The sequence below is a fragment of the Triticum aestivum genome, chromosome 4D, assembly GCF_018294505.1.
Source record: "Triticum aestivum cultivar Chinese Spring chromosome 4D, IWGSC CS RefSeq v2.1, whole genome shotgun sequence".
NCBI classification, from domain to species: Eukaryota; Viridiplantae; Streptophyta; class Magnoliopsida; order Poales; family Poaceae; genus Triticum; species Triticum aestivum.
Window position 1 is genome coordinate 3280265 of NC_057805.1, and position 57792 is coordinate 3338056.

Here is a 57792-nt window from a genome sequence, read left to right on the forward strand (position 1 = left end):
TTTCGCCTTCCCTGAGCAAGTTGATGCCGCCGATGTTGATGGCGAGGAGGAAGAGGATCCGGAGGAGATTGAATTCGAATCAGGGGAGGAATCCACTGATTCGGATGCAATCCCACCCATTTTTCCTCCTTCCCCTCCGCGGCATCGCAGAGACTAATCCAATGTCTTCATGCCGCATGTTCCGCTTGAGCACTTCCAGAACCTTGCCTTTGCTTTTGTCAACCCGTCGTGCCCGTCTCCCCACGCTTCCATCCGTAGAGCTCTCCAGTCCGGGGCGGGGGACCCCCAGGTGGCCATTAGGGCTTCTTCTCTTGGGGCGGGCCTTGTCATCTTTGGCTCGGCCTATGAACGAGAAATCTCCTGCCTATCTAGCCCTTTCAACTGCCCAGTTAACTCTGTCCAGCTGGTCTGCCACGAGGACACCGACAACATGTTCCTTTTTCGCCTGGGCACCGTTTCCGCCTTAAACATCGAAGACTTTCCCATCGAGTACTGGTTCGCCGACACTATCACCAATTCCGTGGTCCCCTTTGCTTGTCCCATCCAGATAGATCCTATCTGCCTCACCAGCGTTGACTACTCGGCCGTCCTCGTCTCTGTCAAGAGCAGGACCCTCACCGATGTCCCTCACTCCATCCCCGTCCATGGCTTCTCTGGCCTCGGTGCGATCGCTACGGTCCTGGTGGTACGCTCGGAGGAGCTGCCGCCGGACCCCGCCTTCCCTGTTGACTCCGACGACGACAACAGCTATGGGGGAGGCGATGGAGGTGACGATGGGGGTGACGGTGGGGATGGAGACTTCCCTGCTGGCATGGATGAGGCCCTGGCTCCGCCCCCTCCCCCGCCCTCGGACGCGCTCCTCCGCGACCGCGTGGTGGTTCTCCCCGGGGGCCAGACCATGATGGCCAACCACAAGCCAATGGTGATGGCGGTCCCCCTCGACGCTCGTCCGGCCGCTGTCGACGTCAAGCTGTTCGCCGGCTTCTACGACATCTGCATCACCGGCCGGAATGGCGAGAGGTGCTTCTACCGCATCCCCATGCGCCCGGCAGGCTCCCCGCGCCTCATCGTTGCCAACCTTGCCTCCTGCTCCATTGGATACCTGAACAAGGTTGGCACGGTGGGGGTGAGGCGCAAGCCCATCACCGACGCCGACATCTTCTGCATGGACTGGCGCGGGCGCACTTTCGGCAACATCGTCTCCGGGGACGCCCAGGTCATGGAAGCCATCGAGCGCTTCGACTCGGGCGCCCCCCTCGCCCCCTCTCCGGAGCCTCTGCTGCTCGAGGCCCCGCCGGCCTCACCTACTACGCCACCGCCTTCTTCCTCTATCGTCGTCCCGGTGCTGCCTCCCAAGGGCAAGACCTCCATCGTCTACACGCGCCGCAGCGCTCGTCTCAAGGAGAGGGAAGAACCCAGGCGCATGACCATGCTCGAGAAGGCCACGCTGCTCAAGAAGTCCAAGCTGGAGGGGCTCAAGCAGAAAGACTCTTCACCTGGGCTCCTGCCGGCGGCCGAGCTCATGGAGCTGGCAGCGAAGGTGCCATCCCCTCTGCCTCGCTCGGACGTGTTGGAGCTGGCGGAAGCTTGTGGTGTCTCTGAGATCGACCTGAACATGGTGGCACCCGAGTTCTCCGATGTGTGACAGCCTCAACTTCTTCGGTCGTCACCGGCGCTGCTACCGGTCTTTCATTACCTGCAGCTGCAACTCCCTGGCCAATTTTAGTTGTAGCATCTTTCTCCTTTACCGTTGTAGCATGCCGCCTTGTCTTTCTCCCCCCTATGTATTTGTTTCTCGCAGCTGTGCTAGTGCTGCCATCGGGGTATCTCATTCTGTAGCTCTAGGGTTCTCCCTAGATAACATCAACCCTGGTTCGTTTTTGTTATCCGCTGTAACTTGGCCGTTCACGGGCATCGTTATCTACCACTATCCCCATTATATCTGTCCCTCGTCGCCTAATCTGTTACCCAATGAATAAACGCCTTAACATCGCCTCGTGGAATGTTCGGGGTCTTGGACGTCCGAACAAATGCGTTGATGTAAAAAAAGCTTTACAATCTGCCCAAGGTTCGATCCTTTGCCTTCAAGAAACTAAGCTGCAAGATATTCCTCCTTTTAAGGTTGTCTCCTTCCTGCCGATCGGCCTTAGAAACTTTCATTTCCTCCCGTCGGTTGGGGCATCCGGGGGGCTGCTAATCGCTTGGGACGACGCTAATCTAGAGTGCACTAACGTTCATCTAGACCGGTTCTTCATCACGTGTTGGTTCTCCTTCCGGGCATCTGACGTCTCCTTCGCTATTACCAACGTCTATGGGCCGTGCGATCTATCCCTTAAACATGAATTCTTGGACCCCCTAATCCTTGCGTCGTCTACGATTACTTGCCCCTGGTTGGTCTTCGGGGATTTCAACCTTATTCTTCGCCCAAGGGACAAATCTTCCAACCACTTTAACACTAACGAGGCTAGGTTATTTGCTTCGGCCATTAACTCCATGCAGCTCCAAGAAATCCCGCTCCTAGACCGCCTCTACACGTGGTCTAACCAACAAGACAACCCTACTCTAGTCCGGCTGGATAGGGCTTTCGTTAGCATGGCATGGTCATCGGTGTTCCCGGACTCCACGCTCTCCTCTATGACAAGGACTACCTCGGATCACGTCCCAATTTTGTTACATGCATCCTCGGACATCCCAAAACCATCAATCTTCAGGCTTAATAACTGTCTTCTGTCTAACCACTCGTTTCTGCAGCAAATCGCCACCACCTGGTCTAGCGTGGGGCCTCGCCACTCCCATTTGGGCAGCGCGGGCATGCTTTGCCTGAAATTAAAACGGTCAAGAAATCTTGCGAAAAAGTGGGCAGTTAATGCAAAAACCCCAAAGCGTCTAGCTACCAACTGCACTACAACCATCGATTTCCTCGACAAGCTGGAGGAGTTTAGACCCCTCTCAACTCTTGAGCATAGTCTCCGAATGGCGGTTAAGGTAGCGCTTCATCGTTACAATAAAAGCCTGGCGGACTACTGGCGGCAACGGGCCAAGTTGCGAGAGTGCACTGTTGGGGATGAGAATTCGGCCTACATGCATGCCTGTGCCTCCGTGCGTTTTCGCAAAAATCAAATCAAGACTCTTCATGTTGATGGCCAAGACATCTCCTCCCACCTAGGCAAAGAACGCGTTCTTCATAGCTACTTCACCGACTTGCTTGGCACTTCCGCCCCTTCCCTCTTCACCTTCGATCTTCTGAATCTCTTCCGTGACTCCCAGCTAACTCACTCTCAGGCGCTTTCCCTGTCTCGGCCTTTCTCTATGGATGAGCTTCGTGCGGCTATTCTGGCCATGAACTCAAATGCAAGCCCGGGTCCAGACGGTTTTGGCCCGGCTTTCTTCAAGGCCAATTGGGATCTCGTGAAATCTGATCTTTTGGCCCTTATGGAAGACTTCCACAAGGGTACTGCCCAGCTAAATCGTATTAATAAAGCTTTCGTCGTGCTTCTTCCCAAAAAAAGTAGGTGCCACTTCTCCGGACAACTTCCATCCGGTCTCCCTGCAAAATTGCATCATCAAGCTAAGCTCCAAATGCCTTACCTCTAGAGTCCAACCATTTATCTTCTCTATCATCCACCAGGATCAATCTGGATTTATCAAAGGTAGAAGCATTGCGGATAACTTTACGTATGCCGCTGATATTGTTCAAACTTGCTTTAAGCGCAAAAAATCGGCTATTGTGCTTAAACTTGATTTCAAAAAAGCGTTCGACTCGGTCTCTTGGACCGCTCTAGCAGCTATCATGCTTGCCAAGGGTTTCCCCGAGATTTGGTGCAATTGGGTTGATAGCCTGAACCGTTCCAGTCAGTCGGCTGTTGTTCTGAATGGCAAGCCTGGCCCTTGGATCAACTGCAAACAGGGGCTGCGACAGGGCGACTCGCTTTCTCCGTATCTTTTTATTATTGTTGCTGATGTCCTTCAACGTCTGATCTACCAGGCCTCCAATGATGGTAGGTTAGCTCACCCTATTAATCAGGAGCTTCCTTGCCCAGCTCTTCAGTATGCTGACGATACGTTGATCATCTTGTCGGCAGAGGCTGCACAACTTCAGTCCTTAAAAGATATCCTGCTTCAATTCTCTCAAGCCACGGGGTTGCATATCAATTTTCATAAGAGCACGTTTGCCCCCATCCACGTGCCTCCTGAGTTAGCCAAGGATTTAGCTGACATTTTTGGTTGCCCGGTTGCTTCTTTCCCTCAGTCCTACCTCGGCCTTCCTCTATCTACTCACAAACTTCACATCGCAGATTTTTTTTTCATTATCGACAAGATCGACCGCCGCCTTGCTGGATGGCGCGGGATTCTTCTTTCTATTGCTGGGCGAGCTATCCTGGTTCGAGCTGTTCTTCGAGCCCTTCCTATATACGCCATGACTTCTCTGCTGCTGCCGATGGGTGTTGTCGCTGAAATAGATAAACGTTGCAGAGCCTTTTTTTGGGCGGGTCAAGACAAAGTTTCGGGAGGTCAATGCAAAGTTGCTTGGGATTTTGTGTGTGCGCCTTTCACTCGTGGGGGACTAGGTTTCTCTTCTCTTCAACACCTCAACTCTTGCCTACTTCTCTCTCATTTAACCAAGCTTCACTCACGCTCCACGGCTCGCGGGGTTTCTCCGTTGGCTGCTAGATATGGGTGGTCCGACGACCAGGACCTAGGCACTACTCATGCTTATGATTCCCATGTGTGGCGTGATATCGCCAAGGGGATCCCCCTCTTTCGTAACTTAACACAAGTGGACGTCGGCAACGGTACCTCCACCGCCTTCTGGCTTGATCTTTGGGTTCCGTGCTCTACATATATTCTTGCTTCACAGTACCCTGCTCTGTTCTCTCATGTTCTCCGACCCTCGACTTCTGCTGCCAGGGTTCTAAGCTCGCCGGATCTGTGCCTCGACCTCGCTCCACGCCTAACTCATGCTGCTGAACTTGAACTGGGCTACCTGCGCAACTTGCTGGCTTCCGTTTCCTTGAATTTGCAGGAACCAGACCGACGAACAGGACGATCTGATGGCAAGCCTCTGACTTGCAATGCGGCATACAAGGCTTTGTGGGTGGGAGAGCCTATCGATCCCTTGGCAATGGCCATCTGGAAGAATTACGCTCCAAACAAATGTAGAATTTTCCTCTGGCTGGCAAACAAGAATCGTCTCTTCACCAACGAACGGCGTTTTCACAGAGGCATCACAACTTCTCCGGCTTGCCCTCTCTGTCCGGGGACGGAGTTCGTAAACCACCTGCTTCTGCACTGCCCGGAGCTCACTACTCTGTGGGGAGAACTCTCCTCTCTCACTCCAGGTATACCCGCAGATCTTTGGGATCTTTGGGCCAACGACATGCAGAATAAAATTCGCTCTACAATAATCCTCGCCATCCTTTGGAACATTTGGAAAAGAAGGAATGCAAAAGTCTTCAGGGATGACACTCAACCGGTTCACCTCATCGCTCGTTCTGCCGCTGATGATGTTCTGCTTGGTCTAGCAGATGTAATAATGAGCAAGCGCAAGGTTTGCTGCGCGACTGGGGTACCATGTTGTTTCACCTATCTATGAGATTGTAAACTAAAGCCGGATACCTCTGCTCCTCCTCCCTCCTCTGTTCCTCTGCTGCAAATATTATCTGGTTATTAATGCAAAGGTTCAGGCCGGCGTAAGCCCGCCGTAGCGCCGTCAAAAAAAAAAGTTGATATGCTTGGGAGGAGAGTGGGAGTTAAAACATACCTTCAGTGTTTGGCAGTGCTAAAACAGCCTGGAGCGTGATCTCTGTTTCATTGCAGTAGGAGTAAAGTTGAGGATATATAGCTGTGATGAAGAACTTGATCCTTCCATTTATCACTCTAGAATGCAATGGTATTTCCTATTCCAGAGATACATAGAGCATTTTCTTTGTAGAGTGGCAAAAGTTCTGCACAGATTTTCACCAGAATGATCCAACTGGTTTGTCACTAGGAAGGTGTTGAGAGTAGCATGTTTCCCAGACCTTCTGTACTCTACATAGCTAGCAGCAGGAATTTAATTGCTGGGAAACAGTATGCACTCAACCTTCTGTTGTTTATGTTTGTTTAGGATTTCACTAAATCATTATATGAAATGGGGGGCCCCCGATAATTTTGGTACTTGTAGGTTACTCTGCTGTTTGTTGTGCATGCAGTGCAAATATATGGTCAAATGAAGTTCCATTTCATTTAGGCAGCTCTTGCTGCTCTCAATTTGTCTAGGTAATTGTTAAACAGCAAGTCGGTCAACCTGCTAGGTTTCAGGTTCTCAAACTGAATCTACTGCATGATGCATGCGCTCTTCTCCAGTTCGATCTCTTGAAAAAGGGCAGAGCAGCCGATCAGAGGAAGATGCTGCAGCAACTAAAGGAGACATATGGCAGAATTTCACAAGTAAACCCTACAACATGGAGACAAATATGGAGCCAAGTTTGTTGGTAATGTATAGTTCGATTGCTCTGTCCGATATGAGTGATCTCATATCTATCATCGGTTCCATCATAGTTTCAATCGTATGCACGTTTTTTCTTTTTTGACAAAGGAAATATATTAATATCACGGAGATACCAATTACACCCGGCCTCTACAACGACGAGATGTCCTAAAGACATTACAGATGCACGCAACCCAAAAACAAAAAGAAGAAGAAAAAACGAAAGATCCCGCTACAGTGATCGATTCGTTGTCACTGCAGCACGAACCACCACCAAGACAACACTCTAAGTCCAAATTCTCCAAAAGCGACACCTCCAAGAAGGAAATAGTGCACAAGCGCCATCGTCGCCCTATCATAGATCTTAGGATTTCACCCAGAAGAAAATCTGCATTCGCAAAATCAGAACTTAGCTAAATCGGAATTTATTTCTTCTTGTTGTTCAATTTCGCATGGCAGGTTCAGTCGGAGCATGAAGATGAAGATGACTAATAGGGCAAGATGCAAAGGATATGTATGTCCATCTGCTGCTAGTTATTCTCTTTTGCGTATTCTTCTTACCTTTTTCTGTACCAAAAATCCAGAACCATTCTCTTCATCTCCATGGTGAATTTTGTTCTTATTTTCTTTCACAAGAATTGGGATTTTAGTTTATCAAGGGCCAAAGAGGATAGGAATATCAACGAGACAAAGAAATTTCATGTTCAACACTTTTTCATTTGAGTCGTCTCATGCAAGAGAAAAAGTGTCGTCAACAATTGCATACTACTTCTTCGAGAAGATATGTCGTTTTTACCAAAAGATGAGAAAAAAACTCAAGGAATATATATCACGTACAATATGTAGAAACCACTGTTATAGCTGCAATCATGCATTCAGATACTCCCTGTAGTGTCCAGGATAGATTAGCACAAGAATGGCATGTTGTTCATTAGCACAAAAAGGACTCGTACATCAAATACCAGATGAGAGGGATGGACTTTAGTTCATCCTAAACTACTTTCCCGGACAGCCAAATGACTGAGGCAACACTGTAGGAATGTGGGCACCCCAGCCTAGGCGGTAACATTGGTGCACTCGGCGGTAAGCCTCGATAGCTGTAGCGGTACAGTCCATCAACTCCGTCCTCGGTGGCAGCAGTCACAGACATTTCTCATCCTTGGTGGCGGCAGCTCCGTTGAGAGGAGGATGGGCACATGTAGAATCCTATGTATGACTCGGCGCGACATGAAGGAAGGCATTAATGGGAGGCGAGACACCAAAGGAGGCATGCCAATGGAGGCGCATGGATAGTGGTGGTTTTCACTGTACGGATGGCGCGTGGTACAACAGGAGCGTCGACCACGACTTTCACCATGACTACAGGGAGTGGAACAGGAGAGATGTAGTGTGACGCTGAATCAAGGAGAGATCAGAGAGGAGATGGGATGTGGTGTCGGATCGGGGAGATATAGGAGACGGGGCGGGAATGCTCAATGGAAAAGGGGGAATGGGAGGTGGGGAGGTGACCCAATAGACCTGGGTGCATGGGGTGGGTACCCATTCGTAACAAAAAACGATGGGAGTTGAAGACGGAAAAAAATAGAAACAAGACGCGCGGGGGGGAGGGGGGTGGCTTTTTTGTGTGTCAAAATCATAAGATCTATTATCGTAGTTCAACGGAAGTACAAAATATCTCAAATATAATAAAAGTTATATCAGGATTCCATAACCACCGACCACTATTTCCGCCAGAACGAGCCGCCGACACGCGGCCGTCGCCGCTCCTCTACCGAAGCCGCCTTGACTTTGTCGATGACAACCGGGAAGTCATCATGCATGTGCCCCTAAGAACCAGCGCCCCGCAGCCGCGGTTGTCTCCATTGAACCCTTGCATAGACCCGACCAAATCTTGTCACAAGACGAGAAACATTGACCTCACCGCCCCAAGAACATGGCATGAATATACGCCGGAGCGTTATCGACTACGTCTAGACGGACGAACTCAAGGAGAACCGGAGCCCGGAAGACAAACCCGAAGAAGCGCAACCATCCGTCTGAGTGTCACGCCTGCAAAGAATAAAAACCCTAACCTAAATACTAATGGGAGCTGAGGCACCGGGATTCTCCTCCCCACCAACGTCGCCAGTCGTTAGGGGAGGAAACAAAAGGACATATATTGATTTCTTTGTTGCAATTGATTATATATGACGTTGGGAAGGCTTGATGAAGCGATCGAGCGAACAAGGTGATAGTGAAAGCTAGATCTTTCTTTGTAAGTAGTAGCGAATTGGTGATGGCCTGGTATGATTGAGGTGAGAGGAAGCGATTAATGTTGTTAATGTGGCTTGCAAAATAAATGTGCCATTAACGTTGTTTCTAAGTCAGTTGTAGTTAGTGTTGTTTTCAAGTCCAATTACAATTAATATGTTGTTTTAAGTATTTTCGGTAATGTGGAGGATACATCATTAGAGCCATGAGGGACATTCGGTAATGTGGTTGAATAGCTTTGATCATATGGATTCACACAAATAATCTTGCTTTTATAGGTATTGGTAGTAGATTGGCTTAGCTTTTGAAATTCCTTCGACGTAGTGTTTCACAAAGGTAAACCAATTTGCTTGAGGCCAGCTCACCCAACAAATGATCATATGCAGAGGAAATTTGAGGCAAGTCAGTACAGATGCCTTATTCTTGTGTCCTACCCAACGAAAAAAATAGCACGCTATTTCGCGGTTATAGCGCGGTTATAGCATATTCGGAAGGGAGACGTTACGTTTTGACAAAATCGGCCGCTACGGCGCTAATCGCGTAATTAGCGCGCTACACACGCTATAACGTTGTAGCGTTTTAACGTTATAACGTGCAGACCATGCAAAACTAAAATAAGCACAGCCCAGCAGGCCCAGCAGGCCCACTCCTTTTATCAGTCTCCCATCTAACTGGCTAACCCTAGTTCTCACATCTCATCCCCTTCCCAGTTCCCAGCCCAGATGAGCGGCGGCGGCGGCGGCAACATCTGGGCGTGAGCGCAGGCGGCGACAACATCTAGTCATCAGCACGGCGGCAACATCTTCACATGAGCAGCGGCGGCATCATCATCTCGCGGCGGCGGCGTCCTCCATGTCGACTCCATCCTATTCCTAGCACAGACGGGCGATGTCAACCGCACCGTCGGCAAGTCAACCACCAGGTAATCAAGCATCCACACCGTCACATACCCACTTTCCCTTGTGCCATCTCCATGCCCTCCCCGTCTCCCGCTATGCCGCCGGCAAGGGCACCACCAGGTGAACGCCGGCAAGAGCACCAACAAAGGGAAGTAGGATTCAGAAGGAGATCCCTGTATATTCAGTTATTCATAGAAAGATGTAGGATCCAGGTGCATATTTACATTTAATTTTTTCTCCATTCTCAAATCAGAACTTGCAATGCTTTCTTAACTCCGGTTTTTACTCTTAATGAAGCTGATTGGTGGTCCAATCATGGGTCAAGTGCACCAAATCTCAGGGTATTGGCGATGCGGATTTTGAGTTTGACATGCAGCTCCTCGGCTTGTGAGAGGAATTTCAGTGTTTTTCAGCAGGTCAGAAAGATGCATGCCATATGTCAACTTGTTTATTGTCTATCCATGTGTTGATTGAAGTAGAAAGATCCTTGACATACGTTTTAGTACTTATAGTAGGACTATTTGGTGCTTGTCAATTGTCATGCTACCTTGAGCATCATGTTTGAATCTTAACCAGTATCATGTTTGAACAACTCATAACCAGAATAGTCTTTTGCTTTTAAGAAGAGGAAGAAGAATGTTAACCAGAATAGTCTTTTGCTTTTAAGAAGTGGAAGAAGAATGTGCTAATTATCAGTTCTTCATTGTCACATTAGAAGGACAACCCGGTATCTTTGTCATACTTTTCTTGCATTGGTTTCGTTGTTTTTTCATACTAAGATATCATTGCTCTAATCCCATCACCTACAGATTCACACAAAAAGACGCAATAGGCTACTTCATGACAAAATGAGAGACCTTGTGTTCATCAAGTTCAACTCCAAACTAAAGCAAAAGAGAGGGATGAAAAACAGGGACCCAATTGAGGACCACACATTTGTAGATGTTGTAGAAGATGAAGGCAATGAGTGGATCACTGGTGTTGTGCCTATTGAAGGAGTGCAAACAGGATTTGAACCTGAAGATGTACAAGTTGTAGAACCAACATTAGAAGGAGAAGTTGCTCCATCAAAAAGAAAGATAGTGTCTCAATCTCGTCCTAGGAAGAAGAAGAAGTTGCTTCCTATTTATCGTGATGATGAGTTGCAATCAGCTGAGTCTTCTTCTGAATCGGAAGATGATGACATGCATTTACCAGTGAGTGATTCTGAATAATCTCATTGTGCTATGTTGTAATGTTGTTGCCTTCGGTGGCTGTTGGTGTAGACTATCTTAAAAGTCTGTGTGTCATTTTGTGTTGTATTGTTGCTGCCCCGGTGGCTGTTGATGTTAGAGACTCTTAAAACTATGGTTGTTGAAGAGACTTACCTTAAAATTGTAGTTGTTGATGTTAAAGACTATGGTTGTTGTTGCCCAGGGTCGCTGTTGATGTTTGTTGATGTTAGAGACTTTTAAAATTGTAGTTGTTGATGTTAGAAACTATTGAAACTGTTTGAGACTTACTACTTTTATGTGCTGGATTTGGCCCTTATGCATATATTGCTTGCTCGTATGAAAAATTTAGTTGCTTAAATACTTTATTTCTAGATATATTTGAATTTTTTTTGCAAACGCTATTCTGAAATATAGCACGCTATTAGCGCGCTATAACTTGTGTAGCATTTAGAGAAGGGCCTCGCTATATTTTGTAGCGCGCTATTTTTTTCGTTGGTCCTACCTAATGCAAACTAGAGGAATATTAACAAGCATTTGCGAGTAATCATAAATCTAGACGAAACAGAGTATCCAGCAAATGGAAGAAGAGCCATTTATTTATTGTTCCATACATATTACAAGGTAGTATGAGCACGACGATGTATGATGGAAGGTTTAAAACATGTATGCAAGCAGATCAATCATCAAACTAGACACACTAGAAATAAAACTTGAATTAACGGCGAACGGAATCAGATGCACTCGCATTATTTACTTAGTTTATTCGAGCCAGGATTACATGGCGTGTGGTCTATCCGATGACCGGAGTCCGGGAGACGATTGGCGGGTCGCCAGCGTAGCACCAGACGAGGACGCGGTTATATTCGATATTTGGCGGCTCCAGTTCACCCTCGGCCCATATAAAGGCAAACACGTCCGGCCGCTCCGTCTCGATAACTCTAATGGCTTCACCGGCAGGCACCCCCACCAGTTCCGGCCACGCCGACTTGTTTGAATGCAGTTCCCTCGGCATGTCTTTCCCTGATAATACGATTACTGAGGATTAATAATCAAGCATACATAGAAAATAATTGAACAACGCATGCAGTCATCATGCATGGATGATCAGAGAGAGAGAGAGAGAGAGAGAGAGATTCCATGGGTGATTAGTCATCAGGGTTCATTAGCAAATTAACCTGCAGATGAGAGGAAGAAGTCGAGCCAAGAACTGCTTGTACTGCAATTGCTCTATCTCTTGTGATTATTGCATGCGCTTACGATTATAGGCCTAGTGCCCTCTGTATTTATATATGTACCTCCACAAAAAATGCATTGCATGTCGTGTCGATGACAACAATGCATATATAATGCTGCATCGCGTCAACCGCCCTTCGCCTACATGATTTGTACTTGCAATACGCTGCCGATGATGCCAGCAACCAATAGCATCTTTGACCAGGATGCACTGATGTATTGTCTGATATCATCAGTTTCTAAACACATGATCCCATGTTTGCTTCATATTCCCTTCGTTCCAAAATATAAGGTGTATTGCTTTGTTAAAAGTCAAACTTGTGCCTGTTTGACTATGTTTTTAGATTTAAAAAAGTATTAATATCTCCTCCTTCAAAGAAAGAAAGCTAGGGTTTCTGCCTCTCGCCGGCGCCGCCGCAGGTCTGCCTCGTCTCCGGTGGCCCTAGGGCCATGGAGGGGCGGTGGATCCTGCCAAGGGCCGGCGGGAGGGCTCCGTTTTCAGTCGTTTTTTTCCTGTCTTGTTAGGGTTTGTGTCCTGCTCAGGATGGCGAGACGGTGGCGGCTCCCTGAAGATGGAATAAAGGTCTCCCCGCCTAGCCCCCGTTCCGGCGGTGCATCTAGCATCGTTGGTAGGCGTGTGGAGGTGTGTCTCCGGCGGATCTATCTTTGGTGGATTTTCTCGGATCTCGTCGTTGTTCGTCTACATTCGTGTGTCTTCGGGTTGAATCCTTCCAACCTACGTTATTCTTCATCGGCGGCGGTTACTGTTCTGGTGCGCTGGTCCTATGGGGCCTTAGCACGACGACTTCCCGACTGTCTGCTATAACAAGTTGTGCCCGACTCCGGCAATGGAGGGGTGATGACGGCGGCACGCCTTCGGCTCGCTTCAGTGCTTGTAGTCATCGCTAGGTGGTCTGCGGATCTGGATGAATTTTTTATTTCTGGTGTTCGTTGTACTGCCATGATTGAAGATGAATAGATTGGAAGTTTTTCTGCAAAAAAAAAGTATTAATATCTATAATACCAAATTTGCATCATTGGATCCATTACGAAAACTTATTTCATATTTGTTTTTTTTCATTGCAGATGTTAATATTTCATTCAATAATCCTGTTCTAAAACATTTGCATGACTTCCAGAGAAATTTATGCACCTTATATTCCAGAACGGATGGCGTATATATTGTCTTCTAGATTTCCAATTATAGAAATGATATGGCATCAAAACTACCACTATGTCAGACTAGAAATTGTGGATAGATGTACACATCTGTTTTAGAAACTCATAGCCCATATCCAAAAATATAAGGCCGGTCGCATCCCACGCCATACGATGCGATATCTGCTAGCCATTGATATGCCCCGCTTGACAAGCTGCAACGCATCGTCGTCGATACCCACCATGGGCACGCGTGAGGCTACCGAGCTCGAAGCACCGCCGCACTACCATCTCGCCGCCGCTCGCCACCCTTGCAAAACCTCCTTCCCGCATTCGAAAACATCGCTCCATGGAGCTTGCATCACCGGCTCTCGCTGGTTCCAACACGAATCCTTGCCCGCAACTGCAGTCTCCTCGTTCTCGCCGAGAACCTTGCAGCTGTCGCAGCATCCACCCCGTCGTTGTGCTTATACACGCTGCAGTAGACGGTCCCAGCAAAATCTTTTGCAAGTCGCAGCAAAACTCAATGACGATCCCGGCAAAAACGTTTGCCTGTCATAGCAAAATAGCTGTTGTAGGTCCCAGCAAAAACAATCAATGTCCCCAGGTTGAAGCTTGTCCATTTGTCGGTTGTAGCTTCCTCTTCCACCAATTGCAGCTTTTACGGTTGCGCGGTCCCAGCCCCCAGCTTCCTGTCTCCGGTTGAAGCTTTTTTGGTCGTCGGTTGTCGCTTTCTCGGTCGCCGATCCTAGCATTTGCCATTGCCGGATGAAGTTTCTCTGTGCGCCGGCTACAGCCCCATGGTCTCTGATTCTATCAAAAAATGACAACAATCATAGCAATTGGTTTTGTGGTTGCAACTCCGCTGCACGCCAATCGCAACAATTGCAACACCCCCACATGACGTGTATGCAAGAATGGATTTGACATAGGAAGACAGTTTCTCTTCTTCCCATTAGAGGTTAGTGCAAAGTAAAAAAAGTTAATGTATACCCTCTGGGCCCATTGACTAATCCAAGGAAACATTCATAGGGATATGAGGATTGTGTCTATGTTAGTCTATGTTAAGTGGTTGGATGATGAATGGCAGGGCAGGGCTCAGAGTGTTATCACCAAGCTTGCCAAAGATATTGCAAGGTTGAACAAGAGAGTGACTGGTCTAGAGGGTACAATTACTCGACCTACGCGCCAAATAGAGATCGCCGTCAAATAGGGTTTTCGTTCTCCTTCTGCGCTGATGATTACCTTCCATCAGAACAGACCCATGTAATTGTGTTGTTGGGCCTGCTCTGCATCAAATCGCTCTAGGCTACTGGTGATCCTTCTCTTATGGGTCGTGAGCCACCTTTTCAAAGAGGATGCATGGATATTCTTTGTTGAATAGTCCCATCTTGCTCTCTCATACCGATTTCCCACCAATTTATATATGTTGACAAATTAATTGAAATATGAACAAGTGGCTTTGGGAATAAACAAACTGAGGATGAGAACAAAAGAGAGACCTTCAATAAATGAGCAGGAGCAAACGGGAGAAATGTGTGTTGTTGTTGTTATCTCATGTTCTCCAAATTGCACAATCATGATTTGTGATGGGGTGTCAGCCGGTAGTTTTACAAAACCAAATTACATAATATTTTGATATTTTTACCGTATTTTTTATGGGGTGTCCTCGCTATTTCTCAAAAGAAACTACCATTTTTTCGCCCATAAGTTATTTTTTGACAATGTAATATTTTTGGGTAGTAAATTTCTTCTAGTGTAGTAAATATAATGTGTATAGATTACATTGTTTGTGTAACAACACCGACTATATTACAAACCCCTCATTCTTAGAGCAGCGATTCGGCGCCCAGACTCATCTACACCTGCATGAAGAAAAAAATTCAAAACAAATAGTTTAAAAATTCAAAAAAATTCTAGTTTTTTTACCTGGTAGATAGTTTTGGTGCGCGAGGTGCGCTCGAAATTTCAGATCATTTGGACATCTAAGTAGGTCTCGGCAGAACAAGCAATTTTGGGGTCTGTAAAAACTTATTGGTCTTGCATTGTTCTGGCCCAATTTGTCTTTTTACTGAGAACTACTCATATGTCCAAATGATGTAAAATTTGGAGCGCATCTGACGCACCAAATTATCTACCATGAAAAAGTTTGGATTTTTTTGAATTTTTTATTTTCATTTGTATTTTTTATCGAATGCAGATGAGCTTGGGTAGAAATGGATATTTGCCTCATTCATCCTTTTTCGCCCGATCGTTGGCCCGTATTGGGCTGGCTCGTGTCTCGTCTTGCTGGATGGCTTCGATTTGCTAGCTAACATCTTTTGTTATAGATAATGTACGTTGACCTCCTATATATATGAAAACTATAAGAAAAAAATGTTGCCATCAATTTATCTTCTACTAGTGAGCACAAGATGTTTGTGGTAATGCTTGAGTGAGTTGCCCTGGCGGCGAGCTGCCAAGTGACCTCTGAATGTGGCGGTGGACAAGGTTGGGATTTTCTATGGTTTGACCTTGTCAAAAAACTTAAGCACAAAATAAGCTCCCCACGAAATTATTTCACGATCTGACCCTTTTCAAAAACGCCAAAAGCCGTGGCGTTGCTGCTCTATTTGGAAACGCCAAGCCAGCCTAAGTTGCTGGCCTGTTCGGAACGCTACATGGCAGGGCAGAAACGCCAGCATCTATGGCGTTGCTGTAAACGACAAGGACTTTGGCGTTGCTACCCCAACTCCAAATGTCATAGGGTGCGGCGTTTCCAACAAGAAGTGCCCATTTGCCACTTATCTATTAAGGAAAGAAACGTTGTGTGGCCCGGCGTATCCATGTGGGGCAGAAACGCCACAAACCGTGGCGTTATCAAAAGGGCCAGATCGCGAAATAAAATCGGAGAGAGTTCATTTTGTGCTAAATTTTCCTGATAAGGTCAAAACAGTGAAAAAGACTGAGAAGGTTATCTTGCGCTAGTGGTGAGCACAAGGTGTTTGTGCTAATGCTTGAGCGAGTTGCCTTGGCGGCGAGTGGCTAGCAAGTGGCCAAGTGACCGCTCAATGTGGTGGTGGACAAGGCCTCGTACATGATCCTACCCTTAATCGATTCATTGTTTTTGCCATTAGCAACCTTTGTTACGTGACACGGCCACTTGACCCAGACAACCCTGGTACATGGTGATTGGCGTTTGCTCTATAACGAACCACGGGCATTGTACAGGGGATGTTGTATGGAGGATGTGCCCAAGGGACACGGAGGGCAGCCCTCACACCCGGCTCAATAGTTTAGTTTAAACATTCCCTTGCGCTGATGGGATTCAATGACAGATGTGCCATGTGATGGTCAAGCTCATCATCTAGAGATTGACTGTTGGAACTAATCTTGTTATTAGTATTAAGCATTTAATATTAGGTCATGTTTAATTTGTTGCGTTGTGTAATAGCCACGTAGAGTTGCATTAGTCAGCCAAGTACAGAGAAAATTGCATGCTCGGCAACATGGCGTAGCGGCCGGATCAGCAGCAGAGAGATAGAGCAAGTGCACGCAAGCAGGTCGGCAAGCCAGGAGATGAGTGGTCGTAGTCATGTATATGTGTATTAGGTGACCAAGTGATCAGTGCATGTGGAGAGATGTGACCTGCATGCACATGTACTATTAGTGTGGTCAGGTCGTACTTAGTGTGAGGCTGCATGCACGCAGTTTGGCCTGGTTGTATGACCGTTGAGGAAGGCAGTACTAGTGTTGAACATGGGCGTGCAAGTAGCTTGTGGTAAGTAAAAATAGGATCAAGTAGGTGCGGCTTGACCGGCGTGTGTGCATGCTAGTGGTTAGTGGGTGCGTGATAGTCGTGTGAGTCCGGCTATTAAAACCATGTATTTGCATCATGTATGTGTGAGAAGGAACAAGAGAAAAGGCAAGTGCGTGTGCCACCAAAAAATGCTCTGCGTGTTCATTATCTTCTTCCACCTTGAGTTTGTGTGCGTGAGTCTACTTCCTCCTCCTGGGCTGTTCCAACATTGACCACGTCTAGATATATTGTGGTCAAGTGGACGCTAGGCACCCATCAACGAGGGCGGAAAGGAGGATAATCGGTGACGCATGGGATGCTACATTAATATAGAGCATGTGCGCCAGCACAGGGTAGCACGAGAGTTTTTTCGGTCATGCTTATTAGGCTAGATGCGTGTGATATATTCTTTTCTCTCGTTGCAACGCACGTACATATTTGCTAGTACTAGTATATGTATACGTGCAATGCACGTCAATATCAGGCAAAATATATACATGTTGATATTAGGCAGAAAATTAATTGCACATTAATATTAGGTAGGATGTCAATTACAAGTTAATTATATAATAGTCTATATTTGGTATGTTATTAATTGCGTGCTAAACATGTTGATCGGTTACCATTGGAGGAACATAGATCATTGGATTGACACTGTTTGATGGCTGAGATTTGTTGAATATGCCTTTTTGGGTCTTTTTATATTGACTAGTCAATGTACGTGCAATGCATGTTAATTTGGAAATATATTAAGTGCATGCGGATATTAATTAGGATGTTATTTACGTGTTATTATGTGATTAGCACTATTTTTGGCATGAAATTAACTGCACGCTAAATGTGTTGAGCGCTTGACATTGAAGCAGTCTAGGTCGTTGGATTGACATAATTTGATGGCCAAGATTAATTGGATATGCCCCTTTGGGTCTTTTTATATTGATATATATATAGATGATGTAGATATAGATAGATGATACTAAATATAGTATCACGCGGTACTCACCATCAAAAGGTATTGTAAACCTGCTTCGTGAGTTTCCATTCCAGGAAGGATCGCGTTTATTTAGCATGTCTTAATGTGTTTACATTTTGTATTGTAGCAAAAAGATATAGTAGTAAATTATTGCATTTATTATATCATGAGAAGATACATATTGTTCTTCTTCGTTGCTTGCACATACGAGCTTGTAAGAACATTATTCTGACCCATCCTTGCTACAGCAACAGAATGTCCTTCCAAATTGTTTTACGCAAGAACTCGCTTTTGCCTCGTAACCTTGGCTAGCACATGTATCCTTGCATTTACCATCTGAGCAATTCGGCGTATCATCACAATTCCCTATACGAGCTGTGGAGAATAAAATGTAATGCAACAAAAATAATCAGAACGCCACAATAACTCCAACAAATGGTACAAAAATATAAAACTATATGTGCAAGTAAATAAAAATGTTTATGTGCCTACCTGATGTATCATATGATTGGGCAGTGGTTAAGATGGCCAACAAAGCCACTATGCCTAGTACCCATGTGATTTTGCTTCCAAAAGCCATGGATAAGAGCTACACACTCCTTCTGTTGTATAGTTCTTCCGGTAAAATGTTATAGAACTAGTGATGTCGTTTCTTGTGTTTATATAGAGGGCCACTAAAATTGGTCGCAATCAATGTCTTCCATATTTGTTCTTTCATGATAAATGATTTCTCCCATATCCAAGCACATTATTATTAGGATACATTCATGGCAATAAACTCATTCCTATTTATTCTAGTATGCTGAATATTTTCTCCCAAGATCAGACTCATTGGTTGTTCAAGGTAAATCATTAAAATAGATTGCACGTAACATTGATGTTTTTGGCTTAAATCTTCTACATTATTTTTTGTCAATCATTCCTATGCTAGCTGGAATTAATCAATTCTACTGAGTATTGGTAAATTGTTGATCCAACGATATGTCGAAGAAGTAGGAACGCGACGGAATCATGTAGTGGTCTATCAGGACAACACCACGGGTTATATAGGTTCAGGCCTCCCCGAGGACAATAGCCTTAGTGGCGCGTGTATTGCACTGATATCAAAGAAGGATAACAAGGGCCTTGGAGACTAATCAAGATAGGATCTACAACTAGGCAGGAGATGGGATGTGCCATCACGTCTAACATATCCGAAGTAATGCTTACATGGCTATATGGATGGAATTTTTTACAAGGCTTTTATAATTGGTTTAGTTTCCTTTTCTCATTGTAGTATGCATTATGATCCCATTGCATTGATCCCATTATTCCATAGACTATAGCATGCCCATATCATTTTGTTGAGTTTGGTTTGCCTTGTTACCAGATTATTTATAGTTTGGCACAATGTTTGTTTCTATCTATATCATGTAGGGTTTTGCGCCAAAGTTGCAAATTCTTCTATTCCTGTAGAATTCTCTGCACTCGACACACTGTTCTCATATCATTGATCGAGTGGCATCTTCATTTGTACACAAAATATGGTATGTATATGTTGCATGACTGACCGACACACAACATGTAGCATGTCTATTCCTAAGTGGCGAGACATGTGTGACTCAACTCTTGGGTAAAGATGTACACCCTTTGCAAAAGCATTCAATCTGCTCGACTAGCCACTATCCACGGTATTGGGTAAATTAATATGGTTAGCTCTTTTAAGCTGAGCCCCTTGGCAGGGATGTTCTAAAATAGGTTGTGGTTAAGTCACTCAGGGTATTGGTAGGCCGTCATGGGGCACCCGAAAACCACTTGGCAAGGCCATAATTCGAGGCTATAGAAGATTAGGCGAAGCCCTAGTGGTCAATATGTATTTTAGTTCATTGTTAGTTAGTTGCATGCCTGTCATCTTGCAACCAGTTATACATACACTAACTTGTTAATTCTGGAATTTCTGCGTTGTTAGGAAATTTCCTCAGAGGAGAACATGATAACCCATGGTTGTGCGCAAGTGATTTCAATGAGTTGCTCGATGAGAATGATCAATCTGGACTCTGGAGGTGTGCACAGGGAGGAGTACGTGGATGATGGATGGTTTTCGGGAGGTGGTCAATTTCTATCGCTTCACAGATTTTGGCATAACTCGAAAGGACTAAAGGCTAAAGCTAGAACATCTATAGTGACAGATGAGGGCGAATCGTAACTTAGAAGAAGGCCACCTTCAAACTGCTTAAAATCAAGAAATTGTAAGGATGTTGGACTACCGCGTATTTGGGACTACCGGCAGCAGGGAAACAGAAGCTCTTTGAGAACACAATGGTTGCACACATCTAGAGAACCGAGTCTGATCCTTGTGCCTTGCTAGTTGGCATTAGTACATCAGACTGGGATAACGGGGGTGGTCGGCAGAGGCCGTTCAAGTTCGAAAGTGCATGTAGTAGGCATGGAGCGTACCATAGAGGATTATTGGGTGCCGATTAACTAAAATTTGGAGCATGTCTATGAAGCACTTGGTGAGGTTAAAGACATAGTAGATACTACGGAAATGGAGCAAGGAGGAATTTGCTCTGTCAAAAAAAGCTAAAGACTATGTGTGCAATGTTATAAAGAGTGAGAGCTAAATCCCTGTGGAAGGGTGAGGGAGTCCTGGATTAAGGGGTCCTCGGGCGTCCGGCCTGTTAGCTATGGGCCGGACTGATGGGCTGTGAAGATACAAAGACCGAAGACTCTACCCGTGTCCGGATGGGACTCTCCTTGGCGTGGAAGGTAAGCTTGGGGACCAAATATGAAGATTCCTTTCTCTGTAACCGACTTTATGTAACCCTAGATCCCTCCGGTGTCTATATAAACCGGAGGGCTAGGTCCGTAGAGAGGAAGGATAATCATAGTCATACAGACTAGACTTCTAGGTTTTTAGCCATTACGATCTCGCGGTAGATCAACTCTTGTAACACTCATATTCATCAAGATCAATCAAGCAGGAAGTAGGGTATTACCTCCATAGAGAGGGCCCGAACCTGGGTAAACATTGTGTCCCCCGTCTCCTGTTACCATCGACCTTAGACGCACAGTTCGGGACCCCCTACCCGAGATCCGCCGGTTTCGACACCGACATTGGTGCTTTCATTGAGAGTTCCACTGTGCCATCGTCAAAAGGTTTGATGGCTCCTTCGACCATCTACAGCGATGCTGTCTAAGGGGAAGTCTTCCTCCCCGGACAGATCTTCGTATTCGACGGCTTCGCACTGCGGGCCAACTCGCTTGGCCATCTGGAGCAGATCGAAAGCTACGCCCCCGGCCATCAGGTCAGATTTGGAAACTTGAACTTCGTCGCGGATATCCGCGGAGACTTGAGCTTCGACGGATTCGAGACCATGGCAGCCGCTCCCTGCCACCACGATGAACATGATGTAGATCTGTCATCAGACCATACCCAGGAGATAGCACCTATTGCTGCTCTGGCCTTAGATCCGGAGCAGATCGCGCCATCCGAGGATGGGAAGCTCAACCCCGCCATGGAAGCCACAGATTCAGCGGCATTGGAGCCGCACACACACCTAACTTCAAGTGACATCTATGTCACCAGAACCACGGACTTGTCTCCGGTCACAGGTTCCGAACCATGTGCGTCCGCATACCTCGAGCTTGATCGGACATCTATTGTCGAATTTAGCTCCGCGGACATCTTCCGGCACTCGCCACTAGGCGACGTGCTAAACTCATTAAAAAATCTATCCTTGGCGGGGGACTCACAGCCGAATGATATCCAGTTCGAACTAGAGGCTGATGATGGAGAATTTCGTTTCCCACCCACCGCCCACTTCATAGCCACTGTCGAGGACCTAACCGACATGCTTGATTACGGCTCCGAGGACATCGACGGTATGGACGGCGATGCCGATGAGGAGCAGGGCCAAAACCCGCCGCTTACCGGACGCTGGACGGCCACTTCTTCATACGACATATACATGGTGGATACACCTAAAGAAACTAACGACGATGACAAACCCAGGCGTCAGTGGCGCCGCTCTAAGTCACGTTATGCAAAAAATAGCAATACCAGCACTGGAGTAAACAATACTCCGGACTATGCCGAAGACAATGAAGACCCTGTTGGGGCAATCTCCGAACAGGATGGACGGGAAAACGGGCAAGTTAGCCCTGACGAACAGGCCATACACGACGACTCAGAGGACATTAACTACCTTCCGCTCTCCGAGGATGAGGTGAGCCTCGGCAACGAGGATTTCATCGTGCCTGAGGAACCTCTCGAGCAGGAGCGCTTCAAGCGCCGGCTAATAGCCACTGCAAGGAGCCTGAAAAAGAAGCAGCAGCAGCTTCAAGCTGACCAAGACCTGCTCAACGATAGATGGACGGATGTCCTAGCAGCCGAAGAATACGGCCGCAAGCGCCCAGCCAAAAGCTACCCGAAGCGCAAATTACTACCTCAGTTCGATGACGAGGCGCCAGAGCCCGCACCATCATTGCGCAATGCAGCTGACCGACCACTACGTGGTCGGGATAAAGCAGCAACTCAAGCCGAACAGCAGCCCGCCCTGCCTCATCGTAAAGGCAGAAATAAAACAGCTCGTGGTTATACATACGACCTTCGGCAGGACCTGGACAATAGAGCAGGACATACCAGATCGATCTACAGATCGCGAGGACGTGCCCCGACACGTGACGATGACTATCTATTCGGACGTGACAGGCCTAGTCACACCCAGGCCGAAAACCACAGACGGACTCCATCGGAGCTACGTCGCAATGTGGCCCAATATAGAGGCGCCGCACACCCTCTTTGCTTCACGGACGAAGTAATGGAGCACGAATTCCCACAGAAGGAAACCCGTGAATATCGAATCATATGATGGAACAACTGACCCCGTGGTATGGATCGAGGATTTCCTTCTCCACATCCATATGGCCCGCGGAGATGACCTTCATGCCATCAAATACCTCCCACTAAAACTCAAAGGGCCATCTCGGCACTGGCTAAACAGTCTGCCTGAAAACTCTATTGGAAGTTGGGAGGATTTGGAAGACGCCTTCCGCGACAACTTCCAAGGTACATATGTCCGGCCACCAGATGCCGATGACTTAAGTCACATCGTCCAGCAGCCCGGAGAGTCAGCCAGGAAGCTCTGGACTAGGTTCTTAGTTAAAAATAACCAAATCGTTGACCATCCGGACGCGGAAGCCCTAGCGGCCTTCAAACACAGCGTCCGGAACGAGTGGCTCGCCCGCCACCTCGGTCAAGAAAAACCAAAATCCATGTGAGCCCTTACCGCTCTGATGACCCGCTTTTGCGCGGGAGAAGACAGCTGGCTAGCTCGTAGAAGCAACAGCGCCAGCGATTCAGGCACTTCCGAAGTCCGAGACGGCAATGGCAAGCCACGACGCAGTAAACACAAACGTCACAATGATAATGAAAGAACGCACGACACAGCAGTCAACGCCGGATTCAGCGGTCCCAAACCCGGTCAACGGAAAAAGCCATTCAAGGTAAACAGAGACGGACCATCCAATTTAGACAAGATATTGGATCGGCCCTGCCAGATCCATGGCAACCCCGATAAACCAGCGAATCACACCAACAGAAGTTGTTGGGTCTTCAAACAGGCCGGCAAGCTCAACGTCGAACACAAGGGGAAGAGGCCGCCCGGTGACAGCGACGACGAAGAGACTCACCAACCAAATACCGGGGGTCAGAAGCAATTTCCCCCCAAAGTAAAAACAGTGAACATGGTATACGTGACACACACATCCATAGGGGAGCATGAGAAGCACTCCCTCCGGACTAAGGATCATACTACGGCCACTTCAGCTGAAGTACAAAGCGGTCTTATTAAACCGCATAATTTGTCGGCCATTAAGCCGCCGGTCTCCATTCAGCAGGACGGACCAATTTCAGAGCTGGACTAGCAGTTCGGCTTCTGCCGTCCGCCCCATACACCTGCGAAATTTATACCGCGCATACATAACTATGCACTTAAAATACCCTGGACATCGGCGGAAGCACAATACGGACGGGCCTACAAGTACGCTCATAACCTCCTTCCTTTTTTTTCTAAACACTACAGGAATCAGCTAGTTTGTCGTCTGGCGGTAACAGACGGCAAAGAGCGGAATACAGACGGCAAAGAGTTTGCCGTCAGCCGGCTGACGGCAAAGAGGATGGCGACAAAGACTGCTTTGCCGTCAGCTTTTATTCGGGCATACGGCAAAGATTTTGCCGTCAGCCAAACTACCTTTGCCGTCCTGCACGTATACCCCAGACGGTAAAGAAAAGCATCGTTGCTATCAGCTAGAATCTGTGCCTTTGCCCTCTGCCTCAAAAATCACTAACGGCAAAGAATGTTTTTATATTAAAAAAAGGAACAAACAGACCACGACAAAAACCACAATATCCATCAACACTTGCTGTTCCAGTACTCCACGGATGAATTTCACAATACAAAATTGTTCCATTTCACAAAATAAATAGATTACACACGAACGGATTACACAGAGTAGATGCAAATGAATTAGTACACGCAAATGAATTACACAGCATACAAGAGGCATATCTCACAAAAAAAATTACAAGAGGGATGGGACTCAAGGCGTCCACCACTGCAACGGAGCTTGCCACGCTCATCCACGAGGTGGTGCGGCACTGCAGCATCAAGGGATGGGGCCGGTGGCTGGTGGGGGCGACGGGATAGGGGCCGGAGGCCGGCAGGGGCAAAGCAGGACGGTGCTGGCTTGGCGGCGCCGGAGGCGGAGAGGAAAGGAGCTGGCGGCCGGTGGGGGCGACCGGGGACGGGGTCGGCGGCCGGCGGGGGACGGGGCCGGAGCCGGCGGCCGACGTGGGCGACGGGGTAGGAGCGCTGAGGTCGGCCGTGGCGGTCGGTGTGCGAGGTGGTGGCCGGTGAGGCTAGGGTAGTCGAGGTGGTGGGGGCGCCGGTGTGGTCTGGATCGAGAGGGAGAGAGAGGTACGAGAGAGAGAGAGAATCGTGGTGGGCAGGTGGGCAGGTGGGGGTGGGGTGGAGGATAAGGTGAGGTCGTGGGGCACGTGGGCCGTTGGGCGTCGGGTGGAGGATAAGGTGGATGTGTGCACCAGATTCTGCCATGTCACGGATCCGCGTGATCGATCCGTGGGCTGTGTTTCTTCTTTGCCGTCTGCATTTATATTACAGACGGCAAAGAGCTCACTTTGCCGTCGGCATTTTATATTACAAACTGTAAAGATCTTTGTCGTCTGTAATATAGAATGCAGACGGCAAAGTGAGCTATTTGCCGTCTGTGTTTTTTTCCGCAGACGGCAAAGTATATTTTGCCATCAGTTTTTCTTTGCCGTCTACTGATGACGGCAAACCCTTTCTTTGCCGTCTGTCCGATGAAAAGCTGACGGCAAAGACGCCCCTTGACTGCAAATTAGCTGTTTCCCGTAGTGAAACTACTCTTTCTTTTTCATTATCCTTTACCACAGGTGGCTCAAAGGCTGGTCATCTCATTGACTCTATCGGAGTCCGGGTTCGTACATTCACCCAAAGGTTATTCCTGTTAAGGAATCCCTTTACCGAGGAAAGGCGGCGCAGACGTGCGACAGGAGGTCCAAAACAACTTTTTGTAGACCGCACTCTCTATTTCGAGCCAGTAAAGTGCCTTTTTCCTCAGCCTTCGACCCCTGGCATGTCAAATAGCCGGGATGGCGGCGTTGTTATCTGTAAAATAACGATTGGCATATCACTCAGGTCCCGTGAACATAATCCGTATTCAGTATTTGCTTTTTTGTAAAAAAACTGAATTTTGCTCCTTTGGTTGTTTCACACACACCTCGGCACAAAATTGCCAGGGGCTCGGTATGGGAACAAATGAGTTGCCGACAAGTCCGAACAGCTTTATAGCTTACTTCGGCGTCGCGAGTTTGGTCTTATATGCATCAGCTCCGAATCATGTCTTGGGTCAATAGTTGGGTTGCCCGGCTCCTGTGCTTGCTACCTTATGTTCCGCTCTATCGGCTAGGGTAGTAAAGGGAGAACTACTGCGATTGTGCTTCCGGTTCATCTGGTCAAGCACCTCAGTAGAGAAAGCCGAAAACTGACTGTCATGATGAGGCGAGAGTTGGTCAACCACTCAATGACTTATCGGAATCTTTCGCGATTTCCTCCATATTATACGAAGGGCCTTTTCTTTAGGTCATCTATGTAACGCACCGTATTGAATAAGTCGCGTACATACCAGGGGCTATATCATAGACCCACCATAAAACTCCTATAGCTAAGTGAAAGTGTTAATGCCCTATAGTCCGATTGCCTAGTTCGCCGCATTGACACCTCCTTCACGGACCAAGACGTTGGGTTAAGAGTGATCAAATGCTTATTCGAACACCCCCGTGCTTTATACGAGGGGGCTGAAGCCGACGACTGGAAAACTTTCATATTATACAAAAACGGCCGCACAGGAGGAACAAAAGTTTCAGGCGAAACTAAAAATAGCATTATTATAATATTGTCTTTTACAATTTCCATACATTTCACTCGAATATTATGTTTTTCGAGTATTGACCCTCTATCAAGCGGGCGCCCTCTAAGACATCCTCGAAATAATGCTCTGGTGCGTGATAGTCCTTGCCCTTGGGTGGACTCTTCGCTGCAACATCGACCGCTTAACGGCGTCGATACGCGGCACCGCATCAGCAAGTCGCCGCACCAAACCAAAATAACTATCCGGAATTGGCTCGGTTGGCCACAGCCCGACCACGATGTCCTTCATGGTAGAACCGGATAGTCTGTGGAGCTCGGCCCATTGGGTCATCTGTTCGTTCAGCAACAGTGGGCGCTTTGACACACCGAATTATGACCAGAAAAGCTTCTCCGTCGCATACCCTTCCTGCGCTTGGTAAAACTGCGCTGCATCGGAAGCACTCTTCGGCAAGTCCAATAACGCGTCTGGAGAACTGCACACTTGATTAAGCGGGGCATAATTCGGATCGCCGAACTTAGTTTGTAGTAAAAAGGGCTTACCAGTCGCGATCTCCCCGGCTTGCCGGATCTCCTCCCGGGCCGCTCTAGATTCGGACCGCGCTTCTTTCGCCTCTTGTAAGGCCTTGTCAAGCTCAGCCATTTTGGCTTTATTATCCTTCTCGAGGAATTCGCAGCGGCTAGAGGCATCCTTTAGCTCACGCGCCACCGTGGATATTCTCTCCTCGTATTGATGCCGAGTAGCCTGTTCGGCCTTTAACTCGGTAGATGCCTTTTCGGCAGCCGCATTACTAACCCGGGCCTGCTCCTTGGCCTGGGCTAGCTCAGCCCGAAGGATCTCAACTGCGGCGGCACCATCTGCAGTTATGCATATCCCAGTATACAATCCTTAGCATCATGCTTATATTATAAGCACGTGCACATAATGACTGCCCCAAAAACATACATTGTGCCTCGTCAAGCCGCCTGTTGATAAGCATGATGTCATCATCCGCCTCATCAATCTTCCGCTGCAGACCTGCAACTTCTGTAGTTCGGGCAGTAGCCAGGGAGGTAGCAGTCTGTGTTCCAAATAGTCAGATTATTTCCTGGGCATATCTTTTTGATCCTCTGATCGCCTCCCTTGGGAAGCCAATCAGAGTGTCAGGGGCTACTATCTATACACAGAAGCATTTTGTGAATAAAATACAATCAAAAATATTACAGTACAAACCTCGAAGCCTCTTAGCAGGCTCGTGAAGGCTTCATTCAATCCGCTTTTCGCGGACAGAACCTTTTCAACCACCGTACCCATCAAGGTACGATGTTCCTCTGAGATGGACGTCTGTCGCAGCATGTTCGTCAATATATCCGGCGCTTCTGGATCTCCGGAAGCTGCTGTAGGAATACGGCCTCCCTTTGAAGGGATCCGTTCATTCGTCCCCAGAGTTGTCTCCGGCTGTAAGCCGGACAGTCCGGGGCCTTTATTGTTGGCCCCCGGACCCTGGGCTACCGAAGTATTACCTTCGGGTAACGTCTTCATCATCCTTCGCACCACTTGTTGATCGGGAGAGACCCTCCGGGACGACACCTTGAAGTCGTCCGCCCTATTGGGCGAGGAGACTGGTGGAGGCGTCTCGCTTTCCATCATCTCCGGGAGAAGATCCCCTGAGGAAGAGGATTGTTGGAGAAGACTGTGAGCCGAGCTACAAAAACATATATTCTAGATGTTACCTTGGTCACAGGAAAGGAACGGGATATGTTTAAAACACCCTTGTTCACTTACGATTTGGCTAAAGCCTTGTCCTCACTGTGGGACTGTGCGATGACGTCGCCCTCCAAGGCCGAGCCGCCCGAAAGGGGCATCTTGCCTCGCTTAGGAGCCTTTCCTCCCAATCTTCAGAGGCGACCCTTTTCTTACCATGGGGAGAAGGGATGTTGGCTTCTCCTTCACTTTTGTCTTCGGACGATGGGATTTTGATCTCCCCGGACACGGCGTCTGATATACCTTTGGGATGGAGGCCACCTTTGATCATCCCGCTCTCCGTCTTGTCCTCCTTCATAAGCATCTGGTACGGTGCCGGGGCCAGCATCCTTGTTAATACGGGATCCGCTGAGTCTTCGGGAAGGGGGGCCGAACACCTAATTCGCTCTGCTTTCTTTATCCAGCCCTGGAAGAAGATAGTTTGATCAGTATCGTATTACGGCATACATAGCTAAAAATTGTTCGGGAGTCGAGCGCTTACCGAGGTATCCAGATGGTTGCAGTCGAGGCCGATGTCCTCGGTGGTGTCCGGCCACTGTTTTCGTTTCCCGAAAAACAACTTCCACATTCCTTTGTGCGTAGTGCCGAAGAAGTGTTGGAGGGTCCGTGGTCCTTCCGGATTAAACTCCCACATACGGAGAGGCCGTCGCTGGCACGGCAGGGCCCGACGGATCAGCATTACCTGAATCACGTTGATAAGACCGATGTCCTTCTCAAGAAGGCTCCGGATGCGGCTGTGTAGAGTCTGCACTTCGTCAATTGATCGCCAGTCCAGCCCCTTATTAATCCATGATGCAAGCTGTAACGGAGAGCCAGATCGAAACGCAGGTATAGCCGCCCACTTGGTACCGCGGGGTTCAGTGACGTAAAACCACTCCCCCTGCCATAGGTTGGGAGTTTCGGTGAAGGAGCCTTTTGGCCAGGGAGCATTGGTAAGCTTGCTCACTGTAGCACCTCCGCACTCCGCTTGTTCCCCGTCGGCTACCTTCGGCTTCACACTAAAGGTCTTGAGCCATAAGCCGAAGTGTGGGGGAATACGGAGAAAGGCCTCGCACATGATAATGAACGTCGAGATGTGAAGGAAAGAATCTGGGGCTAGATCGTGAAAATCTAGTCCGTAGTAAAACATGAGCCCCCGGATGAAGGGATGAAGAGGGAATACTAGCCCTCGGAGGAAGTGGGAGATGAATACAACCCTCTCGCCGGATCTGGGAGTAGGAATAACCTGTCCTCGAGCAGGACGAAGCTTCGCAATGTCCTCCTCTGTAACAGAGGAAGCCACCCATCGGCCCTGCGGGCTGGGACCGGACATGATTGGGAAGCTTGAAGCAATGAAGTCGAACCTTGGGTGTTGGAACTCGAGGTAGGAAAAGTTGAAGAAGAAGCAAGCGTGGAGAAGAAAGGCGAGTCTGTACCCCTCTATAAAGGCTGTGAATACCAAACGCCTCCTCCTAGGCCTTAAAACTTGCCTATTCCCAAGGAATCGTACCAAAAACACGGTTGGATTACCCACATCTGTGTTGATAAGAATCCCGTAATAAGGGGACACGATCTCTGCTTTGCCAAGACGTGCCAATAAAGCTGCGTCTCAGAACGTGGAGCGGCAGGTCAAGAAACGGTTCAAAATAATGATTGGGTGGTGACGTGGCATCACGCCGCAAAAAGTTGTCAGCGGATTGGACTCGTGAAATATTATACTCTCTGCGGTTGTGCCTGGTACTTGCGTTGCAGATCCGGACACGTTCGTTGCGTCCGAAGACTGAGTCAGAGTATTCGGAGGAGGAACCCGCCTTGCAATGCCGAAGACAATCTGCGCGCCAGACACCTCATCATTGAAGCCTGGTTCAGGGGATACTGAGGGAGTCCTGGATTAAGGGGTCCTCGGGCGTCCGGCCTGTTAGCTATGGGCCGGACTGATGGGCTGTGAAGATACAAAGACCGAAGACTCTACCCGTGTCCGGATGGGACTCTCCTTGGCGTGGAAGGTAAGCTTGGGGACCAAATATGAAGATTCCTTTCTCTGTAACCGACTTTATGTAACCCTAGATCCCTCCGGTGTCTATATAAACCGGAGGGCTAGGTCCGTAGAGAGGAAGGATAATCATAGTCATACAGACTAGACTTCTAGGTTTTTAGCCATTACGATCTCGCGGTAGATCAACTCTTGTAACACTCATATTCATCAAGATCAATCAAGCAGGAAGTAGGGTATTACCTCCATAGAGAGGGCCCGAACCTGGGTAAACATTGTGTCCCCCGTCTCCTGTTACCATCGACCTTAGACGCACAGTTCGGGACCCCCTACCCGAGATCCGCCGGTTTCGACACCGACAAAGGGCCCTTCGGCTGAGGAGAAGAGATTAGTCAGGAGGATTTCATAGTTGTTGGCAAGGAGAATTCTTGGCTTTGTCGTTCTTTTACTACACTAAGGTGTTTTTATGTAATAGAGCGCCGGCTCCGACGCTACTCTACTGCTCTTTGTGCGTGAATGTGGATGAGAAGCCGGCTCTGGAACAGATGAGTCGATGGACAAGTGGAGACTGCTATGCTAAGTTGATAATGTAACCGTTGTTTCTACATTTGCTATTTCTCATGTGCCTAGAATTTCTTCTCGCGGCAGTCACTTTTTTCCTTCTTCCTTTCTTCTTGTTCTTCTTCTTCCTTCCCTCCCTCTTGGACGGACCTCACCAGAGAAGCTCGCCGTTGAAGAACTAGCCCCACCATCTATCTTACGGGAAAGTAACGACACCATTATCTATCTTAGGCATGGGGGTGCAGGGGATCGCCGAAGTTCTCCATTGGTGCGATGGGGCTTAGAGGGATGGTCGGGGCGGCGGCCAGCAACGGCGGTGAGGGGAGGTCAATAGGAGGGCGGGGCGGCGAGGTGGCACGCGGTAGTGTCCGTCGGCCGCGAGGGGTGGGGTTGTGGTGGGCCGGGGTGGAGGCCGGCGGATGGGCGGGGTAGGCTGGGGCATCGGGAAGAGGAAGAAGGCAGGGAGAGGAAGACGATGAGCAGTGCCACGATCTATTTTGGACCATTGGATCAATATCTAACAGTTCCTGTGAAAGTGACTGATGGGTGAAAATAATTCAGGTACCTGATTAGTTAGTCCCTTGTTTCTATTATTTTATTTCTTTTTGTTTGTGTTCCAAGTTGCAACTGCAAGTAGTGGATGATATCACGAGGAAGAAAGAAAGTATGTTTTGTTGGAACTGAAAATGAAGGGAAAATGTAGACTGATTGTGTGGGCAAGGGAAGGGAACATACTTAACATACACATGTGATTTGATCTGACTGCATCCAGAATTTGCTGGAGGCTCTACTGTATTCATGAGTGTTGTAGGTAGCTAGAAAGAGACACCCACCAAACAGCACATGATTTGAAGGAGGAAGCGTCGCAGTCAGGACTGGTAGTAGCAGTAGACCCGCCTGGGCCATCATCCTGTATCTTTTTTTTTTTGCGGAGCCATCATCCTGTATCTCTCACTCTCCGAGTCTCAATCCATGCCATTAGCCACAAATAATCTGGTAATTCACTTCTGAACCCGGGCTCATCTATGCCCGATGAACAATGAATTCAAAATAATCTGGTAATGCATGCCAAATTATTTGGATTTTGACAAGTGTTGCATTTTCTGCATTTTCTCGCTGAAAAAGGGGCGATAAATGGCCGAATGTGTTGCAACATGCAAATGGCATTGGAAGTCGCTCAAACCTGGCATGGACGCCTCATATGTCTGTGTCAGGTTACTGCAAGAAGTGGGATCTTTTATCCATAGTCCAAAAAATACCAGTTTTAGGAGTGTCCTAGATTAGGCGAGACGGGTGCATCCGTGAGCATGTAGTTTTTTCTAATTTGGATGCCTATGTTATTTGCATTTTCCGTCATTATCAATTAACATGAACATTTTCTTATATCCAAAAAATTTCTTGAAATTTGTCAACAATTTTGGTATTTCAAATTGTGTGCGAAAATTTTATAAACTTGAACTCTTTTTCCAAAATTGTGAACAGATTGCCAACAATTGACGTTGTACAAAAATTATATACCACACACTTTTAAAAAAAATATCTGAATATTTGAAATACAGACATTTTTTAAATTTATAAAAAAGAAATTTGGAGACAGAAACTTTTTTGAAATTCCAGCACATTTTTTAAACTATAAAGATATTCGAAAACAACAACATTTTTAGGTATTCCATAATATTTAATATTTTCTAAAAGGTTTCAACAGGAGTAATAAAGTTCAAAAGGGGGGAAATGAATTAACAAAACAAGAAAACAAAAACGAAAATAATAGAAAATAAAAAATATTCTCAGGCCATGGTTCAACTAGGCGACGACATCGCTCCCGTCGGGTGCCTGTTGGGCCGACCCAAGTGTTCGCGGATTTAAGAAAAGTTCATCAATTTTAAAACAAATGTTTACGAAATTGAAAAAAAAGCAAACTTTGACATATGTTCGTAATAGTTGAAAAGACTTCATGGATTGGAAAAAGTTTACGGTTTTGAAGACAAAGCTCGAAAATTTAGGAAAATATTCATGAATTTGAAAAGTACACGGATTTAAGAAAAATGTTGATAATTTTAAAATAGTTCACGAATTATAATAAAGAAAATAAAATGGAAAATAGAGAAAAATAGAAAAGTAGAATGAATACCAGACAAGCAAAAACCAAAAAAATAAAATCACAAGATGTTTCGAAAGATTTTCGGAAATTGTTCATGTTTCCGAATTTTGTTCAAATTTCAAAAAATGATTGCTAAAGTTTAGTTCATAAATTCAAAACTCTGAATTTCAAAATTATCCACATTTTTTACAATAAAAGTTTAGAATGTTTTCGGAAAAAAATTCATATATATTAACACCCTTGTGTTTTCTTGTATATTTCGTGGTAGAAAATACCACAAGCAACGATGGTGTGAAGTGGCTAGCAGCGCCTGCCTCCAAGTGGGAGGTTTTGAGTTCGTGTCCTCATGTGATGTTCTTTTTCTTTGCAAATTCTTATACAAGCTCTCACAGCGTACTTTTAAAAAAATCATCTTGCCCTTTATTATGAAGAGGTATGGGATAATCTTAACCATTGATGTGTTTATGGCGGTGTACCGAAGCAAAAGTGTAAAATTATAGGCCAGTGCTACCAATCAACCAGTTGATAAGAGATAAACTTAAGCCGCCTTGCGGAGCATCGTCCTCTCCCTTCCATTCTCCACCCGGATTATCATCTCAAGCACAACATCAATGGCTCCGGCGCCCCCCTGAAGCACCATACCCCGACTCCATACCAGCAGAACCCCGTCGCCCTCTACATCACTTCTTGCAGCAGAACATCGGTGACCGCCAGCCTACAGCACTCGTGGCGCCTCATAGCCGCACCTCAACATCGGCCGCCGCACCGCCAGCCAGCGACAACCCGCATAGCAGCACAACCTCGCGATTGTTGCATAGCAGGGTCGTGCGAGATGTGTGGGATGAAAAGGGGATCGAACTTGGTGGATGCATTGAGGGGATCGAACTTGGTGGATGCATTGAGTGAGGCTCGTGAACCACCGGAAGAGATATGGTTGGGCAAGTGGGCGGGCCCACACAGACACGTGTCGTCCGCAGTGCGCGCTTGACGTGAGAAAAAGTTCCGGATAAAAAAAAACATTTTCCAAAATGATATGGTTAGTTCTTTGAAGCTGAGCCCCTTTGCAAGGAAGTTCTAAAATAGGTTGTGCCTAAGTCACTCACGGTATTGGTAGGCCGTCCTGGGGCACCGGCGATGAGGATATAGAAGATAAGGTGAAGCCCTAGTCGCCGGTATGTATTTTAGTTCATTGTTGCTTGGTTGCATGCCTGGCACTTTGCAACAAATCATACATACACTGACTTGTTAATTCTGGAATTTTTACGCTGTTAGGAATTTTTACGCAAGTGATTGTTAGAATTAATGGGCTAGGCCCATAGCAATTTCTGAAATCTCAAAGCCCATGTGTAAAATGGCAAGTGGTGGTGCTAAGTTTAGTCCCACCTTGGAAGTTGAAGAAGAGTTGGACCTCTTTATATAGTGGGTTCTCTCCACCACTCTAAGTGGTGTGTGAGAAGAGAAAGGGAAAACCACACGCGCTCGCTCGCCTCGCCTCGCCGGGGCAGGGCGGGGCCTGGCCTGGCGAGGCGAGGCGAGAATGGTACGCCGAAATCCGGTCCGTCTCCTTGCAGGAGCGCAGCTTCCTTTTGCCGTTTTATTTTTATGTCTTGGCAGACAAGTTTTTGATTTCTTGTCCGGTAAGTATACGAATTAGAAACCGTGGTCGCGACACAATACCGCCTCTGGTCCTAATATATATACAGCTACCGGCTGCGGCCAGAGACACACCGAAAAACACCTAGGGTTTTGCCTCATCTCACAACTTGCGCCGCCATCGTAGTCTACTCCATCCCAAACGCCGGCGTGCATCGGCGCGTGGGAGAGCAGGTCTCCGGAACCGTTCGTCTTTGCGATCCTGCACCGGGAGAGGACGAATTAGGTTTTTGGGAAGCGCTGTGCGCGACTGCTCAAATTCGTCATCACGGGTCGTCTTCCGTCCAAGTCGGGCGGTGCTACTCATCGTCGTATTCATCGCCGTCAGCAGCAGATCGTCGCCAACATCGTCATCAACACTGTCGCACCCATAATAGCTAACGATCAGTACGTCCAACATCCTCTGTTCATGTCTGTTTCTACAGCTATTGTTATGTGTTTGCTGCTGTTATGCATGTCTTGCTGTTCTTCTAGTTTGCTAGATTATTGCATGCTAGTATCTCTTCTAGTCATGAATTATTTACTGGAATTAATCATGAACTTGCCTAATATTCCAACAGTGATTTCAACGAGGTGCTTGATGAGAATGACCAAGTGGATGATGGATGGTTTCCAGGAGGTGATTAATTTCTGTCGCTTAACGAATTTGGGCATAACTCGAAAGGACTAAAGACTAAAGCTAGAACATCTATAGTGACATACGAGGGTGAATCGTAACTAGAAGAAGGAGACCACCTTCAGCTTAAAATCAAGAAATTGTGGGGATGCTGGACTACCTTATACTCCCTCCGTTCCTTTTTACTCTGTACATTAGATTTGTGTCAAATCAAACTTTGCAAAGTTTGACCAAATTTATATATTAAAAAAATGTCAACATATTCAATACCAAATATATATATTATATGAAACTGCATTTCATTCTAATGATATTGATTTGACACTATGAAATGTTGATACTTTTTTCTATAAATTTGGTCAAATTAGAGATACTTTGACTTTCAACTAAATTTATATGCAGACTAAAAAGAACCGGATGGAGTACTAGGCTAATGGGATGGTCGGAAGATGCCGTTCAAATTCAAAACTGCGGGGACTAGGCATGATAATTATGACCGTACAGTAGAGGATTATTGGCTGCCGATTAATGTGAATTTGGAGCATGTCTATGAAGCAATTGGTCAGGTTAAAGACATACTCCCTCCGTTCCTAAATATTTGTCTTTTTAGAGATTTTAAATGAACTATCACATACGGATGTATATAGACATATTTTAGAATGTAGATTCACTTATTTTGCTTGTTGAAATTTCTAGAAAGACAAATATTTAGGAACGGAGGGAGAAATGGAACATAATTAACATACGCGTGTGATTTGATTTGACTGCATCCAGAATTTGCTGGAGGCTCTACTAGATTCATGAGTGTTGTAGCCTTGTAGGTAAGCTAGAAAGAGCCACCCACCAAACAGCAAATGATTTGATGGAGGAAGCGTCGCAGTCAGGACTGGTAGTAGCAATAGAGCCGCCTGGGCCATCATCCTATCTCTCACTCTCAGAGTCTCAATCCATGCCATTACCTACAAATAATCTAGCAATTCATTTCTGGACCCGGGCTCATCTACACCCGACGAGCAGTAAATTCTAGAAAATAGTAATGTTTTCTAAAAATTATGATTTTGTTTGGCATCGAGTATTCTCAGGTGTCCAAACTGTGTATTGTTTCAAAGTTTCTTTTCATGGCCAAATTTTGTTTTTATTGCCACGACCTCTTGCACGCACTATCACGCATTCGAGCATCTTGGATGCCAATTTATTTTTGAATTTGTTTACAATTTTACTATTCGTGCTCAGGTGCAGATGCACCTCGGCACCGAATCGCTACACTCCAAATGATCCTTTTACATAGATCTGGTTTAGAGAGTCTCAAGTACCTATCAAGATTAAATGATTTCACATTTTCTTACAACATTTCAAGATATGCACGAAATCAAAATCAATTCCAAAATTCAAACACAGAAATTCCAAACCGGGCATTGAATCTTCCGTTCCTCCTCCGTCGAATAATCGCTGTCTAATCTAAAGAATAGGACAAATCATGTTTTTTCTTTTTTATGTGTAAAAAGGATCAGATCTATTATAAAGATTCAACGGAAGTACAAAGCACCTCGAACATAATAAAAATTATATCGAGGTTCATGGACCATCAAACGAACATTGCTGCCACCAGAACAAGCCGCCAACACACCGTTTTCGTCGCTCCCATAACAAAGCCGGCCTGACCCTCTCGATGACAGCTAGGAAGTCTTCGCGCACGTGCCCCAAATCTCGGAGCCGCGGTCGTCCTGTTGAATCCTTGAATCGATCTGAAGAATCTGGCAAAATATCGTCATTGCGTACGCATGGCGAGAAACCCTAATCCCGCTGCCCCAAGGAGCTGGCAGGAATCTACGCCGAAGCTCCGTTTAATCCGTTCCAACGGACGAACTTGAGGAGGATCGGATACTGGTAGACTGACTCAAAGAAGGAGCGTCGCTATCCGTCCAAACATCACCCCCGCGAGGACTAAAACCCTACCTATCTACTAGCGGAAGCCGAGACACCAGGATTTTCCTCCCAGCCACCGGCTGCTAGAGCGGCAGGCGGAGGGGAGGCGAATCCACGGGCTCGCCGGTGGAGATCAAGGGGAGGAAGGCTTTCCCAAGTCGCCTTGGGAGAGAGGAAAGAAAACACGGATGTATTTTTTCTCTTAAAACGCAAAGTTGATAGAGAACCAGCCACAGACTAGAGCAACACTTTGTAGCCCTCAATGCGCGAGGGGGAAATCATCCAGCTGCATATATTTTTTTCCCATTATCTGTCGCTATGGCAGACGCCGTATCACCGATCCGATAACGAGACGCCAATGATGACTTTCATCAACCTCCACCGTCCATTGCAATATTTGGCAATGCCCTGACATACACATTGTTTGGTTATTTACTGTCTCTTACCCTGTATCTGGCTCCCAATCTTAATTTTGTTTTGTCCAGCCATCAAATTGGATCCAATTTTTATTTGAAAAACTCCTCTGTATTTACTTCTACTATAAATAACCCTGCAAAATCTCTCTGTCCCCAGCTACTCGCCCGGACCCGATCGCCACCGTCGGAATATCCCACCCACGATCCCTCCTTGCGCGCCACCCGCTCCACGGAATTCCCACGCATGTCGTTGGCGTGCGGGCTGCCGCTGTTGGAGTGCGTCTACTGTTCACCTGACACATCAATAAGTCTGAAGCCACCACATTTGCAACATTTGTGGCTACTCCTATCAAGTTGATGAAGGGGTGTGTATTGTCCAGGCCGTCTGCCCAGACCTCAAACCAAAACCCAACATCTAAAACCGAAGGCCTCGACCAAGCCACAATTGTTAGGTCTAGGGCACACATAGGTCCAGCACACTCTTAGCAGGCACATCATGCACACGCTGTAGAGGCCGCCGCCACCGTTTTCCACCGGTCCATCTGCAGAGCAGGTATCAATGCATCGACCTTGCCAGGTCTACCATCGACTCCACCATGACGCTAGACAACGCCACCTCCCTACGCGTGTCCGTCATCATGTATCTGTCGTCGAGACCCTGCAGCGCCACGCTACCAAGACACCACGTCGTCGATGCGTCACATGAAATGCCGCTCCACCGCTGAAACCGTCCACTGGTCCCTCGAGCCAATGCAGACCTCCAAGAATGACGCTCCCAAGGGCGGAACGACACAAGAGCGCCACCGCCATCAGATCGACTGATCTAGAGTTTTCCCTGGAGCTAGCGGATAGAGGTCTAGAGCTTCTCCACGGTAATGCTTTCAAGAAGGGGAGGACACCGAAGAGGGCCGCCATAGCCGGCCTTGGCAACTAGCCGAGAGCAAGGTTTTCACCCGGATCTGCTCGATGAACCTCCATCCATCATCGTGTCCACGTGACTGCCACCGATCTCCGCCGTCGCGTAGCGAGCAGGCCGCATCGGCCAGATCAGATCTGACTGGAGGCCAGACCACACATGTAGCTGATTCACCCACCAGACCCTTCACACCGCCGCCGATACGAGATCACATGGCCTGCCGCCGCCCGAAGCAGGGCCGGCCGCCGCGCCGCCAAGACCCGAACGGCTGCACCTTCTCACGCCGAGGGGCCCCGCACCACCCCCATGGTGCGGGAGAGAGGGAGACCCCCGCCACCGCCATCGGCCCCCGGGCTTAGCTCGGCGGCGTTCCCCGGCGACGACGGAGGAAGGGAAGGAAGAAGGTGGCGCCCCCGGCTGCTAGGGTTGCGGCACCACCCAAGTCGCCCGAGCGGGGGCGACGCGGGGGGTCGGGATGGGATGGAGAGATGATGTTGAGAGGGTTCCGGATCTCTTCTCTGTTACGGGGGGAGGTGGTCGGAGGAGGGAGATCGAGCGGCAGTTGCGGAGCTCCCTCTCGCCGCGGGAGGCGCTCGTAATCTTAAAAAAGTGGACACTTTGATTTGACAGTCTTTGATCCAAATTCATGTCGTTTTCAAACCCTATATGATTGAATAGGACAAACCATCTATTTTTCCTCTTCAAACATGAAGTTTTTTTTCGATTCCCTTCGAACGCAAAGTTGATAGAGAACCAACCGTAGGCTCTGACACTTTGTAGCCCTCTGGCCCACCCACCAGGACCGAGTCTCGCATCTCACATGCTTCACAGAAAATCGAATTATCCGTCGCCATGGCAGACGCAGTATCACCGATTCGATAACGAGGCGCCAACAATAACTTCATCAACCTCGACGCCCCATTGCAATATTTGGCAATGCCCATTGTTTGGTCAGTCATTGTCTGTCACCACTCATCAACATCTGGCCCCCAATCTTAATTTTGTTTTGTCCAGCAACCAAATCGGATCCGATTATTATTTCAAAAAACTCCTCCGTATTTTCGTCTACTACTCCGAATTAATAATAATCCCGCAAAATCTCTCCGTCCCCAGCTACTCCCCCGGATCCGATCGCCACCGCCGGAATATCCGATCTCTCTGCCGCCGCCGCCGCCCGAGACCTGCTCGTCGGAATTCCCCGCGGCGGCGCATGTCGCTGGCGTGCGGGCTGCCGCTGCTGGAGTGTGTCTACTGCCTGGGGTGCGCGCGGTGGGCGTGGAAGCGGTGCGTCCACTCCGGCCACCACGACAGCGCCACCTGGGGCCACGCCGCCGCCGCCGACTTCGCGCCCGTGCCCCGCATGTGCCGCCTCGTCATGGCCAACTACGCCCCGCCCGACCTCCTCGCCGCCCCGCCGCTCCTCCTCGACCCCTCAAACGTCGTGCGCCGCCGCACCTACGCCGACACGGGGGGCCGCGTCACGCCCTACCTCGTCTACCTCGACCACGCGCACGCCGACATCGTGCTCGCGCTGCGCGGCCTCAACCTCGGCCGCGAGTCCGACTACGCGCTGCTCCTCGACAACCGCCTCGGCAAGCGCCGCTTCGACGGCGGCTACGTCCACAACGGCCTCCTCCGCGCCGCCGGGTGGGTGCTCGACAAGGAGTGCGACCTGCTCCGGGACCTCCTCGACCGGTACCCCGCCTACACGCTCACCTTCACGGGCCACTCCCTCGGCGCCGGCGTCGCCGCCATGCTCACCATGGTTGTGGTGCTGAACCTCGACAAGCTCGGCAAGGTCGAGAGGGGCCGCACCAGGTGCTACGCCATGGCCCCCGCCCGCTGTATGTCGCTCAACCTCGCCGTCCGATACGCCGACGTTATCAACTCCGTCGTGCTTCAGGTGAGGACCCAATTGATTTGGTTGCTTGCTTCTCTCAACTAATTTAGTTACAAGTTCAGTTGTAGAATTTGGTTACATGTCGTATGTCTGAATTTTGTTAGACTGCTACTGCTGTCAGACTGAATTTTGATGGATACCTGCTCTACTTCTGAATGAGATAAACATTGTATTGCTGGCCAATTGATTTGCTTACTTGCTTGCTGCTAAATGTACAGTTGCACAAGTTTGTTAGAAATACAGTTGCAGAATTTAGTTACATGCCTATCTGAATATTGTTGAGTGCTTGCTTGCTGCTCAAAATACAGTTGCAGAATCTAGTTTAATGCCTGTCTGAATTTTGTTGGGTGCTTGCTTGCTGCTAGAAGTTCAGTTGCAGAATTTAGTTACATGCCTATCTGAATTTTGCTCTATGCTTGCTGGCTGCTGAAAATTCAGTTACAGAAGTTGGTTACATGCCTGTTTGAATTTTGTTGAGTGCTTGCTTGCTGTTAAAAATTGTGTTGCAGAAGTTAGTTACATGTCTGTCTGAATTTTGTTGGATGCTACTTCTGTCAGACAAGAATACCTGCTTTGCCTCTGACTTCATGATAGAAGATTGCTTTGTTGGTCAACAAACTATGTATAGGCTGAATATAACTGTTGTTGTTCTTGCAAATGACAGGATGATTTCCTGCCTCGTACGGCTACTCCTTTAGAAGATATTTTCAAGTCGATACTCTGGTATGGACATGCCACCATTGCTGTTATATGTTTGTATTTACTGCTTTTAGTTATATGATTCTAATAGCACACACTTCCACATCATGTAATTCTGTACTTCCAAATTTCCCTTATACTCCAATCGAACATTAATAAGCCAAGACGAGCCATAGTTGTATCACGTGAAAACTAAGTATTGGAATGTGATAAATGCATCGATTGATTGATTCTTTAGTTGCCTCTGTTGCCTAATTTTAGCCTTCAAAGCGCCAAGTAGCAACTGTATCCCTGTCTTGGGATACATCATGATTCTAATGTGACTGATCACTGTGATATAGGGGCATTTGCCTTGCTATCTGGCCAGGAGTTTACTCTCAGATAGTTATTTACTTTTGGTTTTTAGTATAGTAACTATCAAAGATTACATATTGGTTTTTCCTGCTCACCCTACTATATTACGTACTACTCTGGTTTACCTTCATGTCCTTTCCCGCTGTTTCTCTTCTCTCCCATAAATGTTGGTTAATCAACTCTGCTTTAGTTTGCTCAAACTACCAAGGAACATCATACAGAAATAAATATGACACCCCTCAGTCATGGATAAATAGCAAGGTGTTCAAATGCAGAAACCAGAACCGATACATAGGACAATAGATTTTCTGTTTTAAGATGGCTTCAGAAAAGGAAATAATATATCAGCATCAGTAAACTGCAAGCGAACTCATAAACAGCGGATTTATAAGAATGAATTCAAATATAGCTGGGGTGTTTGATCTGATTTTCTAATGTCTGGTTTATGTTTACTGTACTAGCTATGATATGATATCGAGTTTGTTGAATGCAATGTGATTATTCTCTTCCAGCTTTGTGGGTTGAAGCAATTTTAAAATTGGGCCATCTTCTCTTCTTGGGCAGTCTGCCATGTCTCCTATGTTTGAGATGTTTAAAGGACACTTGCATACCTGAAGATGCTATGTTAAAGGATCCAAGGAGGCTGTATGCACCAGGTCGGATATATCACATTGTGGAAAGGAAAAGTTTCAGGTACATTTTTTTCTCTCGTTATTGTTGATCTAGAATGTAGAAAAACTATGTGAGGGATCTGAAATATAACATTATTGCAGAGTATCTTTCTTTACTAAACAGTTAATAAGCAATAGCAGAGGTTCTCACAAATGTCAGAAGTAGAGAGAATATTATGCTAGTGGTATAAAAAACTCTGTTCCCTAGTATCCTATGAGAACCTTCATATTGTCAGTATGTAGTTCACTTATTCAAACACTATTGATGACACAGCCCATACTACTGTTTTATAATGCCTAAAACTATTTAACACGATGCTGATTTCTTCAGAATTTTTTCTCACTAATGATTACTATGTTTTTGGTATTGGAGGCTTCCAATATTTTCTTAAACACAGTTTCTTTGTGATATCCATGCAGGTGTGGAAGATATCCACCAGTGGTCAAAACAGCTGTGCCGGTAGATGGTAGATTTGAGCATGTTGTTCTTTCCTGTAACGCCACAATGGATCATGCCATTGTTTGGATCGAGCGGGAAGGCCAGAGAGCTCTGGATGTAAGTCTTGTGTATATACACAGCATATTTATGTCATGTTGGTGTTTCTGACAGAGAAGTAAAATAAAATTCTGTTTTACCAAATTGTAGTTTGCATGTTTGGTAGCTTCCAAATACGCAATCCAGCACTTGTTGTCTCAAGCAGTGCATGCCACCTAGAGTAGATCAGGCCGTTTTGTGAAGCAGGTACTGGGTTCATGTTGTGCACAATCTAGAGTACGAAGTAGTTTGAGTGTAGATGTGTCAACATCAAAATGTAAGATCATTAAAGCGTCTAGGAAGGTGTAGAAATTTTGTTCAACTTCAGATTCAAGTAGCACGCATCATGCCATGTATCTGCAGCAATTTATATACTGAAACTGTGAATAATAATAATATCATATTCATATCACTGCTCATATGACCTGTGGACATGAACAGCTGATGCTGGAGAAGGAGCGTGCGATGGCGGCACCATCGAACCAGCAGATGGAGCGGGACGAGAATGCGGTGCAGAGGGAGCACGTGGAGGAGCACAAGGCGGCGCTGCGCAGGGCCGCCACGCTGTCAGTATCGGGCATGACGTCGATCTACGGCACGTTCGATGGCGGCCCACGGCCCGAGAGGAGCGAGAGTTTCCCGCCACCAGCGTCGTTGAGGCAGCAGCCACGGGTGAGCTGGAACGACCTGATAGAGCAGGTGTTTGACAAGGATGAGGACGGCCAGATAGTGCTGCGCAGCCCCTCCCCTCCTTCCTGATGCTGATCGTGTATGTAAAGTCCCCTTCTTTTTGCTCTTGCATTGTAAATTATTTTGATAGGATATTGTCCATTATTTGATCACTGTGCGTTATTCTCCATGGCTTTTTACTCCACATATATCCTTGCGCTAGAAATGTGCGTGAAAAATACAGGGGCCAGGATACCTCAATTTGAATCAGAGCATACATGTAATAGGTCCTATCCCACCATGTCTGGAAAATAACAGCAATGCTGAAAAAGACTGGCAAAGTTAGAATCAAAATTCCGAATAGTGAGGACGCCATTGTGGGTTGTTTTTACATGACTATAGTTTTTGTAGATGTGTATATTATCGAATTTGAGATTATGGTTGGTTCTGGTAGTTCAGTAGAGGATTGGCAATTTGCGATGCTCAATTTAAGATTTCTGTATTGGAATTTTGAATATAGAAAATGATTTTTTTAATGTGAAGTTTTTTTATTCAAATAAGTATATTGTCCATTTTGAGAGTACAGTGATTTTTTTGTGGCAATCCTCTGTACTTTTCTTTATCTTAACGGAATGACAAGGAGGATAAATAAGAATACAATGATTGTGATGGTTTTATGGAGGAATAGAAAAAATAATGTCCAATTTGAAATTTGTGTTCAAATTTTGAAATTTGTTTTGAGTTTGTGAATTTTTGATTTTGGAGTGAGTTTTTTTTTGAAATATCAGAAATGAAAATACATAAAAAATAGATATTTGATTGTGGAACGCTACAAACCAATTCTGAAAATATTATTTGTGACTAATGGGTGTTCCTCTTAGGTGTTGATGTTGAAATATGGATGGGCTTTAGGCCCATATATTTATTTCCTGGAAAATCTAAAACGCGCATTAGTGGTTTCATGACATGGTGAGGAGTTTATTAGTCCTATCCCTGGTGTGGAGGAGTGTTTGGAACAAAATATAAGGAACTCTCCTCCACATCCTATTGGAGCATGAGAAGAGGTGTGATACCCATGCTCCTCCGCCTGCTTTGCGTCTCGTGTTTCGTGAACGAGCTGAGCTGAGCTCAGACATATGTCGTGTGTGCGTTTTATCTGGCCTGTTACAGACTCAGTTGTGGGCTTACTCCCACTTCTACCCCGATCGGGTATATACCGCCATTCCTCTTGCTGTTGCTCCTGAGGCCTCTGGAGCCGCGCCCTTTTGTGATCCTGCACTGGGTGAAGGGTAAGGTTTTTCCTGCACCGGGTGAAGGGAGATAAGGTTTTCAGGGAGCGTCTTGGCGTGACTGCTCGCTGACATCTGTCTACATCCACGACTTTGACTACTTCCTCGACCACGCCATGGGTGATGCAAATGCTGCCGTGGCCCTGATTTTCCCTACTGAAGGTATGGGTTTGCAGTACTTTATGTTCATAGATATGCATGTTCTATGCCTAGTACACCCTCACATGTTTACATTACAGTATGCCTTTAATCTTCCTAGCACAGATGTCATGTTTTCATATGGATTAAATTAATCGGAATCTTGTTAAATATCCAACATTGATCGTTTTGACTTGACTTTAACTGCCGTTCTGGTGCTGTACTAAAATAGGCAAGAATAATTCAAAATTGAACCACTGTTGGATATTAATTATTGTTCTTATGCCTATAAAATGGGTAGGTCCATATGCCAAATTTTTATTTTCAGAAATTAAGTTAACTGACATATGATTAGAGGACTCCCGCACACTATTGTAACATCTTTTCTCTGCATATACTACAACACAAACAATTATGTTTTCTTCAAATAGTTAAATTATATATGGCTTTTTGTCCAAGTAATTATGTAACAAATTCCGTGTGAGTTCTCCTCCGAAATCTGGTGTACCAAAAACTAGGATGGGGTCGAGAATTTAGAGTAGAGAGTTGGGATGCACATGTTGGTTGCTTTGGAGCTAGCTGCTTCAAAACGGCTAGCAAACAAATAGATTCGATGATAGCGGCACCTTAACTGAAAGTGAACAAAATAGTTGCTCTCATACACACACAGGAAATATCTAGCGGAAATAACAAGATGAGATTATGAAATCGAGTGAGACGGACAGGAAACAGGATGATGGGTCCCTATTGCGATGCTTCCTTCAATCATTTGTTGTTTGGTGGCTGTCTCTTTCTAGCTATAACACTCAGAATTGCAGATGCAGATTAACTTACACATATATATACCAGCATTTTCCCTCTAATTTTTTTCAACCAGATTTGCAACTGCAACTTCCAACACAGAAGACAAAAAAAGAATGGAAATAAATTTCGTTTGATCGAAACATCTCTTCCTTGTGATGAATGAAACAGCTGCTGTGTCTCCCCAAATGATACTAATTTCCCCCCTTGATTTACTATTATAGCTATAATTTTCCTTACGACGAGGCAGTCATAAGGCAAAGTACAACTGGATACCGTGATATACTCGCCGCACTGTAGGGCACCCCCAGCAAACTTTCTAAGCCTAGCCCCTTTTGGTTAGAATCACCAACCTTGCACACCGTGATATACTCGCTGCACTATAGAGCACCCCCAGCAAACTCAACCTGGAAGGAATTTCTTAGCAGTAAATCTCGATGGTTTCCGAGTATATAACCAGATATATCGGTGTGATGCCCACTCTAAACGTAAAATATGATGGATGGATTGACTAAGGTACACAGTAAAGTGGCCTACCTGTAAACCTTTATTTGCTAGGAACTGCTTGAAATCAACCAATTTCAGATCACCCAGAAGAACTGACTTGTTGGCTGATGGAGTTGCTGAGGGGGTAGCAAAGTAAGCTTCTCATCCACCTTTCCAACTTCTGCATCTACCCGACTACGGAAAGCAGTAGCGTCAGAGCCGGTGCTCTGTTACAGGAAAACCTATTAGCACGGTAAATGAACAACAAAGTGCAGAATCCAACAAATAACCAAATAAAAACATATGGGAGAGCACTATAGTCAGTGGCTGTAGACTGAGACAAGATAGTTTCTGGGGATTATTGGCCCAGTTTTTGGCACGGGTGGCTCAGGGTTGATGAGAAAATTGAACTGGTTAGATATTAGTCAAGTGCTTATGGCTGGTGACTAGCTAGGAAATGGAATGAGCAACAGCAGTTTTTTTCATTTTTCATTTTCAACAGCAAAAGAAGTTTTACCATTTTTGTTTTGTTCGTTTTAATATGGAGGCTCTGAATACTTTAGGTGCTAGAGAAGTTAACCCATTAGATTCCTATCTTTAATTGTCTCAAATTTATATCGTGGCATAATCTCCACATCAAGATGACTGTACCATAAAAATGGTGATAAAATGAATTTACACTATGGCATAAAGGAATCAAATATATCTCATACCTTCTTAGAAATGACATTGCTCATTATTAACTTCTCTATAAGTTGAATCTGAAATTTCATAATAGTGCAGAAATTACAAAATAAGCAAGTCTCAGGTATGCAGCTAATTTAACAATGGAGTAAAACACATACTCACCACCATGACTTCGCCTAATCATCTGTAGCCTCGCCGAATTATGGCCCTGTCCAGAGGTTTTGGCATGCCCAAGGACAACCTTCCAGGGTGTACATCTTTACCCACAAGTTGAGTTAGACCTGTCTTGCCACATAGGAATTGACACAATGCTCAATCAATGTTATGAGAACCGTGTGTGGTTGCACGCATGCAGAGAATTACAACTCCGAGGCAAAGCTGCATGATAGATTGAAACAACCATTGTTCATAACTGTATATTGTCTAGTAATAAGGTAAATCAAACCCAACAAAATGATTTGGGCATGCCACAGTTTTATGGAACAATGGTGAACTGTGCAGGGTGGATTAAAAAAAGAGGGTTGTTCAATTGAAATGGCAGTAATTTTGATGAACTCAAGAAAATAGAGAATGACTTTGATGCTTCAGTGGTTATGGTACAGCAGGAGTAAAGTTACATTTACAGCAGGAGTAATTTTGATGAGCTCAAGAAAACGAGAATGACTTTGAGCTGAATGACTTACCTGATTTATGTACAGAAAGATGCTACACAAGAACCATGCGTGCCAGGTGTGCATGGATGGATAGAATTCTACAAGGCTAAAAGAATGTGCGATTCCAAGGCAGACAGCCCTGCAGGGTAGATTAAAACACTGATCAGAACGTCAAATAATCTGGTAACAAGGCAAAGCAAACCCCCAAAAAACAAATGATTTGGAGATGCTACAGTTTATGGAAGTACATGGATGCATGGGATGATGTTGCTTGCACTGGCAACATGGAAATATACTTACTTGCTTGGATTCTAAGAGGCTAGAAGAATGTACAATAGAAGAAGTGCCCTGCAGAGTAGATAAAAAACAAGTGGGTTATTCAGGTGGGATGGCAGCAACAATGAACTGAACAAAACAGAGAATAACTACTGCGATGCTTCAGAGGTTAGTGGCTGTTACCGTTGGTCAGGTTAAATTATGATCTTGGGGATAGTTCCTCTTAACTTGAGGCACTGCCTCTTTAGCTCCTCGTTGTCACACGTACAGACATCTAATACTTGCAGTGATTTTGGGAGGCCGCCCTTGGGTAGTGAAGTGATTACTGTACTCGCGCCGATCTGTAGTTCCTGCAGAGATCTTGGGAGGCCATCCTCCGGTAGCCACTTTAAGGTGGGGCAGTTCCAGATTACAAATTTTTGCAGAGAGCTTGGGAGGCCGTTTTTGGGCAGAGACACCAGGGCAGGGCAGCTGGAGATATGTAATACTTGCAGAGAGCTTGGGAGGCCGTTTTTGGGCAGACACCAGGGCAGGGCAGCTGGAGATATGTAATACTTGCAGAGAGCTTGGGAGGCCGTTTTTGGGCAGACACCAGGGCAGGGCAGCTATGAGACATCTAATACAATCCCCCCCCCTGATTTAATATTACAGCTATAATTTTCCTTAAGACAAGGCAGTCGCAAGGCAAAGTACAAGGCAGTTTCCACTTGTCTATTCACTGGTCAGTGGCAGCAATGGTGCAGCTCCATGAGGATCACCTCTAAAGCAAGAAGAATTGTGAATAAAGTAGCTCGCGGATCTTGTTCTAGTCCTCCCAACCACAAACTGCTGAGAAGCCGTGCTCCCCTGCAATGCACCATCACACGTGTCACAGGCACACCAACTAACATTATACATGAACCGAGGGCAGCATGAATGGAAAGGCGGTTTATCATGATTGTGTATCTTTCATCATTAGCATTTTCGTGTTCGAGGACCATGCCAATCAAAGTTTGGTGCAAACATTGTGGCTGATCGAAATTGCTGCAAAATGTATAGCAGTTCCAGTAGTAAGTTACCTTTTGGTTAGAATCCCCAATCTTGCGCACCGTGATATACTCGCCACACTGTAGAGCACCCCCAGCAAACTCAACCTGGAAGGAATTTCTTAGCACTGAATCTCAATGGTTCCAGAGTATATAACCGGATATATTGGGTTGATGCCTACTCTAAAAGTAAAATACGAAGGATGGAATGACTAATAAGGTACACAATGTTGGGACAAACCCCGGACCAGCTGCCTCGTCGCACGAACGGCGCCCTCGGCCGCACAGACAGCCTAATTTTCCATTGAGCACGAACTCTGGCTCGGCACATACCACGGCAACCAACCAGTACACGGGCGGGGGGATTTATACCCGGGGCACACACACGCACACGGTCATGTAGCTAACAACCCACGCATGCACGTCTACTCACTTGGCCAGCTATACGGCCGCGCACAGGACACTACCAACCTGGACGCAGACCACACGCTAGCTATACACACGGCCACCACGCACGTCCCGGCGATCGGGCTGCACTGCAACAGACTCACGCCATGCACTGACAGCACACCCGGCCATGCAGCCCACTCGAGCGTGCACACAGACGCGCACGCACCCACCATGGACTCGACCTGGGCGTGCTGACGCCGATCGTCGCCGTAGGGCATGGCTTATTCCAACACACAACATCATAAACTCAATGAAAACAGAGGCCTACCTGTAAACCTTTATTTGCTCGGAAGTGCTTGAAAACAACAAATTTCAAATCACCCACGAGAACTGACTTGTGGGCCATGGAGTGGCTGAGGGGGTAGCAAAGTAAGCTTCTCATCCACCCATCCAACTTATGCATCGATGAACTGAACAAAACAGAGAATGCTTCAGTGGTTATTCAAGTGAACTGCAGTTTGCGTCAATGATCTGAACATACAGCAGGAATAAAGTTACATTTACATGTACATACCTGATTAATGTACAGAAAGATAACACGCAAGCCTCGTGCGCCAGATGTGCATGGATTGATAGAATTCTACATAGCTAAAAGAATGTACAACTCCCAAGACAGAGAGCCCTGCAGGGTAGATTAAAAACAAACACTGTTCAGAACGTCAAATAATCTGGTAACAAGGAAAAGCAAACCCCAAAAAAACAAATGATTTGGAGATGCTATAGTTTATGGAACTACAGGTGTGTATGGGATGGTAATGCTTGTACTGACCAGTTTTATTTACTGATGAAAGATGCAAACTGAGATCTTGCTGCTTGCACTTTTTTTTTTATGGAAAAGGAGGCTTGCCCCCAGCCTCTGCATCGGAACGATGCATGCAGCTAAAATTGGGGAAAGGAAAGCCTGGTCCTCAAGAATAAATAGGAACCTAAATTCGCATGCCACTCCCCCAACCAGTTGAGCTAGGCAATGGCAACATAGAAATATACATGTTTGGATTCTAAGAGGCTAAAAGAATGCACAAGTGGAATAAGTGCCCTGCAGAGTAGATAGAAAACAAGTGGGTTATTCAGGTGGAGTGGCAGCAATTTCAATGAACTGAACAAAACAGAGAATATCTACTGCGATGCTTCAGAGGTTAGGAAAAGGCAGGGGAAATTAGTGAGTAGGAAGTAGGAATGAGTGGTTGTTACCTTTGGTCAGATTAAATTAGCATCTTGGGAATGGTTCCTCTTAACTTGCGGCACTGCCTCTTTAGCTCCTCGTTGTCACAATAACCGACATCCAATACTTGCAGTGATCTTGGGAGTCCGCCCTTGGGCAGCGAATTGATTGCAGCACACCCAGCGATCTGTAGTTCCTGCAGAGATCTTGGGAGGCCATCCTCCGGCAGCGACTTTAAGGCGGGGCAGTCCCAGATTACCAGATTTTGTAGTGAGCTTGGGAGGCCGTTTTTGGGCAGAGACATCAGAGCAGGGCACTTGTAGATAACTAATAATTGCGGCGAACTTGGGAGGCTGCCCTTGGGTAGCGACTTGATGGCAGGACATCTGCTGATATCCAATTTTTGCAGAGAACTCGGGAGGCCGTCCTCTGGCAATGACCGAATGACTTGACACTCCACTATCTGTAATGTCTCGAGGCTGGCAAGTCTATTTAGACCTGCCGGGAGGCACTGCAGCTTCTCGCAATAAATAAACACGAGCGTATGGAGGGAGGTGAGGAGCACAAGGGCCTCCGCTTGCTCGTGTGTGAAGCGCTCGGCATCTTCGTTCGAACCAATAGTTAGGGTGGTGAGGGAGGAAGAGAGAAGGCTGCACCTATGAGCAGCAAGGAACCCTGCAATATCATCTGTCCTCAGATCAAGCTCCTGATGTGCAGAGGAGCGGGGAAGAAGCTCCTTGTCAAGTGGCTCAGAACCAGCGAAGAAGTTGGGGGTTTTAAAGATGGATAACTTTGTAAGGTGGCATTGGGCGAGGAGAGGGCCTATGCCCTCGCCTCTGAACTCCCCACAATCCATCAACATTAATTCTTGCAGAGAGGTCAGAAAAGGAATAGAAGAGATTGAATAGGAGTGGAGTAACATGGGGCAGTTCCTTATTTTCAATGATTGGAGGGAGCGGAGACCTTGGAGCCCACCTCCTTCCCTGTCACCTTCCAGTGAATAGGAGAGCAAGCTCAGCTCTGGGAACCCTTCGATGGTTAACTTCTGTAGCTGGGGAGTCAAGAGCAGCACTCCGTCTACTCCCCCTTTTGACTCTCGCTGCTGCTGGCCGATTTGCCCATGATACAATTTTTCAGCAGCAGCGGCAGAAGAAGATGTTGATGATTGCTCCGCCACACCCAGCCATTTTATCTCCTCACAACCCACTATTTTCATTTGGGTGAGTTCCGGCACAAGTGAGAGCAGTTGTGTCAATTCCTTACTATTGCAACCACATCGCTCGACACTTATCTTTTTAACAGGTAGCTGGCATCGGACATGACTCAAACTTTCAACCAGGGATAATACATTACTTGAACCACTTATCTGGAGGAACTCCAAAGATGTTAGCATTAGGAGGCGATCGAGCGGCAGAGGAGAGCAATTTCTCATCACCAACTTTTTCAGATAAGTTAGATTAGAGAAAACCAACTTATTCAAGAACACACAATCCTGGCCATCCTTTCCCTCCACTTCCAGCGAATAAGTTGATTCGGATCCGTTCTCTTCTATGTAAACTAGCTTCTCAAGACCGTTGCCCACCTGTTCTATCACAGCAGAGCAAGGGCCAGAAGTCCAAGGGATTGGAGGAAATGACAATAGCTTTGGGCAGTCTTTTATCCTGAGAGACCTAAGTCTACAAAACCAAGCCATGCTCTTCTCTTGCTGTGGCTGATCACAACTATGATGTGAAGATCGCAGCTCAGTGAGTTCAGAGCAATCTTTAATAGTGAGTTCTTCTAGTTGAGAGAATAAATGAGAAGTATTGTCCCAAACCCATTTTCTCAATCTTGGTATCTTAACCAATTCTAGCCTTTTCAAATTTTGAAATCTTTGGCCTAGGTTACAGTTCTGATACTCTAGGCCAAGACCATTGACCATCCACATCTCTCCTAAAGGTGGAAGGTTTCCCCAAGACAAATCATCCAGAGAAAGAGACTCCAGATTCTTGACGGAGAGGTTTGAACTTAGCCATCTTGGACAATTAGTGCCGCCATGCCCTCTAATGCGTAGGCATTGAAGATTTCTGTGTGGCACAAGATTTTCAAGCACATTTTCTTCAAACGTTGGATTCCTGTTAGATCTGTGAACATCCCATCCTAGTATTAGCTCTTGCATGTGGCTTTTCTGTATCAGTTTTGATTCAGTTGCTTCTTCTTCTGATTGCACCTTTTCAAGATTGTAAATACCAAGTAATCCTCCAATATTTCCTAGTTTCCCTAGTTGACTCAGTTCAAACACCTCACTTTCTTTTCTCACTCTAAATGCCCTTAATTCATTGATGAAGTTTAGTTTTCCCACCTCAAATATGTCAGAGTGAAGTTCTTCTCGGGGCACAACAAAATGGCGCAATTTTACAAGGTTGCTCATATATCTTGTTGAACCGAAGCGGCCCTTCCATCCTAGTAGATCAATGACTTCCAAGTGATATAATCTACACAGCACACTAGGTACACACAAGCTCTTGTCATCATAAAAACCAGCTGATGACTTGATCCTTAAGTAGCGAAGATGAACAAGCTTTGGAAAGTTGGGCAATACATCCTCCACATTATATGATGCTCCAGAAAAAAAGACAGTACGAAGGGCTCTGGCTTCAAAAAATAAACCACGAAAAACCCTTGAAAAATTTGCATGGTATTCTCCAAATAACATCAAAGTTTGTAGGTTTTGAACTTCAAATCTTTTTTCCAATGCACGCAAACCCCTCTTGTAGTCTTCAAAAGTCACTTTGTCCTTGACGTCCGCATCATCTACAATGATAGACAAATGACGTACAGATGGGGGAATTTGTATGGACATCACATTAGAGCTGGATATGCTAAGACACTCATATGATGAGACCTTCACTACCAACTCAAGTAGTAGATCATGGATGGTGTAACAAGGACTGCCAAAGCTCGATACATTCTTTTTGAAAAACCCTTGATTAACCAAGTCAGTTAGGTAACACAATCCAACATCTTCAATTCTTTTCTTCTGATCATCTGAGTGTAAAATACCAAGTCCAATCCACAGATGAACCAACTCTTCTGCATGAAATTCATAATCTTCGGGAAACAATGCACAACAGGAAAGACATTGTTGCAAATGAAAAGGGAGATAATCATAGCTAAGCTTGAGAGCTGGCATAATGTCATTGTCACTAACTTGTGACTCCCACTCTTTACTTTCTGAAACTCTTGTCCAATGGTCACGTGTAAGTTGGTTTCTCAGCAATCTACCCACAGTTTTTGCAGCAAGAGGGGAACCCTTCAAATTTTTCACTATTTTGAGCCCAACATCATGTAATTCATAATGTTCTTGCCATGGTTGTTGTTGGTCCCCAAATACATATGCTTCAAATAAAGACATAATATCTTGAGGACCTAGATGTTCCATTTCTATAGAATGGTCAACTGTCCTGACCATGTTTGCTACCCCTGGAATTCGAGTTGTGACTATAACCATATTGCCTTCTGTCCCAACTTTTTTGAACGGAGCTAATAGTTTTTTCCACTCATCGTCATGATATTTCCACACATCATCCAAGACAAGTAAGAACCTCTTTGATCTTAACCTTTGTTCAATTAGCTCTTCCTTGCTACTGTTTTTACTTTCACTGTTATCTTTAGGGATCTGTTCCAAAATCTCTTGTGCCAACCTATCAGCAGTGAAGTTGAGAGACACACATATCCAAATTCTAACCTGGAAACAGCTCTTCACTTCTTCAAATATGTGTTGTGTAAAGGTAGTCTTCCCAACACCCCCTGGCCCAACAATTGGAAGGACAGTAAGTTGTTCGGAAGAATATTCACCCCTGGTGATGCCATCTACAATTTTCTTTTCTGGGCATCCCTCCCATATAGTTGGGGCTCTATAATTTGTGGGGTTGTTTTGGGTCGATCCTTAGAAATCACGTCTGGGTTAGGAATACGGCTTAAGCTTAGTAGCTCTAGATTGAGAATGGTGGAGACCATAGCACATACATGCTTCAGCTGCTCTACGATGTCTATCATTCTCTTGGACATTTCCACCCTATCAAATTTCAGTTTTGGTGTTTCCTCTGTGGTGCCAACTCTCTGTGTCGGTGCCTTAGGTGGGCAGGCGCCACAGAGGAGCCACCATTTGCTTGCAGCTGGCACGTTGGACGATTCGACTAACTCACTGGTATGAGGAGAAGAGTAGCAGCACGGGAAGTGTTTACCAACAGCAGCTTGAACAGCACCAGAGGCAACCTTGGGCATGCTGCATCCGCCGGCACATGAGCATCCACGGCTCCCACCAATATCTTCTTGGGCATCAAGTGGGCTAGCAGCACGCGAGCAGGAGCTCATGGACTTGATCTTCCCGGCAACATATCTAGCCGTGTGGCGAGCGTTGAGGGCGAGGGCCTGGAGGCAGCCCAGGTCATCCACGCCGGCTGCTGCGTGGTAGGTGCCTTCCAGCGCGTCCTGGATGCGGAAGTAGTCCAGCTCGTCGAGCGCGTCGTCGGCGACGTAGGCCAGCTGCCGCAGCTTGTGCAGCAGCCCCTTGAGCGCAGGGTTGGTGATGTCCCTGCCTTGCCCCGGGGCGTTGTTGAGCATCCCCTGGGCATAGAGCAGCTGCATCTTGAGGGCATCAATGTTGGGGCCGAGCCCAGCGCTGGCCGCCCACGCCTCCAGCAGGCCATCTGTCACCGGGGCAAGCGCCTTGGTCACCACCCACCGTGCTGCGCTGACGGCCACCTCCATAGCCGCGTTGCGCCGCTGGAACCAACAACTTTGCTTGCTGCATGTAGAAAAGAAAAAGGAAAAGAAACCTGTTTGCGGTTAGCCACTGCCACTAGCAAGCAATAATCGTTCTTGTCAAAGGAAAGAAGGAGCATGTAGAAAGAAAGATTCACGTACGCAACGCTGCCGACGAACAGGGAGGCAGCTGATCGAGCTGTTTGGGCACCCCAGAGATGGCTGATTGCAGGCGTAGGCCGGTGCCGTCAAGTGTTGGAGGAGAGCGAGGAGGGGGGAGATGCTCTGCAGCAATATACAGGAGGAGAGTCCATGCCTGATGGTCAGGTGAGCTGTGTGCAGCAGAAACCCAAAGGAATGCCACTAGCTACAAGGCAAGCAAGAATATATGATCGAGAGGTGGCAATGAATATGTTCTTTCTTTTCTTCTTTGCTGAGATGAGGCAAAAGGAAGCTCAAGGCATATAAATATAGATTACTTGTGTCTGAATTGATGCTCTTTTTCTGAGGTAAAGCAAAGATCTTTGGATCCGGTGCTGGTAGCTTTGCTTCTTTTTAGCTTTTTTTGGTGCGGGGTGCACTTTGTGGCGGGGCCGTAGACTCCTTTTTCTCATTCCATACTCCTTTTCATGCCAATATAGCTACACACAGGCTGGTGCGGATTTTTGGAAATAAAAAATAGTAGAAAAATCAATAAAATGTGAAACTTTGTCAGAACAAGCATTGACTAGTGTATTACTCAAATGTAAAGTTTCAGGACAAAACTACTTGTGGTATTGTTGGCAAAAAAGACAAAATTGCAACTACAAACTGTGTGAATAGTAAGTTTAACATGGTATCGGTTTTGTTTCTATTCGTTCCGAATACCACAAAAGTCATTTTGCCGCGAAACTTTACACTAGACGATATACTTGTTCCGAGAAAGTTTCAAGATCTTTTTTTTTTCTCTATTTCCGTAACAATTATTTTGTCGATTCGGGTGCGCCTAGACGCAGGTACCGTCGTGTGTTTTCGCACAATGGCTGGCTAAAAGGAATCTACCCTACAGTCTTTTGTCAACAATTATCCATCTTTGCCTGCCCGAGAACTAATTAGTACGCAACTCAAACCAGACCCATCAGATGAGACAGTTTTGTTTAGAAAACCATCGATAAACACACTACAAGAGGCGCTCAGGACTTGACTGTGGCATGATATTCTGACATTTGCGGGAACCTCTGCCATTGTCAATTAACCCTTTTTGTAACAGAAACTATGATGGTACTCTGTTACAATGTAGCAGGATTGGGTGTGTGATTTCTAGCAACACAAAGAATAGCCACAGCACAATTTTCATTCAAGTAACCGCATCGAATGTCAAGTCGGTTTTGCAGGCACAAGCTATTATTGCTGCTATAGCTCTCTATACTAGTGGGAGGATGTTACCTTCCTATCTGAAAATCTGATACTAGTACACTAGTACTTTTTTCAGGCAGCGGTGAATGATTGATACTCTTCGGTCTCCTGGCCGTCGGTCTATTCGGCCGAGCCGATATGTTTGCTCCAGGAACCGAGCCAAGCACACCATTTCTCAGCCTTCTGGGAAGCACCGGCATGTTCCTCTGCTTATCATGGATGAAATATTGTCAACTACCCCAAAATTGGTAGGTGGGGCCAAAAGAAAAGCAGTGCACCACGGCTGATGCTCTTACCGTCAACAGTGGCCGCCGGCTTCCTCCTCCTCCCCCCGCTTCCGCACCGCGCCGCGCAAACTCGGGCGGAGACGCGGCCATCTCCCTCGTCCTCCCCGGTCGCCGGCGGCCTCCCGCGCCAGCTCATCGGCACGGCACTCCGCGGCGACGCCACGTCGAGAGATCTCCGTCCGTGGGTAGGTGGATGCCCCAAGGAAGGAACAGTGGCCGGCGGCCGGCGTTGTCCCGGATTTGGGGATCGGCTCGCTCGGCCGAAGCGCAGGACCAGCAGAAATATCACGTGGGCTTTTGGCCCAGACATTTTTTTTTCAGTTTCAGCTTGGGCCAGACATCCGCGAGGGCTATGTCTCGCTTACGGCGACATTACTTACCCTCATCTCGCCTCTGGCGAGCAGCTAATGGCCAGCCCAGCACTGTAGAGTGATTTTACGAAGGTTGCATAGGCCGGTTCAAACCTGTAATAGAATCTTCTGTGTGTATTTCTTTTCTTTGTTTACAGGTGCTTTTTCTGTTTATTTTTTGCGGGTGAAAATCAGCTTCCTTCTTTTTATTTTTTCCTTTTATTTATCTCTTTCCAAATACATGTAGACTATTTCGAATACACATTGTACATTTTTTGCATACACATAAATCATTTTTATACGTACATGCTGAATATTTTTTTTTAGTGTCAGCTTGGGCCAGACCCTTGGCCGTGTTGAATTACCATCTTTTCCACCAGCTTACACATTGTCATGTTTTGATATTATTCTAACATTTTTTTACATTGTATAATCTTTTTGTAAACTTTGGAACACACGAATTTTTTATAAATGTCAGATTTTTTTTCCAATGATATGAAACATTATTTTAAAATTACGAAAGTATTTTTTTTACATTGTGCAAACATTTTTTTAAAGTCACAATCATATTTTAATTAAACCCATTAAGGCGCACCGGAAGGATGGCGAGCCGGCTATGCCATGTGGCGCATGTTGGTTGGTCGCGTTGAGAAAGTTTTTGATTTTTTTTCTTGGAGGTTATGTTTGGACGATGTAAGTGAGATTATTTTTTGAGAAACTTTTTTCTATATTTTTTCTTTTTCTTTTTGAGATGGATGTGATGTCCACGTGATGCGAGGTTATGTTTGGATGATGTAAGTGAGGTAGCATCTGCATGCACAGTTGTTTAGCCGGGGCGATCGGGGGGAAACCACGGCCGCCGCAACTTGAACCTCGCACACCACAATTTT

The 57792-nt window shown here is 46.4% G+C and overlaps 2 protein-coding genes and 1 pseudogene across 2 annotated transcripts; 2 read left to right on the plus strand and 1 right to left on the minus strand.

Moving 5' to 3' along the window:
- The first annotated feature begins 9885 nt into the window (after positions 1–9885).
- LOC123099303 (uncharacterized) lies at positions 9886–11205 on the plus strand. The gene is made up of 2 exons (XM_044521482.1): positions 9886–10034; positions 10428–11205. The coding sequence occupies exons 1-2, from the start codon at positions 9969–9971 to the stop codon at positions 10830–10832; spliced, it is 471 nt and encodes a 156-aa protein (XP_044377417.1). The 5' UTR covers positions 9886–9968; the 3' UTR covers positions 10833–11205.
- Positions 11206–39307: 28102 nt separating this feature from the next.
- Positions 39308–43347, plus strand: LOC123095578 (uncharacterized). Its single transcript, XM_044517087.1, has 5 exons — positions 39308–40232; positions 40894–40952; positions 41847–41975; positions 42374–42509; positions 42930–43347. Exons 1-5 carry the CDS (start codon positions 39540–39542, stop codon positions 43245–43247), a joined length of 1335 nt encoding a protein of 444 aa, XP_044373022.1. The 5' UTR covers positions 39308–39539; the 3' UTR covers positions 43248–43347.
- A 1937-nt stretch (positions 43348–45284) lies between these two features.
- LOC123095579 (putative disease resistance protein At3g14460) lies at positions 45285–56877 on the minus strand (annotated as a pseudogene).
- Between the last annotated feature and the right edge of the window lie 915 nt (positions 56878–57792).

Bases quoted from the DNA above. Each gene is read 5' to 3' on its own strand.
- LOC123099303 (XM_044521482.1), top strand. From the start codon at position 9,969: ATGCGGATTTTGAGTTTGACATGCAGCTCCTCGGCTTGTGAGAGGAAT. The intron at 10,035-10,427 runs GTCAGAAAGATG...CATCACCTACAG, and splicing joins ATTTCAGTGTTTTTCAGCAG to ATTCACACAAAAAGACGCAA.
- LOC123095578 (XM_044517087.1), top strand. From the start codon at position 39,540: ATGTCGCTGGCGTGCGGGCTGCCGCTGCTGGAGTGTGTCTACTGCCTG. The intron at 40,953-41,846 runs GTATGGACATGC...CTTCTTGGGCAG, and splicing joins ATTTTCAAGTCGATACTCTG to TCTGCCATGTCTCCTATGTT. The intron at 42,510-42,929 runs GTAAGTCTTGTG...GGACATGAACAG, and splicing joins AAGGCCAGAGAGCTCTGGAT to CTGATGCTGGAGAAGGAGCG.